Source organism: Ceratotherium simum, chromosome 32, assembly GCF_057802395.1.
Source record: "Ceratotherium simum simum isolate JZ-2026a chromosome 32, ASM5780239v1, whole genome shotgun sequence".
Taxonomy (NCBI): domain Eukaryota; kingdom Metazoa; phylum Chordata; class Mammalia; order Perissodactyla; family Rhinocerotidae; genus Ceratotherium; species Ceratotherium simum.
The window spans coordinates 7,268,930-7,326,306 of record NC_141931.1 but is presented as its reverse complement, the minus strand read 5'-3'; the positions used below and the strand labels follow the sequence as shown (position 1 = coordinate 7,326,306).

The window sequence follows — 57,377 nt, the reverse complement described above, 5'->3', positions numbered from 1 at the left end:
CTTTTAAGACTCTGAAAACTCTCTATTACATTTTGTTGAATTAATGGGTCTAATAATAAGTAGAAAGTGTCTCCTTCTGTGTTCTTTTTCAGTGTCTCAGGACACTTTCAGCTCTGGGAGCCCACATTGGTTCCAGGATATGTATATATTCATGTACATTCTACTCCTTGAATTTATGATGTAACTATAATTATACACAGGAGAAAATCCATCGTTGAGGAATGAAACAGTAAGATGTATATAAAAAGAGGTCAAGCTGGTTTTCTTCTACTTGCATGCCTTATCTCCAAACACTCACAGTAATTCAAATTAATCTAACCCATTAAAACTCACATGTCTTCTTTTAACATTTTTATAATCAGGGAGTTCAACTGAAATTTTGATTTCCCAAAACAAAAACAAACAAGAAAAATCTCACTGGATCAGAGCAAGTATTTCTAATCACTCATGTTCTTCTTCTGAAAAACCAGCAGAGGGCGAACAAGACAGCAAATAAAACAAGTGGAACCAACAGGACTGACAAGAGATGCTTTTCATACATTTGTCCAAGTTCACACAGAACCTAAGTGGCAAAAATGATTCCTAACTCAAGAATTTAGAAAGGAGTAAATATGGCCATGAATGCTCATTTGACTTAACCCTGGTGTTTCCAAGTTGTTTCTATAAAATTTTAGTCTGTGATAGAGATTAAATCCTTTGCAACTAGGACCCACTCATATCACAGTCTCCTAGAGACCAGTTTTGGAAAGTAGGTACTCAGAAAGTGTACTGAGGAGGGTAGAGATTACCAACATATTTCTTATTCTTATTATAGGACTTCATGTGCTCATAGCAACTAGAACATAACTTCCCCATAAAGCTTAAGTATTCATAGTATCTGTAGAATTTAAAAGGAAGGAAATCAAGAGAAGGAAAATTTATTTTCGAAAACCCTACATTCAAAATGAAGACACATAGAAGCATCATGGAAAGAAAAGATAAGAATTTCATAAATCTTGATGTTAGATAAAGGTGAGAACATTCTATTAAAATTTTTAAATATATAATGTATGGCCTCTGCCCAGTTTGGTTGCCTTGTGGATCTTTTGGGTAAAACACTCTTATGCTGTAATTCAATGTGTCAAAGATCAGCTATTTATTCACCTATTAGATGGGAAAAAAATGTTTGACTATAAAATCTAGTTTGAGCAAAAGTCTGGGGAAATGAGCCGTCATGTACACTGTTGGTGGGAGTGTGAATTGGTTCGACTTTTGGAGCAGTTAGGCAAACCACAGCTCTCTGTGAGCATCCTACATGATCCCTCCTTCTCACTTCTGTCCTGTACAAATACCAGCCAAAGTCTTCAAAAATATGTGTATGAGAATGTTCATCATAGCATTCTTTGTAACAGTTAAACTTTAAAAAGAACTTAAAACTCCACTAAGGAAATGATTGAGTTGGTTATGGATACAGTGAACTTGCTGTGCACCGGGACTGTTGTAGGTGCTATATCTGTATTAATTCATTTAATCTTCACAAAAAGTGTTTTATTACAACAGATTTTACAGATGACGCAACTAAGACACGTGAAGTAACTGGCCCAACTTCACACAGGACCTAAGTTGCAAAAATGAGTTTCAAACCCAAGGAATCCATGCTCTCATTCCTGCACTCTGTTGTTCCTCTCACCATGCTGCTGCAAAGATAACAAGGAAAATTTGTATTTACTGATGTGAAAAGATATCCTTAATACACTGTTAAGATTTAAAAAAATCAGTTTGTTGGTGCCGGCCTGGTTGCATAGTGGTTAAGTTCGCGTACTCAGCTTTGACGGCCCGGGGTTCGCAGGTTCGGATCCCGGACATGGACCTACACACCGCTTATCGAGCCGTGCTGTGGCAGGCCTCTCACATATAAAGTAGAGGAAGATGGGCGTGGATGTCAGCCCAGGGCCAATCTTCCTTACTAAAAAAAAAAAGAAAAGAAAAGAAAAAATCAGTTTGTTAAATAATATGTGTACAAATAGTACAATCACATAAAAACTATCTAAGTGTCAATATATAATGCACTACATTGTTAGAAGCGGTTTCTTCTGGGGAGAGACTAATGGAGGAAAGAGAAACATAAGCATGTTCAGTTTTTACTATAGGCAGGAATGTATTTTTTACACACAGAAGCACAAATTCCTTATATAAAGATTTTTAAATACCCAAGTGAAAGCTTAGTTATGTAACTCCTCCACACAGGGACACCTAAGCTACAGCTCCCCATGGAAAGCCACAGAGCCACTTAGAATGATAGCCCTGGAAGATCAAAGGAGGCAAAAGCTAATTTTCCACAGAACTGCAGTTGATCACCTAAAATTGTTTACTTAGTGACTCTTCAGAGCGGGATTTGAATCAGCAATATAGAGTTACAGTCGGTCCTCCGCATCCACAGATGCGGAACCAGTGGACATGGAGGGCCGACTAAGACAGTTGAGCATCTGCAATTTCGGTATCCATGGTGGGTCCTGGAACCATTGGGCTGCCGACACAGAGAGACGACTGTACTTACTGACCTAACAATCCCTTGAATCAACCAATTTTATATCAAATGCTGATTCTAAACCAGATAGTTGGGGGTGTATCAACATGTAATTGCCGAAAAATGCAGACAATATAATCTCAATCTGATTGGGTAAACTATGCAACCCATGTAGCTTAAGTCCGAAATGGCATTGGAATTCCTTAATTAATATAAGTTTGAAAGAAATATTCTACATTCACGAACAATCTTTCCTTTTTTCCTTTTTTTCCCCCATTAATGTGGCCATTGTGATGATGACAATTGCCATTTGGAAAAATTCTATCTGCTAGATGATAAAAGATGGTGGCTTTAGTAAGTTGACCGGTCCCAGCCCATACTTGGCCTATGAAAGGGGTCCTTTTTGTAGGAGTTGCTCTGGTAAGGTAGTCTGGTCTGCCCTTTTGCTGGGCAGACTTCTCAATAGCACTTCTTTCTGCTTACGTGGCATGCTTTGAGTAAAATTGTTTCTTTTACATTCTATATATTCACCTCTTGCTTTTTAGCTTTACCCTGATTTTTACCCAATGTGTTCCTCCCATCTGGTTTTATTTGTCTTAGCCTCTCCCCAAATCTAATCTAACAACAACCCACGGAAGTGGGGAAAAGAGGCAAACTGAATGGGCATCTACTGAGTACGAGGTACTGTGTGAGCACTTTTCATACATTTACCACTTAATTCTCCTACCAACACTTCAGGATAGGTCCTGTGACCCTCACTTTTCCAAGAAAGATCAAGTTCAGAGAAGCTAAAAGCTAGCTTCAGGTCATGCCACTTGTGAGGCATGGGGTTTGACCCTGTGTCTGTTGAGCTCCAAAGTTTACACCCTTCCCAATAAGCCACACTTCATCAAAAAGTGTTTTTATGTTTCTCATGTTTATACCACTTACTGTCTGGATCTTTCCATAGTAAATGCTTAGAATTTACAGACCACTGAAGTCCAGTGTGCAAATGTTCATCTAATCCCACTGCCTTTTCCTCAGTTTGTGTTTAGGGTCCAAACAGAGGGCTGAAAAGTTTTCCAAACTTGAGGACTATCCTAACACAAAGATCACAGGTTTATTCTGTTCCAGTAAAAGGATGTTTATGTCACAGGATGAACTCTAAAACAAGGACATTTGGGCCGGCCCCGTGGCTTGGTGGTTAAGTGCGCGCGCTCTGCCGCTGGCGGCCTGGGTTCAGATCCCGGGCGCGCACCGACGCACGGCTTCTCCGGCCATGCTGAGGCCGCGTCCCACATACAGCAACTAGAAGAATGTGCAGCTATGACATATAACTAACTACTGTGGCTTTGGGGGGAAAAAAAATCTTAAAACAAGGACATTAAAGAAAGAATAGAAGTGGCAGTGGTGGCTAAAGGTAGAGGGAGGAGAGGTGCTGAAATCTCAGTTCCCTTCATGGTACCTAATGTTCCAGAAACTCCACTTTGGTCAATCTTCTGTGTCCGTGGAATGTGAACGGTTCCACCTGCTGGTGGAACTCTGTCTCGGGGAGGGAAGATCCACCAACACATTCTGAACCAGGATGTGATCACACAAGCAGAAGAAAAGCAGTGCTCTGATGCTGATGACACTGCAATACTTACATGGCTGGATTTGCCTGAGTTCAGCAACGAAGGCCATGAAAAGAGTAATATAGTTCCCAAATTTAGTAGGAGTGTGCTTACTGGAAAGCAATAAATGGTTCTTTAAATACAAAATAATCAGTGAAGTCTTCATACTTTTCAAGTTCTAGAGTAAATAGAAGATTGTTGTTTGCAGCTTTAGTATTATTGATGAACTGATGGATCCCTAATTCTCTGCTGGGATATGAGCTTGACCAAGAACTCACAGTAATGACGAGCGAAGAAACTGGATTTTTTTTATTCTAAGACAAGATTTTTTTCTTTGTCTTTTCCTTAAAGATAACTTCTATTGCCTTTGTTGTTCTTGCTCATCTGGAGGTGATGATTATCCATTGAGAAGAGTTGGAAAAATATTGAATAGAATAAAGACAAATACAAAAATTACACTTAACACTACTACTACAAACGACCACTCAATATTTTAGTGTCATCTTTCTAGTGATAATGTGTATGTAAATGTACTTGTAGACTTTTTTTTTTTTTTTTTGGCTGAGGAAGATTCGCCCTGAGCTAACATCTGTGCCAATCTTCCTCTATTTTCTACGTGGGTCACCACCACAGCATGGCTGACAAGGGTGTAAGTCCACGCCTGGGATCCAAGCCTGTGAACCCAGGCTGCCAAAGCAGAGCACGCTGAACTTAATCACTACACCATGGGGCCGGCCCCTGTACTTGTAGACTTTTGGCTCACTTTTTAAAATTGGGACTATGCTGAGCATACTATTTTATTAGCAGTCTTTTTCACTTAATTTGTTTTGAACATTTTCTTATGTTATTAAATACTCTCCTCTAATATTAAAATAATTAATCAATGGAAAAAATGGAGAAATAAAACAAAGTGTTTTATTTTTATGATGTGAACATCAGCCATACAGGAACAAACCTTGTCTGGGGAAGCATTCTCTAAATCTGTCCATCCTGAGCACCATAATCTTGACCATAAGGTTCAAGTTCACTGAGCGCTGTCCCATTTCACCACCCTCAGGTACAAGATGAGGTCAAATACCTGTTAATGATCTAATCCAATTTCTCTGAAACTCCATCCCACCAGTTGAAGAATTTTTTTTCTCCTCTTCAAGGGTCTTGTCTCTCTTTATAAATCAAGGAACCCCAAGAATGCGTCAGGCAAGAGTTTAGTCCCGGCTACCCCTGCCTCAAGTAGTGAAAAGCAGGAAGCTGTGCATTAGCTAGAAATTGGCATCTGCTGTAACAAACCCCCAACACTTCAGTGGCTTAACACAATACAAGACTATTTCTCAACACGTAGGAGTTCAAAAGTGTGTTCCTTGCTGGGGGTCAGGTGGTGGGGAGCAGCTCCAGTTTCAGTCACCTTGGGCATTGACATCCAGCCAGAAGAAGGGGAAATTCACACAGGGGAGATCCTCATGGGTCTTCCGCCACATCCCATTGGCCACATGGTCATACCTCACTGCCAGGCAGGCTGGGAAATGCGGTCTGACTGTGTGCCCAGAAAGAAGAGAACATGAATTGTGGTGAACACTACCAATCTCTGCCACCTTCTACTCTTGGCACCAAATACTCATTTGCAGCCTTCTTCCTACACCATAGAACACACCCACCCGTCTCCCCCGAGGGTGTTAGTGGAAAGTGCCACCCAGTTATTGCATACTCCAGAACATTGCTCTGATTCAGTTTTCTCCCTCAGATTTGGATGGGGCTCTTTGTGTTCCGGTGAACTCTGAACTAAAATATAAATTATCTCACCTCGTTCCCTCCCATATATGCACTCAAACATACAATGGTGGAGCAGGGACATGTCAACCACAATAAAAGTTCCCATTTGGAAATGGGAAGAAGGACAGGCCCCTATCAGTTACCGATTCATTGCAATGATGAAATTCAGTGGGCGGGCCTTGTAAAGACACCTGCCCTGGCAGTGGAGGAGGTTCCCTGGTTAGACCTGGGCCTGCCAATTGGGAGGAACTTCCTTGTCACTTGTTCTCCACCTGAAGTGGGCACACAGGAGAATATCTTCCTCAGAGGCTGTAGCAATTACACACATGACTTACTGTCTTTGCAATTTTGGCCAGCCAAGGTTTGTTTTAAAGTACAAGGCTCTTTTTATGTGAGGCTCTTGGTGTGTTGGATACAAAATTTCCCCCCAAAATATAGCAAAATTCTGGTCTATTTCTTTCTTAAGACATAATTCCCAAGACTCTTACTGATTTGCTTCTTGGCCTCCATGTCTTCTCCAACTCCCACCCCCATTTAACAAGAGTTCCCTTGATGATATGAAATAATAATCTGATCTTTGCCACAGAGTTGAATCTCTTTGTTCAATTAAGAAGTCTTAGGGCTTTTCTCTCAAAATCTTTTTCTGTCTTATTTCCTGCTGTTGGGTCTAGAGGCAGCCAGCTTTTCAATCTATATCTTCCTTTTGTTGTCATCAAAGCTTTGTTGACTTTCGTCCTCAACGTTCAACTCCCTTGACTATGGTGTCTTCTTCATTCTTGTCTTATAAAGACAAGCCCACTGGATCGGAGCATCTTTCTATAACAACATTTTCATTTATTTGGCCAAAATACTTGACGCACCCACCATGTGCCACGCACTGGGCACAAAGATAAATATAAGACTGTGCCTGACTTTGAGAGGTTCAAGAAGACCTTGTTCTACTAAAAGCATGTCCAAGGCTCAATGGGAGCACTGGGGAGGAAACACAGGCGCCTGGGAAAGTCAGGGAAGGTTTTCTTGAGGAAGCGATGTTGGAGTTAAACTTGAAGACTGAGTCAAGGTTTTCCAGAAGTTCACAGGGGCAAAGGATTTTCCAGTCTAAACAAACAGAATGTACAAGGTAGTAACAGCTAATTACAGACTGTTTTATCTCTCTCTTTGCAATTGCTCAAAGCTCAGATTTTAAGTACAGAGTGCTCATAAATTATCCTTTTGACAGGCAGGCTACCGCAATTCAGTGTCTCCACTGGTCATGTCTAGTATCTTGGAAACTTTCCTTACCTACACTCTTCTGCACAGGCATCTCTAGAGTTTACTTGAAGGCTCTAGCAGGAGGCACAGACACTTAAGCACCCTTGACTGAAGAAGTGTCTTCCTCTGTCTGGGAAGGTAAGCATGCTGCATCAAGCAGGCCATTTATTTTTTTATTTTTTTATTTTTGAGGAAGATTGGCCCTGAGCTAACATCTGTTGCCAATCTTCCTCTTTTTCTTTTTTCTCCCCAAAGCCCAAGTACATAGTTGTATATCCTAGTTGTAGGTCCTTCTAGTTCTTCTATGTGGGACGCCACCTTAGCATGGCTTGATGAGCAGTGAGTGGGTCCACACCCAGGATCCTAACCAGCGAACCCCGGGCCACCAAAGCGGAACTCACGAGCCTAAACACCACGCCACCAGGCCAGCCCCAAGCAGGCCATTTTAGGAAGGAAGCATGTGCAGCAGTGACATGGAAGGGTGCCTACCCAGATCAGCAGCAACCCTGGCAATCAATGGGGTGACTGATGTTGAGGCCACATCACGTTTCCATCCACCATCCTTCTTTGGCTCTAGCTATCTCCACTCTTAATGGCACAAAAGTTGAGGAGGCCCCTTTTCTAGAATATTCTGCAAAATGCCTATTGCCTCGTTAGGCATGTCTCACTTTGAGTTAGCTATAGCTCCCCCTCAAAGGAAGACCTTTCGCCCATGTCTCTGTCCCTGTCCTGTCACAGCTGTGAGAAGGGAGCTTTGCAGCTCTTTTGAAAGAGAAAGAATCCTGCATATTGAGGACTATCTGCAATTTTTGCCAGAAACATGTTTTTCTCCCAAATACCCACTCTTGCTGGTATAGGCTGAGGTTGACTACTAAGCTTTCACTTGTGAATGCTGCAAATGCCCATTACCCCACATTTTCCCACATATTTTATAAGTTGATAGAGGGGAAACCAGAGAATTAATGCTTACTTAGTATTACCTAAGTATTTCATTCATTTTTCAATGGATCTGGATAAATTCTTAGAAGGAAGTACCTTATTGGGCTGAAGTCAGGATCTTTTGGGTACAAAGGACAGAGACTAAGTTACCTCAGGAAAAGGGAGATTTAATGACAGGCCCCAGATGGCAAAAGCACAGGGAACAGAGCTTCCCTCCCCTTCCCTTCCCTTCCAAAATCAATCTCTGTTTCCCTTTTCCAAATTCTCAGAAGAGGAAGTAGATGAGCTCAATTAATTTTTCCCAGGAGGTCACCAGATTTTAGGTTTCAGGCCAGCCAGCGGGTGGCCTGTCCTGTCCAGTCTCCTCCCCTGGACAATTAGCTGTGGCCAGGGGAGTGGGAGCAAAACGGCCCCTACCCTACAAGGGGAGTGGGTGAGGAGACACTCCAAAATATATCTAAGACGCTGTGAGACTCAGGGCAGCACTTAGGAGCTACATTCTGGGCCCAGAGTCCCTGGTTCCAATGTTGGCTCCACCCTTTACTAGCTGTGTGACCCTGAGCACGTTACTTCATCTTTCTGCTCCTCAGTTTCCTTATCCTTAAGATGGGGCGTATAAATGGTGCCGCCTCACAGGATTGTGGTAAGGATTAAATGAGATAAAGCAAAAAATGCACTCAAAACTATAAATGGCATACAGTGAATACTCAATGAGTATTGCTACTGTCATATTTTACCAAAAAACAAGTGCCCTTCGTCAGTTTTCTAGTAACGTTATCCCCATTCTCCCGTACATCAAGACTACAGTCATGTGTCACCCTCCATGCCCTATTCATTCTTCCTTTGGTAAACTTTTTACTTGTTTGCTGATTCATTTATTTATCTGATTTACAGTTTTTCAGCATCCATTTGCTACATAATAATAATCTGGGCCGGCCCGGTGGCTTTAGCGGTTGAGTGCGTGCGCTCCACTACTGGCGGCCCAGGTTCGGATCCCGGATGCGCACTGACGCACCGCCTCTCCGGCCATGCTGAGGCCATGTCCCACATACAGCAACTAGAAGGATGTGCAACTATGACATACAACTATCTACTGGGGCTTTGGGGAAGAAAAAAAGGAGGAGGATTGGCAATAGATGTTAGCTCAGAGCCGGTCTTCCTCAGCAAAAAGAGGAGGATTAGCACGGATGTTAGCTCAGGGCTGATCTTCCTCACAAAAAAAAAAAAAAAAAAAGAAAAGAAAGAATAATCTTTCCTTTCCAATATTGCTGGCATCTCTCAGACTTAAGCCTTTAATACTTTCCACTTGGACTGCTACAATTAGCTTCCTAACCGGTCTCCTTGACTCCTGCATTTTTTCAGCCAGATTAATTTTACTAACATACACTCTAATCCTGTTATTCCCCTGGGCAACAGTTTTCAGTGTCTCCCTATCGCTAGTAGAAAGTTCACACTTCGAAACTTGACATTCAAAACATTCTACAGTCTGGAACTGATCTGCCATTGTAGCTTTATTTCCCAGGGCTTCCCCATATATAGACTACTCTCAGGTTAACTGGATTGTTCTTGTTTCAGGCTCCATCCCAGCTGGTATTATACTTTCCCACCTCTGTGCTTTTGCTCATGCTGTTCCATCTACCCCAAATGCCGAACCCCTTGCTCCATGGACCAGCAGTATCAGTATCACCTGGGAGTTTGGTAGAAATGTCACACTCAAAACCTACTGAATCAGAATGCATTTTAACAAGATCCCCAGATGATTCATATACATGTGTTTTTCTTATATTTTACAAGATAAAATATCTTGTAATTTGTTACTATCTTGTAAATTATAGGTAACTCAGTCCGTCCCTCTCCCTGTTAAAATTCTACCCTTGCCTCAAAGCCTGGCTCAAATAATATCGCCTCATCCAGATGTCTCTGACTACTAGAGCTGAAAATAATTTCTATTCTCTGAATTCCCATAACTGCTTTCTGAATTCTCTGAATTTCCCACAACTGAATTCTTTATACTTGTTTATGGTATTCAGCACGTACATTTTTTTTTTGAGTATGGGTTAACAATTCTGTAATTACTTTTCTCACTGAGATATAATTGAGATATAACATGCTATTAGTTTCAGATGTATAATATAATGATATGATATTTGCACATATTGTGAAATGATCATCACAATAAGTCAGTTAACATCCATCACCATACATAGTTTTGAATTTTTTTCTTGCAATGAGAACTTTTAAGATTTACTCTCAGTAACTTTCAAATATACAATATAGTATTATTAACTATAGTCACCACATGATATATTACATCCCCAGGACTTATTTATTTTATAACTAGAAGTTTGTACCTTTTGACCTTCTTCACCTATCTTGCTCACCCCCCAACCCCCACCTCTGGAAACCACCAATCTGTTCTCTGTATCTAAGAGTTCAATTTTTTTCTTTCTTTTTTTTTCAGATTCCCCATATAAGTGAGATCATATGGTACTTGTCTTTCTCTGTCTGACTTATTTCACTTAGCATAATGCCCTGAAGTTCCATCCATGTTGTCACAAATGGCAAGATTTCATTCTTTTTATGGCTGAATAATATTCCATTCTATATCTATATCTATATAGATATAGGTATATACCACATTTTCTCTCTCTGTTCATCCATCGATGAACACTTAGGTTGATTCCTTGTCTTGGCTATTGTAAATAATGCTGCAATGAACATGGGGGTGCATATATCTTTTCAAGTTAGTGTTTACATTTCCTTCAGATAAATACCAGAAGTGGAATTGCTGGATCATCTGGTAGTCCTATTTTTAATTTTTTGAGAAAGCTCCATACTGTTTTCCATAGTGGTTGCACACTTTACATTCCTATCAATAGTGCACAAGTGTTCCCTTTTCTCCACATCCTCGCCAACACTTGTTATTTCTAGTCTTTTTGATAATAATCATTCTCATGTGAGGTGATATCTCATTGTGGTTTTGATTTGCATTTCTTTGATGATTAGTGATATTGAGCACCTATTGGTCATCTGTTTGTTTTCTTCGGAAAAATGTCTATTCAGATCTTCTGTCCACTTTTTAATCAGATTATTTGTTCTTTTGCTATTGAGTTATATGAGTTCTTTATATATTTTGGATATTAATCACTTATTAGATAGATGATTTGCAAATATTTCTCCCATTCGGTAGGTAGCCTTTTCATTTTGTTGATGGTTCCCTTTGTTGTGCAGAAGTTCTTAGTTTGATGTAGTCCCACTTGTTTATTTTTGCTTTTGTTGCCTTTGCTTTTGGTGTCAGATCCAAAAAAATCAACGCCAAGACCAATGTCAAGGAGCTTACTGCCTATGTTTTCTTCTAGGAGTTTTATGGTTTCATATCTTACGGCAAGTCTTTAATCTATTTTGAATTAACTTTGTGTATGGTGTAAGACAGTGGTCCAATTTCATTCTTTCTCATGTGGCTGTCCAATTTTCTCAACACCATTTATTGAAGAGACTGTCCTATCCCTATTGTATATTCTCAGCTCCTTTGTTGTAAATTAATTGACCATTTATGTATGGGTTTATTTCTGGGCTCTCTATTCTATCCCATTGATCTATGTGTCTGTTTTTTTGCCAGTACCATACTGCTTTAATTACTATAGCTTCTTAATATAGTTTGAAATCACAGAGCATGATGCCTCCAGCTTTGTTCTTCTTTCTCAAGATTGCTATGGCTATTTGGGGTCTTTTGTGGTTCCATACATATTTTAGGATTTTTGTTCTATTTCTGTGAAAAATGCCATTGGAATTTTGATAGGGATGGCATTGGATCTGTATGTTGCTTTGGATAGTATGAACATTTTAACAATATTAATTCTTCCATTCCATAAGCATGAATATCTTTCAATTTATTTGTGTTTCCTTCAATTTCCTTCATCAGTGTCTTATAGTTTTTGGTGTATAGGTCTTTCCCCTCCTTAGTTAAATTTATTCCTAGGTATCTTATTCTTTTTGATGCAGTTGTAAATGGGATTGTTTTCTTAATTTCTCTTTCTGGTAGTTTGTTATTAGTCTATAAAAACACTACAGATTTTTGTATATTGATTTTGTATTTTACAACTTTATTGAATTCATTTATTAGTTCTAATAGTTTTTTGGTGGAGTCTTTAGGGTTTTCTATATATAATATCATGTCATCTACAAATAGTGACGGTTTTACTTCTTCATTTCCAATTTGGATACTTTTTATTTCCTTTTCTTACCTAATTGCTCTGGCTAGGCTTCCAATACTATGTTGAATAAAAGTGGTGAAAGTGGGCATCCTTATCTTGTTCCTGATCTTAAAGGAAAAGATTTCAGCTTTTCACTGTTGGGTATGATATTAGCTGTGGGATTGTCATATATGGTCTTTATTATATTGAGGTACATTCCCTCTACACCCCCTTTGTTGAGAGTTTTTATCATAAACGGATGTTGAGTTTTGTCAAACATTTATTCTGCATCTATTGAGATGATTATATGATTTTTTAACGTTATTTTATTGAGATCATATTGGCTTATAACATTATGTAAATTTCAAGTGTACATTATTATATATCAGTTTCTGTATAGACTGCATCATGTTCACCACCAATAGTCTATTTTTTATCCATCACTGTACACATGTGCCCCTTTACCCCTTTTGCCCTCCCCCAACCCCCTTCCCCTCTGGTAACCACTAATCTGTTCTCCTTACTTATGCATTTGTTTATCTTCCACATATGAGTGAAATCATATAGTATTTGTCTTTCTCTGACTTACTTCGCTTAGCATAATATCCTCAAGGTCCATCCATGTTGTCACAAATGGCATGATTTTGTCTTTTTATTTTGCAGGGAAAGATTCACCCTGAGCTAATATCTGTTGCCAATTTCCTCTTTTTTTTTTTTCTCTCCAAAGCCCCAGTTCATGGTTGTATATCCTAGTTGTAAGTCCTTCTATCTTTTCTATGTGAGCTGCCACCACAGCATGGCAACTGACAGATGGGTGGTGTGGTTCTGTGACCAGGCAATGAACCTGGGCTGCCAAAGTGGTGAGAGCACCAAACTTTAACCACTAGACCATCAGGGCTGGCTCATGACTTTGTCTTTTTTATGGCTGAGTAGTATTCCGTTGTATACATATATCATACCTTCTTTATCCATTCATCAGTTAATGAGTATTTGGGTTGCTTCCACATTTTGACTATTGTGAATAATGCTGCAATGAACATAGGGGTACATAAATCTTTTTGAATTACTGATTTCACACTCTTTGCATAAATACCCAGGAGTGGAATAGCTGGATCATATGGTATTTCTATTTCCAGTTTTTTGAGAAATCTCCACATTGTTTTCCATAGTGGCTGCACCAGTTTGCATTCCCACCAGCAGTGTATGAGTGTTCCCTTTTCTCCACATCCTCTACAACACTTGTTATTTCTTGTCTTGTTAATTATAGCCATTCTGATAGGTTTGAGGTGGCATCTCATTGTAGTTTTGATTTGCATTTCCCTAGTAATTAGTGACACTGAACATCTTTTCATATGCCTATTGAATGATCATATGATTTTTATCCTTCGTTTTGTTAATGTGGTGTATCACAGTGATTGATTTGCAGATATTGAACCATCCTTCATCCTGGAATAAATCCCACTTGATCATGGTTTATGATACTTTTAATGTATTGTTGAATTTCATTTGCTAATATTTTGTTGAGGATTCATGCATCTATGTTCATCAGGGATACAGATCTGTAATTTTTTTTACTTGCGGCATCCTTATCTGGTTTTGGTATCAGGGTAATGCTGGCCTCATCTGGAAGTGTTTGGAAGTGTTTCCTCCTTTCCTTTTTTTCTTTTTTGTAAAAGTTTGAGAAGGATTCATATTAATTTTTCTTTGAATCCTTGGTAGAATTCACCAGTGAAGCCACCTGGTCCTGGACTTTTGTTTGTTAGGATGTGTTTGATTACTGATTCAGTCTTCTTACTAGTAATCAGTCTGTTCATATTTTCTATCTCTTCATGATTCAGTCTTGGTAGGTTGTATGTTTCTAGGAATTTATCCATTTCTTATAGGTTGTCCAATTTATTGGCATATAATTGTTCATAGTAGCCTCCTATGATCTTTTGTATTCCTGTGGTATCAGTTGTGACATCTCCTCTTTCATTTTTCATTTTTTATTCCATTTTTTGTGTCCTATCTTTTTTTTCTTGGTGAGTCTAGCTAAAAACTTATCAGTTTTATTTATCTTTTCAAAGAACCAGCTTGTAGTTTCATTGATCTTTTCTATTGTCTTTTTAGTCTCTATTTCATTTATTTCTGCTCTGATTTTTTTTATTTCCTTCCTTCTAACTCTGTGCTTCATTTGTCCTTCCTTTTCTAGGTCCTTGAGGTGTAAAGTTAGGTTGTTTATTTCAGATTTTTCTTGTTTATTGATGTAGGCATTCATCGCTATGAACTTCCTTCTTAGAAGTGCTTTTGCTACATCCCATAATGTTTCATATGTTGTACTTCCATTTTCACTTTTCTCAAGGTATCTTTTGATTTACCTTTTGATTTATTCTTTGACCTATTGGTTGTTCAGTAACGTTGTTTAATCTCCACATATTTGTGAATTTTCCAGTTTCTTCTTGTAATTGATTTCTAGTTTCTACTTTTGTGGTTGGAGATGATGCTTGATATGACTTCAATCTTCTTCAGCTTATTGAGATTTGTTTTGTGGCCTAGCATATGATCTGTCTTGGAGAATGGTCCATATGCATTTGAGAAGAATGTGTATTCTGTTGTTTTTGGATGAAATGTTCTGTATACATTTGTTAAGTTCAATTGGTCTAATGTGTCACTTAAGGCCGATGTTTCCTTATTGATTTTCTGTCTGGATGATCTATCCATTGATGTGAGTAGGGTGTTAAAGTCCTATACTATTATTGTATTGCTGTCTATTACTCCCTTTGGGTCTGTTAATATATAAATAGACAGCAATACAACAATAGTAAGAGACATTAAAAACTTTTTAATGGGCATATTAAAATATATACAAAAGTAAACAGAAAAATACAATAAGCCTCCATTTATGCGTCACCCAACTTCAACAATGACTAACAATTTGTCTATCTTATTTAACCTAGTTTTCTCCTACAAACACACATTTTTTTCTGCAGTACTTAAATTCTATATTAAAGCATCTTATTCATTGATACTTCAGTAGGTATCTCCAAAAGATAAGAAGTTTTTAAAAACCTAGACACAATACCCCATCACAAAAAACAAAAATAACAACTTAAAATATCCTTCCTTAGTAAAATTCCATTTCTTGTTCAAATTTCCCCATTGTCTCAGAAACATCTTTTTATAGTTATTTTGTTCAAATCAGTATGCAAGCAATGTCCATCCATTAAAATTTGTTGATTTGTCTATTTCCATGTCATTTATTTGTTGAACAAACTGAGCCTTATATACATTTTTTAAAATCATTCTGGATAAATAAAATGTGGCATATATCTACAATGGAATATTATTTAGCCCTAAAAAGTAAGGAAATTCTGACACATGCTACAACATGGGCCTTGAGGATATTAGAATAAGTGAAATAAACCAGTCACGAAAGGACAAATACTATATGATTCCACTTATGTGAGATATGTAGTTAAATTCATAGAGAAAGAAAGTAGAATGGTGGTTGGCAGGGAGTGGGGGGAGGGTAAATGGGGTGTTGTTGTTTAACGGGTATAGAGTTTCAGTTTTGCAAGATGAAAGAGTCTGGAGATCGGTTGCACAAAGATGTGAATGTCCTTAACACTACTGAAATGCACACTTAAAAATGGTTAGGATGGTAAATTTCTATGTTATGTGTATTTTATCATAATTAAAAAATTGTTTTTAATCAGTTTGTTGTGTGGAGAACAGTTTGCAGACAAGAAAGAGTAGAAGCACAGTGACCAGCTGGGAGGCTATTGCAGTGGTCCAGGTGAGATGGCAGTGGCTTGGACTAGGTGATAGAGTGGAGGTGGTTGAGAAGAGATCAGATGTGAGATCCATTTTAACAGTAGAAACGGTAGTACCTGGTGACAGACTGGATATTGAGTGTGAAGGAAAGGAAAAATTGACAGAGAACTCCTAGGATCTTGGCCTGATTAACTGAGTGACAGGCCGTGACATTTAGTGCAGTGAGGAATTCTGGGGGAGGAGCCAGCTACCAGGTGGCAGGTTGATTACATTGGACCTATTCCATCAGGGGATGGGCCATGATTGTTCTCTTTGGAACAGGCACTTTTCCCGGATTTGGATTTGGTTTCCCTGGCTGTCACCACACTGCTGCCAGCACTCTCTCTATGGACTTGCTGGATGGCTTATACTCTGTCACGCTCTCCCACACAATATTACTTCTGACCAAGGAACTCATTTTCCAGAGAAAAAGTAAGCCAATAGGCTAGTGCCCATGAGATTCCCTAGTCTTATTATGTATCCCAACACCAGAGCAGATAGCTCAGTAGAACAGAGCAATGGTCTACTGGCAGTCAGTCCCCTGCCAGCTGGAGAAACACCTTGTGGTGATGCAGCATATGCTCTCACCAGCGTTGCTGTCTCTCCTCTAGCCAGGACACAGTTGGCCAGGAACCCAAGGGGCGGAAGTGGTGGTGGAGGAGACGTCTCAAAATTATACCTACCAACTTACCCACTACCATCTGCCTCCTTTACTCTAGATTCCATTTTGGGAAATTTTGGTACCTGGAGGAGAAATGCTTTCACCTGGAGACACAGCCTTCCAATAACAGCCTGTTAGCCAAGGCAAAGAACATTAAGCCAGATCTGATTTTATGTAAAAAAGTAAAGAAATGGGATGTTCTTACACCTGAGTATTGTGGAACTCTTCACACTCATTATATGTAACCCACACTTCCAGGTCTCAGCATCTCCCATTTATATCCAGGAGTCCTCAGAGTCTTACCTTCATGACCTTCATGGCCGAGTCTTCCTGCTGCCATGATCTTCCTTCCCAGCTCCTCACTCCAGTTTGATATCTACTGCCCATGAGGCTGCCCGAAGGAGGCTATCTGCTGCCCTCACAAGATCACCAGAGTCTCAACCCAACAGCCCTTTAACCAATACCCCTAGGGCACCAGAGATGAGCTGGGATCCACCGTTACACCGTCACCTGGGCCACTGCAACACTGTGCGTCCCTGCAGGTCTCCTAAAGTCTCAAAAGCAGACACTTCTGTTTTTATTCTTTGTTTCTTGCCTGCAAACAAAAATCAAACCACTAATAAAAACCCTTTTCCACAGGAACTAGCACTGTCTTCATGCACACAGAGCCAACACTCCGGCACCCATCACACCCCAAATCAAGAAAAACACCACTCACTTGAATGCACAACGCACTTTACCAAACCGGAACACTTCTCATCTGCCTTCCAGGTAATAGTGACTTTCCAGTTTCTTCTAGACTAACAGGTACTCCTTCTGTAGTACAAAAGGGCCTATTCTAGTCAACTTCCTCAGACAGAGTGGGTACCAATTACTCAGGCCTTAAACTCAGATGGCGAAGAAATGTAACTTTCATTTTTTATAACAATGATTTTTTTCTCACAGCAGTCACCACTCACCGCCTCTCCTCACTCTGCAGGATGGCAAAAATGAAATCGTAGCCAATTCAGATCATGATTTCTCAACAGTTCAGGTTTCCCCTGCTCCCTTTCCACTGCCTCTTAACTCTGGGAATGGGGGGGCGGGGTATGGGACTTGCAACATCCATGGGAAAGAGAAATCTGATCTCGCCGGCCTCCTCTGAGGCATCCCCAGGCCTCTGAGACAGTCCCTGGCTGGGGTACAGAACCCTCTTTGCCGTCCTCTGGATCTCTGTGCTGCATGCACACTGCTGTCAGCATGCAGGGAAATGCTCGGTGGCCCCTGTGCCTCCCGGATTGTATGGGACACTGAGGTGCACCAGACCCATGAGCCCAGGCACCCCTTGGGGCTGTCTCTCCCTCACTCCTCCCAAGCTGTGCTGCATGGGGGGCTCTCAAAGCCTGCCACCTCGCCAGCTCCACTGCCTCTCTCAGATCTCCTCACCTACCTGGGCGTTATTATTAGTGAGTTTGGAGTATGGAGCTACGAGCAGCTGCGTTTCCTTAAAGAGAACATGGGATGCAAGTTGATTCCTCACCCTGCATGCCCAGCCATGCCTTCCTCCCTCTCATTTCCCACTGAGCCTTGGCCAGGGAAACGGGGGCCGGCTGAGCCCCTTTTACTCAACTCCTTGAGACTCTTGCCATTTTCAGGGTTCCTTCCAGTTTGCAGAAGTCCCCACACTCGCCTGAGCTTCTAGGTGACAGTCCACTGCCAAATGTTCCATTTCCCACTGAGAAAATTAGGAGATGCAGAGAAGGCATTTCTTCTTCCAGAAACTTTTAGAGGTTGTCTCAAAAGCAAAACTAAACAAAAATCTCATCCCCTTTGGGATGGGGGATACTTTTTCCCTCTGGCATTGGGAACTGGGGTCCTTCTCCACAGCACAGCTTGTCTGCAGTGGCTTCAAGAATTCATGGCAAGTTAAAGCAATGCCAGTCTGCTGCAGCCTGGGGTCCTCCACCCAGTGGTCAGACCTGGGGTCTGCGATGTGGAACTATGAGCTACTAAACTCGTCCCTTTCCAGGACAAAGTTCGGTTCACTTAGAAATTCACAGAAGAGCTTTTTTTTTTTTTAAAGATTTTATTTATTTATTTTTTTCCCTCCAAAGCCCCAGTAGATTGTTGTACGTCATAGTTGCACATCCTTCTAGTTGCTGTATGTGGGACGCGGCCTCAGCATGGCCGGAGAAGCAGTGCGTCGGTGCGCGCCCGGGATCCAAACCCAGGCCGCCAGCAGCAGAGCGCGCGCACTTAACCGCTAAGCCACGGGGCCGGCCCAACACAGAAGAGCTTTTAAATTCTCCTTTCTTACCTCTAAATGTCTTCCTTTTGCTGACTCTCCTGCATAGACTCAGAAACTATAGGATATTTTTCAAATGTAGTCTTATCCCAGCCCATTAATACTTCTAAATCAACGATATCTGAGAAGTTTCCTCATCTCTGCACACCAGTTCTCTCATGTCCTGGGGTGACCTGCCCCAAACTCCATTCTAGAATTCGTCATCAGTGTGTAGGCCCAATGTGTACTTTGACCTTGGAGAATCATTTGATCTCTCTGTGACTCAATTTTCTTCTGTAAAATGGAGCAAATAGTAGTGTCTACAACATAACAACATGTAAAGCCCTTAGAACAGAACTTGGTACATAGTAAGCCATCAATTATTATGACTATCCTCATTATTATTACTAATAGAAATCCCACATGAATCCCTACAGCAGGAGTGAGTCTCAGGCCACTGCTTAAATATGCAAAAAATGTAACTTGCTTTATTTTTCCATAAGTCTACTTAGTTTCTATTTTGTGTGCCCATTGCACTGGATGGCAGAAACTTTGTTCCAGTTAATTCACAGTAACCTCACTCAGTTCAGAGTCTCCCTGTCCCCAGGGTTGTGTCTACCTCCTGGGCCTTTGTGGGGTGCTAATGATCAGGATGGGCATCTGGCCAGTTGTTGACTAAAGTCATCCTGGATGGTCCTAGGCCAGCAACCCACCCAGGTCCCTGCAGTGAAAGTGACTCCCCAGAGAATCCAGCTTGGATCCAGCTCTCACTTCCTGGGGAGAGGGGTGGCAGAGAACACCTCTACGAGAAATCAACTTTCTTTGCATATTCAGGGGGAATTACAAGGGGCAGGGGGGATGTGGTAGTGTCCGTTTTTAGAATCCCATACAACATGTTTTTCATTACCAGTAATTTATTTTTACCCTGTGGCCCTTTACCAGTCAAAGTAGACTGTGGGGCGGCCGTCGTACATCCCAGGGAAGGTTATTACAGCAGAGAAGCAGAGGAAATGCTTTGTGGAGGTTCAGACCTCTGGGCTGTTTAGTATCAAAAGCCTGGCCTTGAAAGTGTCACAGCATTAATTTTAGGCCGCAAACAGTAGATTGGAAAGAGTATGAAGTGATGGTGAAAGTCAGGTTTTCCAAGCCGAAATGAGATACGGATTCTCTCTAGGTTGGAAGAGAGGAGGGAGGAGAGCTAGAAAGGAAACAGGTAAATTAGATTCTGTGTGGGGAGGATGACCGTACAGGTTAACGTGCAAACCGGGACACTTCTGAACGTGAAAAGGAGTGCTATTAATACTTACTCTGGGACCGCAGGCACCCACCAGGACGGCCCCAGGCAAACCGGCCCTGACAGACATTCACCCCGCCCGCGGGTCGAACTCTCCTCTGCCAGCCCAGGACCCAGTGGAGGCGAGAGTTTCTAGAAACCACAGATGTGCTTGCGGAATCCGAGAAGAGAGCTCCTCTTCCTTCTTGCTTATGCGAAAGCTCCCACGGCCCCCCACCCAGCGTGGCGCAGCAGCATGGCTGCGCAGAGGGGGGCGGAAAAAGCCTGATGCGATTCCCCACACACCAACCTGGCAAGCAACCACGGCCAAATGTTTTCTCTGCCCCCAAGTGGTCAGTGGTAGCTGAGAAAGAGCCAGGCCTGGCGAGGCCATGAGGCAGAGACACGCACAGTCGCAGTCTGACAAGGGCCAGATGAGAGGGCGAGCGCCCGTGCAGGGGGCCTACGAGAGCGGATGACAGCAAGAGGGAACAGAACCCGTCTCAGGCCACTCCCACCAGCTCCGCTCTGTCCTCCACCACAGCCGAGCAGCCAGCCCTGCTAAGCAACACACGGAATGGACAGAGCTCCCCTAATGTGACTGAGACTTTGTTTCAGGTTCGAGGCAGAACAGGGACTTGACATAGAAAGGAGTCTGGTGGCCACTTCACAATGAAACAGAGGACCCAAAGTTAGAGTTTCAAGTTCTGGAGGCAGAACTCTTGCAATTTTTAACTGAAAGTCCCTCTTTTTAAAAGACTGTCTTAGTCTTCCAGGGCGTCCTATTATACATACATGTGTATCTACACACAGGAGAAGGTCTGGACTTCGGGGGAGGCACTTGGACAGTATATAGTAAAACAAAAAACAAAAATGCACTTAACCTTCAGCCCAGGGTTTTATTTCGCAGCATCTGCCTTAGAGAAATAATTCCCAGTGGATGTCAAAAGGGATATGCAAGGATTTTCAGAGTTATGTTGTTTATGATGGTGAAAAACTGGAAATTCCCTAAATCAGTCAATAGGGGAGTGGCTCCATAAACAGTTGTATCTCCACACCACACTTACACACTTACCAAATACTAAGCAGCAAGTTTTATAAAATGTGTTAGGTTTTATATTGTTCTGGAGTGGAAAAATCCTCAAGACATAAATTTTAAAAAGCAAAATATGGGACAACACATACAGTATGATATCACCTATGTAAACACACATATACACACACCCCACAAACATATGCATAAAAATCTGTATTTGTTTATGTATTTGTATATGTAAGTAAATGTAGGAAAAAAAGATCTGGAAAGACATTCACCAAATTGAAAACAATAGTTACCTCTGAGGCAAGGACTACAACTGGGAGATTGAAGGTTAAGGTAGATGTTTTCACTTTATGGATATTGTTCACATTTTTTTACAGCAAGAATATATTCAGGTATTACTTGTGTTACTCATTTTTTTTAATCACCCCCCTTGTAACTAACAGCCAGGAAACAGATGGAACAAGTTAGGATAATTTGAGGAGAGTTTAATTAAGGGGCAATTTATAAAGTTATAGGTAGGGTTCAGGAGAACCACTTAGGAGAGTGATGTACCCCAGTTGAACCGTTACCACCCTGAAACCCACAGGGATGAGGGAGAGGGCAGTTACAGGAATCTAGAAGGAAAGTTACATAGTCAGGTTTTCTGGAGGAAACCTCCTGTGTTTCCTGTGTTCTCAGGATGCAGCCAATCTGAGGAGTTAGGAATTAAATTCCCTAACTTCATTCTCCTCCTTCCCTCCAACCACCTGCTGGAGCTCCCCAGTGATCAAATCCACTGGGAAGCCAGAGAGGAAGAAAATTGATGTAGTCCATAAGTGCGACTCTTGGGGCAGAGAGCAGAGGGCAAAGTGGTAGAGAGCGGGTTTGGAGGAGGAAAAGGAAGATAACAGGCACGTAGCTGTCCTCATTGAAAAGAAAAGGGAAAAAACATCTAGAATAATCTATACTACATGGTCATCTCTGAGTGCTGTCATAAGGGATGTTTTTAATTTCTTCCTCTTGCCTATTTGTATTTTCTAATTTTTCTAAAATAAATACTTATTGCTTTAGTTTTAAAAAGTTATGGCCCTTTTAGAAATTGTAAGCAGTCAGGTGATGGCTGCAAATATGAGAGACAAGCACTAAGGAGGAAGAACCTTTGATTAATTGAAGAATGCAGAGAAGGGAACAGTTAATGAGTTGAGATTGGAGTATCTCAAATTTGAGGCTTCTGTTGGATATAAAAAGAGATGTTTGATAGGGAAAGGTTGGCTTTTAAAATGAACAACGCTGGCATAATTGGCAATCTATCTGGAAAAACTAAAAAATTAGACTCCCCTACTTCACACCATATGCAAAAATAAGTTTCAGATGAATTAAAGATCAAAATATAAGCATTAAACACTAAAAGAAAATTTAGGAAAATGTTTGTATAATTTTTGCATGGGAGATGCCAAAAAAGAAAAGGCCAACATATTTGACTACATAAAAATTAGACACTTATATAAGGGGAGAAAAACCATTAATGAAATCATAAGACAAATAACATATTCTGAGGTACATGAGATAGAATGATAGTTATTATGCCCTAATTGATAAAAAAGGACAAACAACTCATTAGATGTTGGGACGTTTGAATAAATGTCACCTCACCCCTCTTCTGACCTGAATTCTGAACAAATTGAGATATATGACAAAGAGTAAGGCGGATGGGAGCCAAATACCACTTTTAGCATGGCACAGTGACTGGCATGGAAGATGTAGCCTAGCGTGAGAGAAAATGTCTTCCTAACACTGAATATGAGAATTACACGTTATGCCAACCTGTCATAGCAGTGCTGCAGTACGGCAGACCCCGTCCCAAGAGAGAAAGAGAGAAGTTGAGCTGAGCATGACCAAGTTTCTTAGTTTTATCATCAGACAGGTCATGTGGCCTCTCTAGGGTAGAGAGGGTGAAGGGGAAGAAAGAGTCCAGAATGTTCACACTCCCTCACACGGATTGAACCATCAGGAGAGGGGAGGATGTGTTCTCTGCTAACAACTAACAGCAAAACCGTGCAAAGGCTATGAAGAAGAAATTTACACCAAGTGAGAGGAAGATAACAAAGGAAGGGAGGGAGGAGAAAGAGGAAAGGAAGTCAGAAGGGGAGGAAGGAGGAGAGACCCCTGTCCACGTGTGTGCTTATGTGGGCAGAGACAGCAGTACAGAAGATTCCTCACAGGGCATGATTGAAACCAGGAGGGGGAGAGTGCTTTCTTTTTCTTCATAGATGTGTGTATTGCTTCATTTGTTATGTAGAGTGTCTGTAATTTCTTCAAAAATCCCAATAAGTGAAAAAGCCGTAGAGTTCCTTTTCTAGAAAGAAAAGAGAGAGCGTTGATTTTGTCAAATGCAAATGCTATGGATTTGCAAAACGTGTGGACTTTTGGATTGGACTATGAACTAGGAGGTTCTTGTAGACATCAGCAAGGGCAGTTGGGGGCACTGTTGTGACCCCAAGCTTGGTTTTGGTGAGGCGAGGAAATATAGGTAATGAGTGAACATGACATTTCAAAGAACTGGCTATAGAAAAGGAGAGAAGATGAGATGGTAGCTGGAGGGAAATAGAGTTTTGGGCAGATTTTGTTTTATGATTGGAGAGATATGAGCCTGTTTTCATGCAGTGGAAAAGGTGACAACACAGGGGAGACAAGATATTCCACGAGCAAAGTCTCTGGTGAGACAGATGGAGGGAAGTCCTAGCTTCTAAAATAGGTGGGAAGAAATCAACGTGAGTGTAGTTGCAGGTAAGTGTGTTGGTGAGACAGGAAGATAGTTTCTGGTCAGACAGAAGGCAAGGGCACCTCCCATCAAGATGTGTGGGAAATTTGAGGAGAGAGTTCAAGTTTCAGAATAGTAGCTGACCATCCGATTGAAGTTGGAGACCAGTCACTTCACCAGTTTGGTAGGACCAGCAATAAGGTTAACACATATTAGTCTAAGTTTGGTGGTTTGCATCACAAGTGTGTAAGATGATAAGAGAGTTGTGGGAGTCAAAAACCCTTGGAAGAAGGTGATTCAATTGGAATCTAGTCTGGATAGAACAAAAAAAAAGGCCTCTTCATAGAGCGCTCTATACTATTGCAATAACTGCCTGTTACTTTCTGCTCCTGGCCCCCATTAAAGTATAAAGAATCATCTCCATCCTCTATCTCTGAAAGTAGTCACTATGTGGCATATGGTAATCATTTAGTAAATAACTGTCCACTGAATAACTCAGAGAAAAAAGAAGGGTGGAGGGAATAGATCTCTTAATGAGATAGAGAAGAAAGTATAGTGAGATTCAATTTAATTAAATTCCACAAATATGGGTAGATCTTCTAAGCACCAGGCAAACCACAGCACACAAGCAGAGGCGGTCCCGACCCTCCAGAGCCTGGGCTGGAGGAATATAGCGGAGGACGTGGAGGCTGTGATCAGAGGTTGACATCTCGGAATTTAAGATTTGGAAGTGGGGCTGCTCTGGGTGACAACTCCGTCCAACTATTTCTTGATTAATGATCAGAATTACCCAAGCCAGATGGGGAAAGGAAGAGAGTTCCAGGCTGAGGTTATGGTGGGAGGAAGAGTACAGTGTACCTGGGGGTAGGGAGAGGGAGTGCAGCAGGTGAAGGTGGGAAAAACAGTGCAACACATAATGGTTAAAAACACAAGCTTGGATTGTATGACCTGGATTGAAAATCTGACTCCTCCTCTACTATGAGACTTGGGTAGGTTACCTAACCTCCCAGACAGCAGTTCTCAAGTGGAGGTGATTTTGCCCCACAGAGAATATTTGGCAATGTCTAGAGACATTTTTGGTTGTCCCAACTGGGTGGGAGGAGAGTGGGATGCTACTGACATCTAGTGGGTAGAGGTCAAGGATGCTGCTCAACATCCTACAATGCACAGGACAGCCCCATGACAAAGAATTATCCAGTCCCAAGTATCAGTGGTGCCAGGGTTGAGAAACCGTACTCCAAGACTTATCTGTAAAATAGTTGTAATAGTACCAACTTTTTAGAGGTTTTATGAGAATTAAATGATTTAATATATATCAAACACCTGCCATATAGTATATTATAAGAAAGAGAAGAAGAAAAAAATGAGGAGGAATACTAAAATTGAGAGAGAAAGATGCTGAAGACAAATTTCCCATTGCAATTTTGTTTGTTTGTTTTTTTGTGTGGAAGACTAGCCCTGAGCTAACATACGATGCCAATCTTCCTCTTTTTGCTGAGGAAGACTGGCCCTGGGCTAACATCTGTGCCCATCTTCCTCCACTTTATATGGGACACCGCCACAGCATGGCTTGACAAGCAGTGCGTTGGTGCACTGCGATCCGAACCCCCGAACCCTCAGGCAGTGGAAACAGAGTGCACGCACTTAACCAATACGCCACTGGGCCGGCCTCTCCATTGCAATTTTGGATGGAGCATTTATTCACAGGGCATGGAAAGCCATCCTCTGTGTTGATTGCTGATCATAATGGGATCAGGCTCTGGATTTACTGCAGATCTGAAGTAGAACTCCTTAGGGGCAAAGTGATATCAGCTAAGACCCTAAAACCACCAGTGTTGGGAAGGTTCACCCCAGGAGAAGAAAGAGGAAACGTTTTCAGTGCCCCAGTTGGAAGGGTTGTGGGCTGTGGGGAGACTGTGCGTGAATCCAACAATATGGCGGAGTCTTTTTGCGCTTAACGCTGGGGTTGGGAGGAGAGGAGGTGCCACCAGTTTTTTTTTCCCTTTCATTTTAACGGTTGCAAAATATTATAAACTCCAATTTGACAGGAAAAAACTGAAAGCATTTGTTGGCCAAATCAAAGTGCTCCGATTTTTACTTAAATTTTTATTTATCTTTTAAATCTTCATATAAGTCATTCCATGTTCATTATTGGGGTCAAAAAAAACCAATACCTGACATAAAGAAAAAAATTGCATATAATCTGACTACTCAAAAATAATTGCAATTATTTTGACATGTGTTCCTTCAGATTTTTTTCTATGCATACATAGCATTATGTATACCTTTTAAAATGAAATTGGAATCATCATATTCAAAGACTTTGTAACCTACTTTTTAATTTAAGAATACATCTTAAATAGTTTTCAATATCTTTAAGTATCCTTCTGTATTAACTTGTCAAAATATAAACTGCTTTTTTCCTAATTACAAAAAGAATAACCACTAAATGTAAAAGAAAAGTAAGGAAGCATTAAAAAAAAGAAAAAAAAAGACCCCCACAGTATTTAAATTAGGAAACCATAACTTTAATTGGCATAAACAACCAAACAGAATGTTCAGACACAGGATGGGCTGGACAGTGTCATCAAGGTCCCAGGTTCTTTCTGTCTCTCTCCTCTGTTGTCTTTGATGGCCTCATCTACAAGTTCATTCTCCTCACGGTCACAAGATGGCTTCCAGTGGCAATCAAGGCTGCATAGGCCCTTCTTTATGTCCCCCAGCCATGGAATGTACACTTGTTCTTTCAGTCTAATTGCATCAACGTGTCAGATGACCCTCCTGACCATAATGGTTGCCAGGGCAACGTTATTCACTGAGGAACTGGGACTGGTCAGTATACAGAGCCTGGAGATGTGGTCAGCTTGTTTGGGAGTACATGGCTATGTGGAGGAGAGATGAACACCTAGACCCAGTGGGAATTCTGTCAGGAAAGAGGATGTGCTGTCAGAAAAGCAATCAACAGTGTTCCTTTCAGTACACCCGTCTGGTTATCCAACATGCGTATACCCTTTCCCATCTATTGATTTTAAACAATATTTGCAGCTTCCAGGAAGCTTCAGCCCCTTCCTGAAGGGAACACTGAGGAGTCTTCTGACTACTGCATACACTGTAAGTCCTGGGTCTCTCCGTTCTCTGCGGTCCTCTCCATTCTCTTACTTTGATCATACATTTCTTTTTAATTTATTAAAAGTAGAAGAAATTTTCTTCCAAAGTGAGCTCTTTCTTTTACTTATGCGTTTTGAGCTCCTTTCCTCCTCTTCCGTTTTTTTTTTTTTTTCAGGGGGTGGGGGGCAGAATTATTGCACAGACGCCAAGCTGGGTTTCTTCTTGCTTAGGCATTTTGAAATAGTGGCAGTTCTACACGGGCCTGCTATTCACTCTAAAATAATGTCCTGTTTGCCTGAGCATGATTTGCATCTTCCCTATGGAATGTGAGTGAGCTAGTGCTTGGATCAGCATCATTTACATCTGTTGGTCCCAAAGGTGGCTGAGGAGAGTGGGCAGGAGAGTGGTTCTATGAGCTGTCAAAGCTGGCAACTATTTTCACATTCATTTTATTTTTGATTTTGTTGAAGCCGTTGACTAAAGGCCCGGCCCATGGAAGGCAGTGGGTCAGGAGATTTGGGTTTGTCTCCCCTCTCTGGCTGATCAAACCTGGAGTCAGAGCCCAGCCGAGTAGTGCCACCACCTTTGTCTGTCATGGCTGGGGGCACTGTCCTCCCCCCAGCTTGCTCTGTCCGCAGCTGCCAGCCTCCTAGAGACAATTGGTGCTAGAAGCTTATTTCTGGACTCTCTCCCATCACTGTGGCCTTCAACTGATGTTTGGCTTTACACTGAGGAAAAAGGGCCCCACGTGGGACATTCCAGATCTTTCCTCTTGCCAACTCAGTCTCCTATTTCCTGTCCTTCCAGAGAGAAGTATTTTTACTGGGATTTTTCAGAAATTCTGCCTCTTCTCACCACATTGTGCAGCTCACTCCAAAAAGGGAGCTGTGGGTTTATTCCCAGAATTTTATACTAATTTAGGCTCAATTGTTTTATATGTGGATATATTGGATGTTTGGGAGTTGGATTTCTTGAAGCTTGTGGTACAAGGTTGGGAAAATTTCCTAGATGATTTCCAGGATGATGTTTTCTTTGGTGTAGTTGGTTTTACGCATTCCAGTCAGTATTGGAATGAAATTTTTGTAACCCTGCTAATACATCACTGTCTTTCCTAGATGCCTCAAGAGCACTTTTTTTTTTTTTTTGGTGAGGAAGAGTGGCCCTGAGCTGACATCTGTGCCAATCTTCCTCGGTTATATATGTGGGACGCCCCTACAGCATGGTTCAATGAGCAGTGTGTAGGTTCGTGCCCGGGATCCAAACCTGCAAACCCCAGGCTGAAGTGGAGCATGTGAACTTAATCACTACACCACCAGGCCGGCCCCCCAAAAGCACTTTTAATGGTTACATAGCATCCCAATGACGTGGATGAAGCCAAATGTATTTAACCGATTTCCAACTGGCAAACATTTAGATGATTTCCAATTTTTCTTCATTATAAAATGGCCACGAAAACTTCGTACGTGATATTTGTGCACAGCTCTGATTGTTTCTTTAGTAAATTACCACATTTTCAATAACGATAAGAAGTTCAACTGTACTTTGCCCCTTCTCAGCATTGTCTTAGTTTTTCAGTTAAGTGGTTCTAAATAAAACCATCATAAAAATCCTTTGCCATATTGCGGAACATTTGCAGCACGTTCACTTTCCACCCCGCCATATGTTGACCCAGATAAACTAATCCCTACATCCAGCAACATGACTGGTCTAGGAGGGATGTTCGTTATCTTCTCCTTTTGCACTGTCTCATGGTCCACGCAGCCTCCACAGCTTCTCGTGATGTACTTCCTACTTACTCTCTTACATTTTCAACTGTTTTTCTCCACACATCACTGAAGTTTTGGAATCCCTTTCTACGAAGGCTTTCATCTTGTGGAGATCAATGAGGTGGAAATAACAGCCATCTGCTTCTTAGCACTCTACTCCTCAAAATACAATATCACACACACACACTCTTACACAGGCTGAAACCCTGGTGTATCACTGCCTCCCAATAATCTTGTGTTTATTGAACCCTGAAGTCCACCTGCATGAAAACCCTCAGAGGTGCTTGTTAAAACCCAAATTTCTGGGCTGTACCTCAGGTTTACTGGATTAAAATCTCTAGGGGACAGAGCCCAGGAATCTGTGCTTTATTGAGCTCTCTAATGATCTGATACTTCTTAAAATACGAAAACTTGTATAACTTATGAGAATTCTTATATCAAAGCTCAACTCTGCATAAACTGACACTGCAACTCCCTTTCTACCACGGCTTTTTTTTTTTTTGGGTAAGATTAGCCCGGAGCTAATGTCCATTGCCAATCCTCCTCTTTTTCCTGAGGAAGATTGGCCCTGAGCTAACAGCTGTGCCCATCTCCCTCTATTTTATATGTGGGACGCCTGCCACAGCATGGCTTGATAAGCATGTGCATAGGTCCGTGCCCGGGATCCGAACCTGTGAACCCCGGGCCACTGAAGCAGAGCGCACGAACTTAACCACTACAACACTGGGCCAGCCCCCCATCATACCTTTTTAATAAAAATTCTATGAATCATATTTCTAAATTGATGGTAACATTGACACAATCTACACAAACCCAAAGATATAGTGTGGTAGAGATTACAAGAATCACCATATCTGGTACTCCTCTCCTTGGTAGCTCCTGGCTGTTAGGTTGGGGCCGTGGGACTGGTTCTGGCCACTGGGCCGTGAATAGGATTTAGTTGAGTCCTCCACACTGTGCCTTTACTGTGGTGCCTTTGGAGCCATGTGCTGAGATGGCAATGTCACAAGATAGTGGAGCCAATATCAGCTTGAGTCTCTGATGATCTATGGAGCAAAACCCCTGTCAATCTTCAAAGGATGTGTAGCTTGAGCTAGAAATAAGTAAAGGAGATTTTAAGGTTATTTGTCACTGCAGCATAACCTTGTCTATTTGGACTAATACAACTAAAACCCCTATTTCTTGTGTGTGCATCAATGTGTCTGATATATCTGAGGGTCTTATGTTCATTTAAAGTAAGTTAGAATAAGAAGTCTCCAGTTCTATAAATCTAAGCTTTATTAGACTGCCGACCTCCTAAAATCAACTCTTATCTTTATAACTAATTTTACCACATTTGACTGTGCAAATGAGATTTTAAAAAAGCTTCCTGTGGGTGAAAGAAGAGTATTAGGAAACTTAACGACTTGGAAAAAGTAAATGAGGTAAAAATGAGTCAGTCAGTGGTTGACCTGGAGAAAGAACCCAGAACTTGCTCTGCAAACTGATTTGACAATTCACCTTTTTCTTATTCAAATCCCTACCACTAACCATGTCAGGAAACCTCAAATTTCTCTCAAATACAAAATGCATATGTAGTATAATTACTATATATTATATATACATTATAGTACATGTAATATATATATATTATATATATTTTGCTTGCTACATCATTTATTGTTGAGTCAGAATCCCTTTTTGAATCTGATTTTTTTTTTATTTATTTATTTTTTCCCCTAAAGCCCCAGTAGATAGTTGTATGTCATAGTTGCACATTCTTCTAGTTGCTGTATGTGGGACTCGGTCTCAGCATGGCCGGAGAAGCGGTGCGTCGGTGCAAACCCGGGATCCGAACCCGGGCCACCAGCAGCGGAGCGCGCGCACTTAACCACTAAGCCATGGGGCCGGCCCCAGAATCCCTTTTTGATTTCTGATTATCCTACTTGACTCTGGTTGTGGCTCAGTTCAGCCATATCTGCTGATATTTTAACTCAAGACCAGTCTTAAAAATGGTGCCAACACTTCTACTCTCGAAGAGTAGACCCTTCCTCACCTCCCAGCCCTGCCCCCAGGTCTGTAAGACAGATGAAAGAAAGACCTTGCATCCTTGTGCACCTCTTGATAATAGTTATGTGAGACTCAAGGGTGGCATTGGTTCCTCTGCAGCTAACAAAAGCATTGGGCAAAAAAAGTGGGAGGAAGGTAGAGAGAGGTGGCCAGAACTGCTTTGCTCTACTCTGTTCCTTTTTCCTTTTCCTTTTATTTCTATTTGCCTTCTTTCCTTCTTTTTTGTTAGCATAATCTCTGGTTTCTACTTTCTGTTTGTCTTTGCCTTACGTGTCGGATCACTTGGCATGTAAATTATCTAAACGTGTTTGGTGTCATAGGCATCTTTCAGAATCTGATGCAATCAATGAGCTCCCCCCTGGGAAAATTGTACACGTACTAAATTTAGAACCTCAAATTAAGTAAACCATATAAGATCCAGATATTCTATCTTCAACTGAAAGTCTCTAGTTCTCTTCTCTTAAACTACTCCTCTGAAATCTATTTGCATCAGAGAATCTGGCCCTGGCATTTTCTTAGAATTTTTCATTCCACTTTCTCAGTAACAGGTTCTTGATGTTTACTCAGAAACTTTTTTCAGGAGTCAGGCTGGGGTGGTGCAAAGAGCATGAACTTTGGAATAACCCATGCTTGCATTAAACAGAGGCTTTAATGAATGCTTACTAGCTATGTCACAATGGAAAAAAATATGGAATCCCTTAGCTGTCCTTCACTGCGTCTCTCCATTGCTTCTCTTTTACAGACAAGGTAAGAAATGGTGTAAGGAATATAAAACTAGTTTTAGCCTGTGGCTGTGTCTAGCACTCTCTTTAGAGTAATGGGCTCCTAGCACTTACTGTTGTCAGCATGAAACTTAGTGCAGACCCCCTAAGACAACAAAAAAAATGAAAAGTAATATTTTCTCTCATAAGCAAGACAGAAGTTCATATCCTGCACATTATGACATGAGTTAAGAGATTAATCTGGTGCCTCCAAAGGTTTATTTCTTCTCTTCCTTCTTTGTTTTTGAGATTCCTTTGCATAACTTACTGATTTGCTGTCTTTTCATTTCTTCTTCATGTATCATGCAGTACTTACTCTCCATGACTTCTTCTCTCTCATTACTTTAAAATTCTTTTTAAAATAGAAGAAAAGCTTTTGATTTCAACATTCTATTCTTTATTTCATCAAAGATCTATCAGCTCCTCTAAATTTCCTACCCAACAGGACACAAAAGCGTCTGATCTCACACTCACCTCCTCCTTACACACTCATGTCAACTATTTTTGCATTATATACACACAAAGCCCTATTTGATTCTAGTCAGACTAAAATGACTGGCAGAGATGTATTATTATTCAGTACTCAAAACCAAAAGTTTCGAATAAGATATAAAGTAAAAAATTCTTTGTAAATATAAGCATCACAGAACCTATAATATGTTCTAATATGTCACTTTACAAAGCTCAACTCCAAAAGAAAACTCTGAAGGGAAATATGAATACATTCTGTCTTCCTAACATAAAAGAGTTATTTCTCATGGTTTTGACAGGATTCTGCCTTCTTCTTCTACCTATCTTTGTGAGTTTAACACAAATCATTCCAGAATATCAGCAGGTGGTATCTACTGTTGACGCAAATAATATGTAATCAATCTATAAATCAAAATTTGGGGTGAGTTTACTGTGAGCCAGGTCCGAGGACTATAGCCCGGGGCCTTCTTTCCCCAAGGAAGGAAGGGCACCAAAGAAGTGGGGTGTACAGAGTGGTTATATACCGTCCTGGAACAAAGAGCATACAACAAATATGCTAGTAATGTCCCTTTTACAATTGTCACAAGATGCTCAGCTGGCACAGCAGATCAGTGGTCAGCAGGTGAGTGGTCACAAGGTGAGCATAGCAGGTCAGTAATTAATCCTTAGCTTCCAGGAATGATGCTTATCCCTAATGAAATGCTATTATGGGGGGAAGCTACATCCCTATCTTTAAGGGCATCACTCTTGTCTTTGGGACATAGTAAATATTTAAAGCATATGTACAATGCATGCTCAACAGGTCACGTCAGGCGCTTTTGGAAAAACAAGGTCAGGCTGAATTAGTTTTTAACCAAATGGCTTCCTCGTATACTCCAATATATCCTATTGCTTTTCATTTATTTATCACTACTTTTGACATCCCTTCTCCACAGTGGCATTAGGAGAGTTTGTGCTGGGGTTCCTGCTGAGCATGAAGGGGAAGCTTGAGAGCTGTATCCCATCGAAAGGGTGTTGAGTTCAGGGTTAACTGGACGGAGTGGGGAAGGAAAAAGAGGAGCACGGAAAATTATAGCTCCAGAAACATCACCTCTTCCTCACCTTGGGCCACATTTTCAGGTTATCACAAAAGGAGGGTAAGTAGGACTCAAGTATGAGAAGGGTGAAAGACTTGTTTGGTTGAATTTCGGGGGTAGGGGTAAGACTGCAGGAAGTGTAAATTCAGGTATGACATCAGGTCTGTCTTAAACTCAGCTAGAAAGTCAACTCTTCCCCTGCCCTGGGCAGGGTGGTGGTGGGGGGAGGAGGTCCTCATCTGAGTGTCATCCAGAGATGTCAGAACAATGGAGGACACCTGGGGGGGGGGTGAGCATAAACTTCCTGCTCTAGTCTTCTTTCTCTGACAGCGATGGTCAGAGCTTGCCTGGTACCTGTGGACCAGCCCTGACGTACAGAAGCTTCTGTCTACACCATGGAGATGTACCACAGGTTTATGTGAATCCTCCACTTTCAGACTGGCAACATAGTGTGTTCTTACAAAAGGGCATCCTGCTTGTAGCGAACACTTTAAAGCACCGCCCAGAGTCCCCTTCAGGAATGAAGACCTTAGTCCCCCAGCTGGGGGAGGGCTGCCAGTGGAGAGCTCTCAGCTGTTGGCCTCCTTGGAAATTGCCTCAGCTGAAAGAAGAGCCTCACCCAAGGTTACATACCCTTCTGAGGGTGGCCCCATCCAATGGCTAACTGACCCAGCCTCTCACTCGTATGGGACAGGTCTGAGGGGCCATCCGGGTGTCAGAGCTCTCTTCTGGGCTGACTGGAGCTTTTGCGGAGACTTCATCACAGCCCAACTTCTCATTTGCCCAGTCCCATCTTCTTCCCTTCCTCTCCTTCCTCAGGTGAGATGCCAGGAGCATTCCTTTACAAATGTCCTGCACACTCGTCTCCATCTCAGAGCTGGCTTCCTGGGGGAACTCAAATCTAAATATTGATATTTGCTTCACTATACTGAAAACCATAGCACACACTTTCAGAATTTTATAGAAAACTTTTAGATGTGGTACAATTTCTTGAGAGACTTCTGATTGTTGACAGTTAATATTGAGCTAATATTATAAAATAAATCATTAAACTCGTAATTCTTGTTTACTTTTATTTTGAAAATGATAACCTTGAAGAATCGAAGGCTTGGCAATACAGAAAAGTGAACTTGGAGTCTGAGGGCATATGTCAGTTGAACAAGTCTCTCACGGTGCTAAGCAAGACGTAATGTCAGGGAACCACCCTGGTCATTTGTGCCCCAATTCATTGCCAGTCATTTTTAAATTTTAGTTGTTACTTAGTCTAACTCCTGTCTCCTCCTCCACTAGCAGGGGAGTGGAAAAATACACATTAGCAAACTTCCTTCAAATAACACAACACCTCCCAGCTGTCCCCAGCCCCCCAACAAAGACAAAAGAAAAAAACCTCCCAACCACAGGTGCCTGCGCTTGTATAGGAAGGGGAGAGGAGGAAGAGAAATTGGGCAATTACTGAGCAGTGGAGGTAACCTTTGGGGGTAGAACTGTTGGTGACCACCAAAAACGGAAGTCGAATGGTCAACTCCTTTACCCCCAATAGAGACAGTGGGAGAGGGAGGGGGAGGGGATGGGAGAGAGAAGGAATTTTGAAAAAGAAATGATTTGGGGAAAGTACGCAATAGCAGGGAGCCCCTGATATATAGAAATCTCAGTCTTGGTAAAAATTGGCTACAATTTATGTATAAAGCTTTTGATAAAGTTCTGTTTCCTGAAGGAGGTGTGACCACAGGCATGTCAAATAACAAATAAAAAAATAAAAAGCAAGAAAGAAGGTGCTAATTTTTTTTTTTTTGAAGTTTATTCTCTTGCCGATTCGTTTCCCCAGAAAGCAACTGTTTAAAATTGAGAAATAGCTACAACTCTTCTGTAATGCACTCTGGGGGAAGAAAAAGAAAAGGAAGAAAAACATACAATATTACAAAAAAGGCTGTGCAGGGTTAGATTAAATTGGAAATGGTTTGGTCTCTCATCAAAAGGGAAAAGAAATATAGGAAGAAATAAATGAATAAATCAGAGAGAAAAGAAATAAAATTCTCATTATACACAGGAAAAATTAAGCTACTTAAGAGAACTTATTAAAAGCACATATGTTAGCATATTATTTTGGAAACAAGTAGAAAACGCTGTCTTTTGAGCGTTCTCTATTTGATATGATCTTGCACAGAATTTTAAGGGCACTAGTCAAACAACTGGTAGATGCGTCTGCTGGTGTTTATCACCAACCACACCCCCTCCTATGACCTCCTAGACCTATGACCACTCCCATTCCATTCTCTGACTGAGAGGCCCAGGGTATTAATGCCTGGAGATCATAGGGGAATCCATTAAGAAGCTTCTAGAATATGTTCTCTATACACCCCTGGTAATTCAACAAAAATGGAGATTACGAATTTTGTATATTGTACGGCTACAAATTCAAATGCAGTCCTTAAGTTCCTTATATTTGATTTGAAATCATTAAAGTTAGAATTTTCTTTCTCCTGAGTTTGGATGAAATATTTTATATGTATGCTAATCTCTTTATCAGTATTTTATTCAGTAAACCAATTCAGATTTCAAGTCCCACATGTGTAAATAGATAAGTGCTAAGCACTAAACGACAACATAGGATAGTTATCCTTGCCTTCTAGGTCAGTCTTTACAAAAAGCCCACCCATTGTAGTAGTTTGTGACAAGTGCTTTGTGCAAGCAGTTGTGTATTTTTCTATCTTTATACCAATTATGTTTATTTTGAAATGGAAGCCTTCAAAAGATGCAGTGCTTTTAAAATTATATCCACAAATTCTTTATTTCTCCTCTCCTCAAGAGGTGGAGCTTAATTCCTCTCTCCTTGAGTGTGGGCTAGATCTAGTCACTCCTAGCCAATAGAATTTGGCAGAAATGATGAGATGTCACTTCTTTCTTACTTTTTATTTATTTTTCTAAATTGTAGTGAAATACACATAACACAATATGGACCATTTTAACCATTTTTCACTGTACAGTTCAGTGTAGAGTTCAGCCTTGTGAGAGACCCTAACCTGGAATCACTCAGCTAACTGTTCCCAGATTCCTGACTCATAGAAACTGTGAGTGGCATTTTTCAGTATACAGTTCAGTTCAGTGACATTCACATTGTTGTGCAACCATCACCACCATCCACCTCCAGAATTTTTTAATCATCCCAATTGAAACTCTGTACCCATTAAACAACTCTCTATTCACCCCTGCCCCCAGCCTCTAGCAACCACCATTCTACTTTCTTTCTATGAGTTTGATTATTCCAGGTCCCTCACATAAGTGGAATCATACAGTATTTGTCCTTTTGTATCTGGCTTATTTCGCTTAGCATAATATCCTCAAGGTTCATCCATGTTGTAGCATGTGTCAGAATTCCTTTTTTTTTTTTTAAGGCTGAATAATGTTCCATTATATGTATATACCACATCTTGTTTATCCATTCATCCATCAGTGAACACTGACTGCTTCCACTTTTTGGGTATTGTGAATAATGCTGCTATCAACATAGGTGTACAAGTCCCTGCTTTCAATTCTTTTGGGTATATACCTATGAATGGAATTGCTGGATCATATGGTAATTCAATGCTTAATTGTTTGATGAACTGCCAAACTGTTTTCCATAGCAGCTGCACCATTTAACATTCCCACCAGCAGTGCACAAGGGTTCCAATTTCTCCACACCATCACCAACACTTGTTACTTTCTGGGTTTTTTTAATAATATCCATCTTAATGGGTGTGAGATGAGATATCACTCCTGAGACTAAGTTATAAAAAGACTGCAGCTTTTGTCTTCAGTGTGTGGTTCTCTCTCTCTGTCTCTATCTGTGTGTGTGTGTGTGTATGCATCTCTCTCTCATCACTCATACTAGGGAAAATCATCTGCTCTCTTGTGGGGAAGCCTCAGGGAGAAGGAAGCAGGCTGCTGTGTTGTGAGTACCCTCAGGCAGCCTGTGAAGTGGTCCATACAGTGAAGAAATGAGGCCCCCCTGTCAACAGCCTGTGAGTGAGCTTGGCAGGGGGTCTCCCCACAGTCAGCCTTGAGATGACTGCAGCCTGTGAGAGACCCCAACCCAGAATCACCCCGCTAAGCCATTCCCAGATTCCTGATCCATAGAAACTGTAAGATAACCAATGTTTGTTGTTTTAAGCCACTAAGTTTGGGGTAATTTTTTACGCAGCAGCAAATAACTATTAAGGGAGTAAGAATTTAATTACCAGTTTAGTCAACAGCTCCACAAATATTTACTAAGCAGTTATGCCAGGCACTGTTCTAGGCGTTGGGGATACCACAGAGAACGAGGAAACAGTCCTGCTCCCATGGAGCTCATATCCTAATGTGCCGTGTAACTTTTATCTCTGAGTATTTGTCTGAGCCAGGTTCAGCCTCAGATAGTAATAACTCCAGCACATTTAAGTAAAAGGGATTACACAAGGAATTGGGTCTACAAAATCATTGCAAAGGCTGGAGGAGCAGACTGCCTGAGCTTTCAGAGTGAACCACAAGACCAACACCAGAGAACTAGCCCCTCCAGGGAACCGCCTCCTCAGATTCCATAATGAATCCTGAGAATCCAGGAGCTGCTGCCCTGCTTTGGGCTCTGAGACTACACTGCTTTTGCTGTGATCCACACCACAAAACAGATGCCTTCACCTTACCTCTCTGCTACTCCTGCCTCAGAAAAATCAAACGCCCCCATGAAGCAGCAGAAACACAGCATCTGTCTCTCTCCACCTTCCACATACTACATGTGCATGGTTGCTTGGTGGAGGCTGGGAACATGTGGAACCCAAGCTGTATACAAGATGGGTGATATGGTCTCCACTCTGCTAGTCTCTGGAGTAAGGCTCTCTCAAAGAGGTGGAATGGGGCAGAGTGAGCCAAGCTACAATATCTCCTACAATATGACTGACCGGGGTCAACAAATATCCCCAGATGAGAATGCTGCTGCAAAAGAAGAACTAGGGTAGATCCACTGTATTGATGACCTCTATTTGAAGAGAACTCAAAACAGCAAGCTAAAATATACTGAGTAGCTACTATGTGGCTGGTACTAGACTAAGAATTTTATATTGTTATTATTTTATTTAATACAACAGTCCTGCAAAATAGGTATTATTATCCCCATTTTCAGATGGGGAAACTGAAGCTCAGCCAGATTAAATCACCTGGGCAAGGTCTCACAATAGAGAGAAGTAAAAACAAGATTTGAACCAGGCATTTCCATCAAAGACAGGAAAAGAGACACTGCATTCTTAGTGCCACACCACATAACAATAGGAGGTAAGGTCCTTTGTTGGTGGTATTTCGGTCTCTGTTACTGACTGAATGTTTGAATCCCCCACAATTCGTATGTTGAAGCCCTGACTTCCAGTGTGATTGTTTGGACATAGGGCCTTTACAGAAGTAATCAGGATGAAATGAGGGGGTGAGGGTGGGGAATTGAATGAAGGGGGTCAAAAGGTACAAACTTCCAGTTAGAAGAGAAATAAGTACTGGGGGTGTAATATATGGCATGGTGACCATCATTAACACTGCTCTATGGTATATTTGAAAGTTGTTAAGAGAGTGGATCCTAAGAGTTATCGCAAGAAAAAACAACGGGTTTTTTTGTATCTATATGAGATGATGGATGTTAACTTAACTTATTGTGGTAATCGTTCCATGATATATAAGTTGAGACATTATACTGTATACTTTAAACTTATACAGTGCTGTATGTCAATTATATCTCAATAAAACTGGGAAAAAAAGATTAAATGAGGTAATAAGATTAGGGCTCTGGTGTGATAGGATTAGTGTCCTTATAAGAAGAGACACCAGATAGCGCAGTATCTCTCTCTCTCTCTTTCCTGAGAAAAGGCCATGTGAGGCCATAGTGAGAAGGCAGCTCACTACAAGCCAGGAGGAGAGTCCTTACCAGAAATTGAATCTGCTGGACCTTGGTCTCGAACTTCAAGCCTCCAGAACCGTGAGAAACTAAATTTCTGTTGTTTAAGCCACCCAATCTATGATATTTTTATGACAGCCTGAGCAGACTAATATAGTCCCATAGATATTATTTGCAAAAATTCTAAGAATAAAGGCATGAACTCCGGAGCCCTGTTTAAATCCCAGCTCCACTACCACTGGTCTGTGACCTTAGGCGAGATCCCCCTGTGCTTATCGGGGAAAAATAATAGCACCTACTTCACAGGGTTATGATGAGGATTAAATGCGTTAATATTTGTACAGCGCAACGCCTGGATCATAGCAAATGCTGTGTAAGTGTGTGACAAATAAATAAGAAACTAAGTCACATTCTATTGGTCAGGAAAACAGGAGCCACCTAAGTAGTTTGAGTAAGAAGTTTATTACTGGGAACTAGAGACTTACACAACTTCTGAAGATAAGAAGACAGAAATGATAGAAGGCATGGACCACAGAGAATCTCCCACCAACCCTTCAGTACTAAAGTGGGTGATTCTTGGAGTACAACCAAAAACCACAGGGAAACACCCACACCAGCTGCCTGCATCTGCAGATGTCCCTGGCTTCTGGGGAAGAAGGGCCCAGGCTTATCTTTTGTCCACCACGGTCTCTCAGATGCTTCCTAGTGTACAGGGGAGACTGGAGAGTGTGGGTTTCAGGCTGTCTGCAGCCACTGGGAGAGCTCAGGAAGGGAGGGCTGGCATCAGAGATGAACTGATTGGGTTTCCCTTGCAATTGATTAGAAGTAGGAGGTTTTACTTAACTTCTGACTATCTTCATTGTGATTTGCCTTCATTTGTTATTCAAACGTTGAAAGATCTGTCTACAGCTATATTATCAATTCCTTAAAGTAAGGAAGACCAAAGTTTATACTTCTTTTACCTTCTCTTTGTGCCCAATAGAATTTTGCACATATAATGTACTATGGATGCTGAAGAAATTTTTATTTATTGAGAAAAATAAATAAACACATAAAAACCTTTATAACAAAAACGACTATAAACAACACAATTCAAGCAACAACAAAGCAGCCTGAAATTCTTTTAGAAGAGATTTGCACTTTTTAAAATCTGCTTTTCTTTTTTTCTTTTTTTCCAGTAATAGTAGAATTTATCATTAGAATGCAGTTGTTAAAAAACAAACAGGGGCCGCCTGGTGGCGCAGCGGTTAAGTGCGTGCACTCCGCTGCGGCGGCCCGGGGTTCGCAGGTTCGGATCCTGGGTGCGCACCGACGCACCGTTTGTTAAGCCATGCTGTGGCAGCGTCCCATATAAAGTAGAGGAAGATGGGCATGGATGTTAGCCCAGGGCCAGTCTTCCTCAAGAAAAAAGGGGAGGATTGGCATTGGATGTTAGCTCAGGGCTAGTCTTCCTCACAAAACAAACAAATAAAAACCCATGGCATGTCACAAAGACACAGGAGCCAGCCTGAGGGGGCGTCCACAGGCCAGATCCAGGACAATTTGAGCACCAAAATAATTGTGTTAATACATTATAAACCATGGGGAAAAACAGTATCCTATGAGTCCATACTGGTAATAATGACTAACAACCAATAATAAACAGATAAATAACCAGGAATAAGGGAGAACTCTTGCTGAGGCTTCCCAGATCAATGTGAAGGGCGTGCAGGAGCTAGACACTCATAGTAAAGCCTGGGTCAGGCCAGAATCATTAATGGATCCCAATCTAGGTACTGTGATGAAGAGCTTGGTGTCTCCCCCCAGACTGCTTATTAGTTGCAAGAGGGAAGAAAACAACAATTATACAGTGGAGAAATTGGACGACAATTGACTGGGGTGCTCTAAATCAACATTACCAAAGAACAGATGAATATCATGTGCCTCCAGAAGTGATATCCTGAGAAGGGTACATCACTTATGTAGTATTTTGGCCAAGAATGCATGCCTGCATTTAATCATGAGGAAACACTGGCCAAACCCAAAGTGAGGAATATTCCATTTAAAAAAAAAAAAAAAAAAAAGGATGGGAGAGCTATATTTTTCCAAAATGTCAAGAAAAGCTGTAGAAATGTTCCAAATCAAAGGAGACTAAAGAGACATGACAACCAAATGCAATACCTGACCCTAGACTGAATCCTGTACCAGAGGGGAAAAAAATTCTATAAAGGACATTATTGATTTAACTAACAAAACTGGAATACTGATACCAGTGATAGGTTAGATCAGATAAAAGCATTATATAGTGTTAACTTTACTGAAGTTAATAACTGTAGAGTTAGGAAATAAACACTGATGTATATAGAGATAAAGAGCCTTAATGTATGTAACTTATCCTCAAATAATTCAGGAGAAAAATATTAGGAAGAGATAGATAAAGCAAATGGGGTAAGATGCTAACACAGGGGAACTATATGGGTGTTCTTGGTACTACTCTTATTCTTCCAACTTTTCTGTAAGTTTGAAATTATTTCCACATAAAAAACAAAAAGTTTTTAAATCTATAAAACCATTTTTCACTTTTACTTAATTTTAATATGACAAATTTTAAACAAATATAAAAATATAAGGAAAACTATAGCCAAATCCCATGTACTTATTTTTTACAAGGAAACTTTAATAACAGAACAAGGTCAAGTAGATTCTGAAAACTTAGGAATTCTGAAAGTACACCCATCAATGGACACCTGTGTTCCTGGCAAAAGTGTAAATGCAAAGCGATGGCTTGGAAAGTCCCCCCCACATCAGAAAAGGCCCACCCCTATCAGGAAAGGCCTGTACCTATCAGCCTTGAGGGCAAGGCTCCTGTCTGACTTCTGTTATCTTCAGGGCCCACCACTCTGCTCGTTGTAGAGTGGGTGCTCAGCGGACTTTATTGTGTGGACGCGTGGATAGATAATGAGGGGATAACATGTCCCTCAGAGCCCCGTCCACCCCTGCCAAGCTCTGAGCAGTGCTATGGTTTCTAGATTGCACGACCTCCTCTATACATTCATTTCGGTGCACCTAGAACGAGGAGAACTGGCTTACCTCACCTTTTTCCTTCTGGCTCTTCCAATAGCTCTTCCAACTGATAGAGCCTTGCTCTAGAGATTTCAGGTTATTCAGAACTGGAATACTTTTCTACATGTTTAGGTCAACAGAGTTAATTGGTTAATATAATTCACATACATATTTTTTCATTATTAGGTCTTTCTCCTTCTAATGAAGGATATTTGACTCTGAATTCAGAAATTATGTTTGGTCCTAAATTACACATGCAAAAAAAAATAGTCAAACAATGATTTAGTCCAGGTTCTCTGAGAAGCTGATGCCAAGAAGAGATTAAATGTGTAAGAGATTTATTGGGGAAAACACCTGTGAGGGAAAATGGGGAGGGAGCAGGAGGAGGCAGGAAGAGCCATCAGACCATAAGGCAGGTCTGATACTCATGAAAGAGAGAGGGAAGGAGGGATGGAAAGAAGGAGAGTGGAAGGAAGGAAAGAAGGAAGAAAGGAATGGAAGAAAGCCATTTGACTACTATGTGATTCTAAGAAAGTTTCAGCAAGGTCAAAAGGGAGTCTTTGAGCCAAAGAAACCCATTAGAGGAGCCCCTATCTCCCAGGAATGGGGCTCTGTGGTATTCCTGTCATGCTCAGTGATGGGCCGGGAGCAGCCAATTGGTTGGAAGTGTGGCCTTGCTGCCAATATACCAGCAGCTAGGGCTGGAGGTTGATTACTCTTCCTGCAGTAAGAGATCTGAGAGGCATATTCTCATGGCTGCAACAGACAATAATTTGCACAATTTAGGCTGAGCTACCCCCTGATTTTACCTGAAACAGTAGTATGATCCAAGGCAAGTTTGGGGTTTAGGCCTTAATCATCCATCTGGACCCTGGTTGCAGTTCCACCGAACTTTGAAGAGAGAGTTGTAGTCAGAGCATCCTAAACGAAGATTGAGAAAAGGGAGCCATGTCTTGCTGAAAATGTTAAGTCACAGCTCTGCGGCAAAATATCTTCTGCCTTCATTGCAAAATACAGTAGGTGCATTACTTTCCTTCTGCCTCAGAAAGACACTGATACAAGATGTTGGATGTTGGATGCCTGTTTTTCTCCTCAAAGCTGGTGGCTGTTACTCTGAAGCCTTACTTAATTATTTTTATAGACTGATTTATGGACCAAGAAAGCTTCAAATTTACCTTTGCTGCCAAATGAGGTCACCTTATGGTGGGCCATCTTCGCCCCCCATACCCTAGGCCTGCTAGAATATCTCCTCTCAGGCACACTGAGGCCTTCAGTCACACTGACATCAACCAGACAAAGAGAGTTGGCTTTTGCCCCTATAAGGTGACTGACTGGTTAGGAAGCCAGTGTTTTCCAGAGGGCTTCTTTGCAGAGTCCCCTCTGCTAAATCCCTCATTTTGGGAACACTGTAAAAATGTCAGGATAGATAATGGTAGGATTTAGTGCAGACAAGCACAGTCTTTGGAGGTGGTGAAATCTGGGCTTGAATCTTAGCTCTACCACACTGCTGTCAGCAAAGACAGGTGACTGGTGAATGTCCAAATCATAGGCTGTTGGAAAAGCTCCAGAAGGAAAGGGAGGTCTAGGAGTAGCTATTGGATACTTAGTCACAGAACAGTGACTCAGAGAGGCAATTAACTCACTAGGGCCAGATGGAATTGGGGAAACGGAGGAGAATCCAGTTTCCAGGTGGCGGGGACAGTGTAGCACAGAGAGAAAAGCAGCAATCAAATTTCTGACCTACCAAAGTAGAAGGGAAGGACTCAGGTGCAGAAGTATAAGTGAGTGATCAATTTCCTGGAAATACTGGAGTACAAGGATCAGATCCTAACAGAAGTTACAGCCTGATCCAATGTCGGGCTGATGATCTGCTGACCTAGAGCTCCTTATCTCCCACCACATACAAGGGATCTGAATTATTCCAGGGTGTGAGCTGGAACTTTCCTACTTTACAGACAGAAGCTAAGCAGCCCTAGATGCAAACTCTTAGATTTCAGAACTAGGAAGATCATAACCTCAAGAAGCTAGAAGTATAATTTTAATGTGTTCACACTTTATGATTTCTGTGATAGCACTACACGATAGAAATAAAAACTTCACAAACAAATTGAAGGTCAATTTACTCAAAATATGAGATTTTTAAAAGAAAAAACATATTGGGGACTCCATTATCAACAAGGGACTAAAATAGGATCATGGAATCACTGCAAAATAGCCTGTACTCATGTGTCATCAGTACCACCGAGAAATTCTCAGGTTTCATTACTTTTTGACAACATGATGAGAGTGGACAGTCCTTTCAGATTATTGACGTATTGGCTGCCACCGCCATGCACAACCCAAGCACTAAGTTAGTGCTATGTTGAGGCAGGATGTTGCATATTTAGAAGAAAGGATAGATCAGAAGAAGAAAACAGAATTAGAGAGGAGGGTTCTGCTATTTTCTTATTCCTTTACAGGTACTTGAGGCTCTACCTGATAAATTTTATAGTCAGAGGCACTTCTAGACTATTTCTTGAAAGGTATTTAATCCTCTGTTCTGCAAGATTCATAGGGAGAGGTGCTTCTAGTCTTAGAAATGTATGATACGTTTCATGATCTTTATTTTTCTTCAAATTTTTTTTCCAAAATATGGATCATGAGGTCCATAATGTAGTAACCCTCTAATTCCTTTAAAGGGAAAAAATAAGGCTTTATTTTTAACTTACCCTTAAATTAAATACATAGGGAAATTATTACATTGTACAGCGAAGACTAAATCTAGGGAATTCAGGACTTAAGGGAAATTACACTGCCCATGTTTTCTATACTTTTTACCCTTTCCCCTACCATGTAAAAAAATTAATTATGGAGGTATAATCTGGTTAAAATAAGCTATAGAGGGGAGTGCATGTTGATAGAGAAGGGAAAGAGGCTAGTGAGTAAGAGAAAAGTAGGCGTAGCTTTAGCACAGAGATTGCCAGGCCACATTATAGATTGATTCTATTTACACGTGTCTATTATTGCCTACAGTGCTGTTTTAGTAACAGCTTACTATGCTACATCTCTTTCCCTAATTCACTGCCTTCATGAGTCCAATGCTTGGTGTCTCCGAGAGTTTAATTTGGGCTCCACAGTGTTCAGGTGATCATTTTGGTATGATTTACCCAGAAGCAGCTCTGTGCACAGCATTTTCTTTCCTAATAAGTCTGCCTGTTTCCAAGGCTACATCTTACTGTCACCAACCACCAGTCATGCTAATGGTTAAGATGATGAATTGTTTTTTAATGAGGTAGGGATTAAGAAACCCTGTTTCTACCTATGTTATCTTAGACAAATCATTTAATCCTTGTGATTCAGATTCTTCAATATTAAAATGAAGAAGTGAGACTAGGTATCTTTTAGTTTTAAATGTTTGTCTATATACTTAATAGTTACCCTTTATTAATAAGACAGGTATTTGTTAGAGGTTGATATTACCACTTGGAGCCAGGCTGATGAGAATAATGCATAACTGTAGGTACATTAAAAGATTCAATAATTGCTACTACTGCAAAGAGAAGTAAAATACCTTTATTAGAAGTGGATATTTCCATTTTGGAGTAGGCTGATGAGGATACTTAACCATTGTAGACTCATTCAGACTCAATTCAGAGTCAATATATTTTATTCCTACCCTGCCATTAGTCAGTTCTGTTATTTATACGAGTCATTTATGAAATGCATATCCATAATCAGCCAACCTCTTCAGATCATTGTTTTTTAATAGGTAAACTTTTTATAAAATTTAGGAAAATTATTGCAAAGTGTTTATTAATGATTAAGGCTCTATTTCAGTTACTATATCTTAACTGTGACAAGAGAAATATAAAATACTAAGGGAGAACTAATTTAGATATACAATCTGTAGCTATTGTTGTTTTTATTTTGTGAGGGAGATCAGCCCTGAGCTAACATCCGTGCTAATCCTCCTCTTTTTGCTGAGGAAGACCGGCTCTGAGCTAACATCTATTGCCAATCCTCCTCCTTTTTTTTTTCCTTCCCCAAAGCCCCAGTAGATAGTTGTATGTCATAGTTGCACATCCTTCTAGTTGCTGTATGTGGGACGCAGCCTCAGTACGGCCAGAGAAGCGGTGCATTGGTGCGCGCCCGGGATCCGAACCCGGGCCGCCAGTAGTGGAGCGCACACACTTAACCACTAAGCCACCCGGCCGGCCCAGCTATTGTTTTTATTTAGATCATACTCATGAATTAAGAAGCTAACTCAAGATAAACTTTCAGACAGATAAAAAAGTCAAAGATAGAAAATTTGACTGAGAAATTAAAAGGCATATAGGATTAATCCAAGAAGACTAATTAAATTCCAGAAAGAGAAAAAAGAGGTAAAAAAGAGAAGAGAGAAGAGAGAAGAGAGGTAGTAACCAAAGAAATAATAGAGACAATCTCCCCAAGCTAAGATTGATAGGGCCATTATGTGCCAAACAGAATAAATTTTAACAAGACTGATATTTAGCTACATCCTCCTGAAATTTTACAAGAATGACAAAGAGCTCTTAGAAGCTTTCTGACATAGACAAAACAAAACAAACATTGGGTCAGAAGGCATAGAACCCATGCTTTCAAAGTTCTGAGAGACAGTGATTTTTATATTCCAATTTTTATTGTACTTATTGTCACATATTTTTCAGTTCTTAGGTCTATCTTCTTGTAAGCTTGTCATCTGTAAAAGCACCTATATTTTCTCGTATATATATTTTCTCAACTGAAAAATTGGAACGGTTTTTAAATTTATTAACTTCCTGGCCAAGAAGATTCTTTAAATGTAGAAACATACACATTAAAACAAGGAACTAAGTATTGATTATTATAAAGTCATGTGACTGTATTTTTCCTCATTTCCAAAAACTTTGATTGAATGTCAGAATTTGAATGTATTTCTTAAAAATTCATTCTTGTCATTGGTATAAACCATTCCAAATTGGCAAGATAAAGAAGACATACAGGCTTACTTTGTGCTAATTATGGGCTTTAAACAAAGTCCCTAGGCACTGCTGAACACACAAGGCTCAGGCAACGACAAAATGCAAGCGTTTAATGTCTTAGGTAACTTTTCTCCCACCAAAATTCAGAGTGAAGCTCAACAGTAAAGTAAGGGAAATCCTCAGGGGGAGGGAGGGAGAAAGGAAGGAAGAAAGGAAGCAAAGAAGGAAGGAAAGAAGGAGGGAGAGAGATTGAGAGAGAAAAACAAAGGGAAAAAAAGGAAGAGAAAGCACAAATCCGGAGAAGTATCTTGTAAAGCAGCAGCTATCTTGAGGGCATTTGCTGATTTCTGTAGACTAGAGGGGAACAACAGCTACAGCGTAGGACCCATGCAAGGTGGAAAGTCAGGTCAGAGACCCCACATAAAGTGAAAACCCTGACAGGAGACCCCACCGTGGATGAACTAGAAAATGATCCATCTCTAGATAAAGGATACATATACACTAAAAAATTATTTGTTGTTTCCCTGAAATTCAAATTTAACTGATCTTGTGTATTTTTATTTGTTAAATCTGGCAACCCTACTCCTCGAGTAAGATAGTAATAGAACTTGCCTGTTTCAGCATTGGCTCTGGCTGGAGGTAGACGGATAGGAAAAGTTTCCCTGAGAACTCCTAACAAGCAGGTCCTTTTACAGTTTTAAGGCACAAATTCATGCTACCTATGTGCCCCTAGGTACCTAGAAGAAACAAATGCAAATCCATTCTGGGGGAACCCAACTTAAACACAGGCTTCAAAGAATAATGGGTGATAAATTTACATTAACTTACAATCAGAAAACACAAAACACTCGAGGACACAAGTCACCATGAATGAGAGTCAGCAGACATAATAAATAATAGAATCAGACATGCAAAGACTAAAGGTGTTTAACTTTCAGATTTGGAATGTAAAATAAGTAAGCTTAATTTGCTTAAATAAATAAAAGAGGGTATCAGATGTATGACTAAGAAACAAGAGACCATAAAAAATAACCAGACATTAAAAATAAAAGTATTATACAGGACTTCTAGAGATGAAAAAAAATTTTTTTTTTCTTTTTGTGAGGAAGATCAGCCCTGAGCTAACATCCATGCCAATCCTCCTCTTTTTGCTCAGGAAGACTGGCCCTGGGCTAACATCCGTGCCTATCTTCCTCCACTTTATGTATGTGGGATGCCGCCACAGCATGGCCTGACAAGCAGTGCGTAAGTGCACACCTGGGATCCGAACCCTGGGCCGCCAGCAGCGGAGCGCGTATACTTAACTGCTACGCCACGGGGCCGGCCCTAGAAATGAAAATTTTAATAAACAAAATTCGAGATACAGCGGATTGGCTACACAATAGACACAGTTAAAGAGAGATAATAGGATAGAAAATGTGGAAGGGAGATTAAGAGACATGGAATTAGAGTAATATACATGTAATTAGAGTTCAAGAAGGAAGTATGAAAGAGAATGGGGGCAAGGAAATACTTAAAGATACAATGGCTAAGAATTTCTCAGAACTAAAGACTCAAATAATCAGATTCAAGAAGAAAGTCAAGAAGAAATAAAATGAAAGGAGGCAAAACAGATACCTTCTTCTCCTGGATTTTCCTTCCTTTTAGAGGATCCCAGGATACAGTACACATCTGTAAAAATACAGATTTAAGATTTTTGGTAATGGCTAATATGGTCCCAAAATATCTTTAATAATTAGTTTCACACAATAAATCTAGCCTAAGTTTTGCTTTTTAGTCCATATTTATTTTAAGCTGATTTTAGTTAATGGTTATGTAAAAAGTTTTTTTTGGGGGGTGGGGGGAAGATCGGCCCTAAGCCAATTTCTGTTGCAAATCCTCCTCTTTTTGCTTGAGGAGGATTGTCCCCAAGCTAACATCCATGCCAATCCTCCTCTACCCTGTATATGGGACCCCACCACAGCATGGCTTGAACCACGGTGTGTGAGTCCCTGCCCAGGATCGGAACCCGTGAACCCCAGGTGACTGAAGCAGAGCGTGCGAACCCAACCACTACACCACTGGGCTGGCATCTCTAAAAAGTTTTTTAAAGGAACTGTATCTTCTCAATTATGTAAAAATTATATATGTGGACTTAGATGGCAAATAAATACATTTTAAGATAAGGCAAGTTTCCTTCGTTAGTACTTAGATAAGGAGAAGAGTATATACGTTTCTCTTCACCTGTTGACTATAATGTTCATGTAAAGATTAGGAATCATGATTTTATAGTTTTAGGTGTCTGCTTTTTCATCAAGGGAAAATTATTTTCCACTTGCATCCCATGGGCTACAATAATAGAGATGATAATGTTTGATAATGATGATGATAGCTAACATTTATTGAATTATAGTGGTAAGCACTATAAAAGGAGTCAGCAAGCTTTTCTTATAAAGTGCCAGATAGCAAATATTTTAGACTTTGCAAGCCATATGGTCTTTGTCTCAACTACTCAGCTCTGCTGTTGTAGCATTAAAGGAGCTATAGACAATATGTAAATGAATGAGCAGGGCTGTGTTCCAATAAAACTTTATTTACAAAAACAGGTGGCCACGGTCAGGATTTGGCCTGAGGGCTGTAGTTTACTGGCCCATGGACAAAATATTCAGGATATTTGAATTCCAATGAATTACTTAATTGTAGCTAGGTGTTGTATTTAACTCTTGCTATAAACTGTATTATTCTTTAAAATATATAATAAATTAGTGTAAATAGATACATTAGATTTTAGTCTTCAAAAAAATTCATCCATATCATGTGTGTTTGCTAAAGCCTTGTAACAACATTTTGTTTGAACAATAATTGGTATCTACTCTTTAGCAATGGTGTTAAATTTGCTGTATGACAAATCACTCCCAAAATGTAGTGACTTAAAGCAGAGTCCCATTATTTGCTCTCAATTCTGCGGGTCAGCAATTTGGGTCTGTCTGCTCCCTGTGGGGTCAGCTGGACTCAGCTCACTCTATGTGGATGGGCCTCACCTGAAGAGGGTGGTTTGGGCTGGGGTGGCTGGGTCCTCTCTCCGTCTGCTCTTTCATCCTCTAGGAGACTTGTCTGGACTTTTTCTGAGTAGGCGTGGGCAGAGCCCCCAACAGCGAGAGAGGACAAGCCCTTGAGCACAGACACTCTTCAAGCCTTTGCTTGCATTGTATTTGCTAACATCTCATTGGCCAAAGCAAGTCACTTGGTCAAGTCCAGATTTAACAAGTGCAAAAATAGACTCCGCCTCCTGATGGGAGGAGCTGCAAAGTCACGTTGCGAAGAAGCATGCATATGATAGAAACAATTGATAGCCGTTTTTGGCTTTCAACAAGATAGTGGAGTAGCTACCAAACTGAGAGAGAGAGGAAAATGAGCAGGGGCAGCTCAAAGAATGGATTCCAGAGCTGAGTGGCGTTCATTCATTTATTAAACCCTTATCAAAGACCCAGATAGTCAGCCTGCAGAGCTCACACTCTGCTCCGGGGATGTCATTGGGATCTTGTTGTGCATGCTGCCTCACTCCAGATCCATTTTATTGTCAGTTAGTTAGGGTGTATAAACTAGCTTAGTCCAGGCAAACCGTTAGGTACAAATTATGTACAAAGGAGGACTGAATAAGCATATGTGTTGCTTACAGCCATTTAACTCATGTTCCCACACAGAGCTGTCTTTCTGTTTCCAGTTTCCATTCTAGTTCACTTATTTCCAAGACCAGAGCCATTTATTTAGTTGGTTAGTTTAGATATATACTCTGACTGCTACTAAGAAGATTTAAAGCAGCTGCTAAACTTCTTTTCCTCGGTTCCCTTGGGTACTAAGGAAGCACATTCCTTTCCATGTGAGCCCTAAGTCTGGCCTCCCAGTCCAAGTAAAAAATGCACCCTTGACAGCCAAATAAACCCCTACCCAGTTTAACACTGAATCTTACAAAATGTTCTTAACTCCATTTCCCTTTTTCTGTGAATACAGAGCCAGTCTTATCACTCCTAAGCTGTTCCTGCTTTAAAGCCCTCACATCCACGCAGAAAGCATGGTTTCTCTAAAAGCTTAATTAAAAGATTAATTTGATTCTTCTTCTCAACTTTTACTAGCCCATCTTGGTGACACAAGGCTCATATTCTCTTGGAAAGCATTGTCTTCTGCATTAAACATTATCACATGTCTACTACCCAATTACCAGGATATATTCCCAAATCTATATTAATTTTCAAATAGAATTTGTAAAGTCTATAGCTCTCCTCTTTTAGAATTTGGTTATTCTTAATAAAGACCAAAATTTTTATCAAAAAATTCTCCAAATATAGGACCACCTTTACATTTTTGCTGTTCTGTAACAAAAATACATACTAAATTAAAAAAAATACATCTATAAAGACTACTAAAAACTGAAGCGTAAATTGACCTATTTTTATTCTTCCTCAAGTCTTAGTCCTGATATAGTCATTCATTTTTTAAAGTTTCCATGCTTGCTATTTCTTACAGAAAAAAAAAATTGATTTACAAAATAGAGCAAACTTGGCCAGAGTTGAGACACACTGTTAATATGGAAAGGGAGTTAACAGGGTGACTCCTAAGGAAAAGGAAAAGATAAATGCTCTTTTGAGGAAACATAGAGTAGGAAGATTGTATCACAATCTATGTTTTTGTATCTACCTCTTCCTACTTCTGACTTTATCACAATCTTAGAGTTGTAGACAAAAATCTAGGAGGGTACTACTCTTAGGTTTTGCATATTTGTCTAATAAGCTATTCATTTTCAAAGTAGGCTATAATTTAGGGGCTGTCTGGACTTCTCAAGATTTCGGTAACCAGTGATTACGTTGCTACAAGTTTTTGGTCAAGAGCAGTTCCTTTTGCTTAAGCTCATCAAAGAAAAATTTGAAAACCAAACAGCTAAACCTAAGTAAGATTCTGTTTTAGCTGAATTTAAGGGAGAACGTGATGGATCGTCACAAAGTACTTTTCAACAGATGTGCTTTGGCGAATTTCCTGGTGGGTCACAGGCAGGCCATAGGGGTGGGTGACCTCTGGTTTGCTCTACTGGGCTCCTCTAGGAGTTGGCTCCCATTTTTTTGGAAACGCTTTGAGTGCTGAAGAAGAAAAAGGGAGGAAAAGTTTCCTGGTCGCTGTTGTCATCTCTGTTCTCGAGGCTCCAGCCCGAGCTCGCCAGGGCTGCTGCGGGTGGCACCATAGTTTTCTGGAGCTCCTGTTTTGATGATACAGGGAAGCTACAGTTGGTAGGAACTGGTTCTCCTGGCTTTCTGGGATCTGAATGAGCCCTAAATCTCTGTAGTGGATTTGGCATGGTGTTTGTTTCTAGGTACAGAGAACTCACTGGGACTGATCCAGTAATGGTGAAGGGAAAGGAAGGGTAATGAAGGATATGTGTAGCAGGAGTGAGGCTGTAGGAGGAAGAAGTTGCCAAAGACTTGAACCCACACTTCTTACTATATTCTCCCTTTTTTCCTCTACACTGTCTCTTCATCTCTTATTTCTTTTTTCTATCTACCTCTTCTAAACTTTGTTATTAACTACTCACAATTTCTTGTTTCTTTTCCCTGTTGTACTTCCTTTAGTATAATCAACAATATTCTTTTTAAAGACCTATCTCTACTCAGTTTTTGTTCCTCTGATAAACACTGGCATAGAAGCAATAGTAGTTAAGAAATAAGTGGTATTTCTAAATTCATTTATTATTTTACAGAAAACATTTAATTTATATTTTAATTTAGCATATGTACCTAAACTAAGAAATTTGACTAAGATATTTGACTTTTAAATCTCCTTTCCTAAAAGTTTACACACAAAGAGCCTTGTATTGTCAGTGAGATATGGGAAGGCTGGTTTTGAGGGGCAGTTATTGTTGTTTGGCTAGCCTATTGGCATCCCACTCTCTTTTTTGAGAACCCTCTAGCATGTGTAATTTTTAGAGGAAGTGGCTGCTTTCCTTTATGGGAACAAAAGGCTGTAGGCCAGGCAAGTAGCTGGGACAGCGGATGCTGAGCCCATGCTTGAGGACTGGGCAGTCAGACACTCTTTGGGACTTTGAATTGTGAATCAGTGAAGCACTCTTATGAAAACAGTTACAAGCTGACAAAACGTTGTCACTGCTGCATGAATTTTGCTGGGAACTTGCTTCCTGACCCTTAAGAGCAACTTGGTTCCTGTTCTTTGTCCAAGCTGGCAGACCCAGCTTTCCAGGAATTCTCTAAGCTCTTCCAATAAATTCCATCTTGCTTAATATAACCAGAGTTGGTTTTTGTTGTTTGCAACAAAAAAATCCTAGCCGAAATACAAATTGTTACTTCTGATTCCATTACCAAAAAAGAAGCCTCCAGGTCATATTGCCAAAAATGCTCTAGGTATACCAATCCTATAGTGCGTTCTGAAGTGGCTGAGTAGGTCGTTAACCACTCTTGATACTTTGGGAAATATTTAATATTTATAAATCAATTTTTATATTTAAAGTAAAAATTTAGAAAATTCAGGAAAAATTTAGAATAAAAAGAAAAATGTTCTCACCAGCTAAATGCAACTATAGTGAAAATTATTTGCAAAGTTATCTCAAAATGAGAAAAGCATGAAGCAAATATTTCTGTCTATTTATCTATCCATCTTTCTATTTAAACATGAACCAAGGAGAAATTTTTTCACTTTTTTTTTTGCTACTTTTTCTTTTTCTATTTGTAGCCAGTCCTGTATGCAACAGATCTTCATCAGTGTTGTAGTCTGTCAATCCAACCACAGAAATTTCTGTGATATATCTGCTAAAGCCTGATATTTTGTTTGGTTTGTCCATTTTGCAGGAAAATAAAAAGACGGGTATGTTCAGGCCATATTGTCTTTTACATCTCATTCACAGTGTATGATAAACACGTAAAGTGCCCAGTGTGATATGAAGATGTTGAAGCTAAACAGTCCTGGATTCAAATTCTAGTTCCTCACCTTTACTAGCTGTGTGATCTGAGGCATATTATGTGATCTTTACGCTCCTTAGATTCCCTATTTGCACAAAGAGGATGAGAATATCTGCCTTTAAGGTCAATGTGAAGATTAAAGATATGAAAAATGCTTAACATAATGACCAAGCCATCCATTGTGTGTGGAACCCCTGCTATCCATGTGTCACCTGTATTGAGTAGGCAGTAAACTGTAGGCACTATTAGATATAAAGGAAGGATAGCAATCAATCCCATAGTTTTTCTCTCATTATCTGTTGCTTAAATCAGTAATTCTTAACATTTTTTTAAGCACCTCTTTGAGACCAAAGAAAGCTTTTAACCCTCTCTTTGGAAAAAAACATCACAGCACAAGCACAATTTTTGCATAAAATTTCATGGGATTCTCAGACGTCTTAAAGCTATTCCATGGACTTCATATTAAGAACTGCTTTAAATCAAGGAGCTTCCTTTTAAGTCGCTTGTGTGAGAGACAGTGTTTACAAATACCTATGTGTTCCCCTACACTCGGGATGGGGCTATAGAAATAGTTCTGGCCAGAGAACTATGAGGGGAAGGACATATGACACTTTCAGTTCAAGACTGTAATGGGCAGGTGTGAGTTCTCTTTTCTCTCTCCCATCAGTGGGGCTGGAAGTCAAAGACTGTAAGATGGCAGAGTTGTAAAATGTAAGCATCCCTAGGTCCCAGAATTGTAGGAGAGCCACCACAGAGATCTGCCTGACTCACACTAGATTATGATGTGTTGGAGGAATAAATCTTTGTCATGTTAATTCACTGAGAAGTCAAGTTGCCTGCTAAGGCAGCTAGCATTGCTTAACATAACTAATACAGCTCCTCCACTGATATATAACCTCATGTGACTTGCATTAATCTGGACCATGTCCATGTTAAATCAAATCTGTATGTTAATAATAACAGGAATATTCCTTTTTCTAGAAGTATACTCTGCAATGCAAGAAAGAATGAAAGCCAGATAGAAAACATTTTAAATGGAAATTATTCAGTACTACCACACAATTGCATACCACCTGGCAAGCAGACAACATTAATATAAGTTTGGAGTCCTGCCAGTGGAGTCATATGTCCCTACTGGGCTGGGCTGCATGGACACGCACCTGCCTGTATGTGCCAAGGGTGTTCCCTGCTGCAATGTGTTTAATGCAGTGGCCTAAAAGCGCATAATACAGGCCAAAGGTGAGCTTAAAATAATATTCCTACAGATATCATCTCAAAATGATAATGAAGCTTGATTAATTAGGTAATATTGGACATTTACATGAGTGGAATCATAATATTTCCTTAAACACTGCATGAAAAACTGGGTACCTGGTAATTCTATCCTAAATTGGATTAAGCTATAGCCCTCATGACTCCTTTGATCTATCTTCCAAGAATTCAAACTATGAACAAAATATCTGTGTATGCATGGTTGGAAGGTTTTGCAGAAGTGGATCCTATGATGTTTTGAGGGAGGATTAGAGTCTGTCAGGAGAGAGTGTTGACAGGGATACTGATTGCTAGCTGCGGGATCCAGAGAAACCCTACTTTAACAAGAAATAATTGCAGAAAGTATTAGAAACCTCTAGGGTTCTACACCACACACTACTTTCAGCAAATTTTGCTTTAGCAAAGACCCCTAAACAGGTGCAATCTCTCTAACATTTAGGAGAACAAAGGGGCCTCCAAGAAACCACTTGTAGGCTTTGATTCAAAGACAGATAATAAAATAATAATAATAGCAGTGACAAACTCTTTTTTTTGGAGACATGTTGCTAGTTTATGTAGTTCCCAACATTATAAAAAAAATAAAACCATTTATTCACAAGAAAAGAGCAACTGCAGTAGCTTGACAAAAAGTAGCTAAAATTATGAACATTTTTCAAAATAAGAATTGGCTTTCTTATTAAAAAGAAGTGGCTTACCATTCGTTTAAGGTTTTTCACTATTTTGCAAACAGAAGTTTGCAGAGGAAAGTTTGCATTACAAAATGATCTGGATAAACCAGGGATCTGAACAGGTAAGGCCTGAGCAACTTTTATTGTAGCACTTTAACTCCCTGGCCCAGTGGAGTTGCCTCATACGTTATGTTGGATAACTGGTGCTTCTGTTTTGGGGTAACTTCCTGACACAACAGAGTACTTCCTTTTTGAATCCAGCCTGCTCTACTGTAGTATTGCTAGGGCTGCAAAAGAAGAGTAAAGCCTAAAATGGGGACCCAGAAGCAACATTCCATCAGTCTAAAATTTTAATCTGTTAGTAAGTGAGCATACATACAAGTAGACAATGCCATGCAAATTGCATTGAATATTGTGGTTTTGTGAGCAGGGGTTGGTTAGTATCTTGGGGTTATCTGTGCTGAATGTCTGATTATCCATTTCAATGAGACATATAGTATTATGATTCTGATTGTACTTTAAATTATGTGGATAATAATTCCTCACATAGTGTTTTTTTTAATTGTGGTAAAATATACATAACAAATTTTACCATTTAAAGCATTTTAAGCATACAGTTCTAGGGCATTAAGTATATTCACATTGTTGTGCATCCATCACCACCATCTGCCTTGTTTTTCATCATCCCTTACTGAAACAGTGTACCCACTAAACAACAACACTCCATTATCCCCTCTTCTCAGGCCCTGGTGACCTCTATTCTACTTTCTGACTCTATGAATTGACTACAATAGGTACCTCATATAAGTGGAATTATATAGTATTTACCCTTTTATAACTGGCTTATTTCACTTAGCATAACATCTTCCAGGTTCATCCAAGTGTAGCATGTGTCAGAATTTCCTTGCTTTTTAAGGTTGAATAATATTCCGTTGTACTGTATATACCATATTTTGTTTATCCATTTATTTGTCAACAGACACTTGGGTTACCCCCTTAGTGTGGGGGGATGGAGTTACCTCAAGTTTTGCCCTATTTTTCTCAGACCCCTACAACCACATCAAAGATCTACCTCAGACAGATCAATAATTTGCTTTAGAGCAATGTTTCTCAAACTTCCCTCACTTAATTTTTGCCATATTTGCATAATATGTAACATTTTTTCTAATACTTTTAAGTGAACTCAATTTTAAAATTAAATTTATCTTAAAAGGAAACTTTTAAATCAATACTATAAATAGAAAACCAGAATCAGGTGCCCTTCCAGCCACAGCAGATTACAAACATGGTTTACTCCTTTGTCATCCAGGACAACTCTTGCTGGTGGCCCTAGATGAGCATGCCCTCTCCCTAACA

At 40.4% G+C, this 57,377-nt stretch overlaps 1 long non-coding RNA gene across 1 annotated transcript; it reads right to left on the bottom strand.

Annotated features, from left to right (window-relative positions):
- Nucleotides 1-29,467: 29,467 nt before the first annotated feature.
- Nucleotides 29,468-50,240, bottom strand: LOC147912951 (uncharacterized). Its single transcript, XR_015549338.1, has 4 exons — nucleotides 50,164-50,240; nucleotides 48,761-48,814; nucleotides 42,992-43,103; nucleotides 29,468-29,986 (listed from the first exon to the last, which is right to left on the bottom strand). It is a non-coding gene; the product is annotated as an uncharacterized LOC147912951 (long non-coding RNA).
- Between the last annotated feature and the right edge of the window lie 7,137 nt (nucleotides 50,241-57,377).